General features: G+C 41.6%; 2 protein-coding genes across 16 annotated transcripts; one reads left to right on the top strand and one right to left on the bottom strand.

Annotated features, from left to right (window-relative positions):
- Positions 1–8,816: 8,816 nt before the first annotated feature.
- Positions 8,817–12,130, bottom strand: LOC147629521 (pentatricopeptide repeat-containing protein At4g04370-like). Its single transcript, XM_086812784.1, has one exon. It carries the CDS (start codon positions 11,564–11,566, stop codon positions 8,945–8,947), a length of 2,622 nt encoding a protein of 873 aa, XP_086668910.1. The 5' UTR covers positions 11,567–12,130; the 3' UTR covers positions 8,817–8,944.
- Positions 12,131–38,149: 26,019 nt separating this feature from the next.
- Positions 38,150–55,971, top strand: LOC147629520 (uncharacterized). 15 transcript variants are annotated; one of them, XR_015267969.1, is made up of 6 exons: positions 38,182–38,364; positions 49,806–49,938; positions 52,984–53,038; positions 54,710–55,239; positions 55,440–55,489; positions 55,597–55,971. XR_015267969.1 is itself a non-coding variant. In XM_086812783.1 (5 exons), the coding sequence occupies exons 2-4, from the start codon at positions 49,816–49,818 to the stop codon at positions 54,961–54,963; spliced, it is 432 nt and encodes a 143-aa protein (XP_086668909.1). In that variant the 5' UTR covers positions 38,182–38,364; positions 49,806–49,815; the 3' UTR covers positions 54,964–54,965; positions 55,103–55,318. The 15 variants fall into 15 exon arrangements, 7 of the variants coding, with proteins under 7 accessions (XP_086668906.1, XP_086668903.1, XP_086668909.1 ...); XR_015267970.1 differs by having other exon boundaries at positions 55,440–55,494; XR_015267968.1 differs by having other exon boundaries at positions 55,440–55,504.
- The last annotated feature ends 16,118 nt before the right edge of the window (positions 55,972–72,089 follow it).

Raw genomic sequence — 72,089 nt, 5'->3', positions numbered from 1 at the left:
GATCTACCAGTGGTTTTATGTTCTCATTTGGGAGTGCTGCTGTGATTTGGAGCAGTAAGAAGCAGCCAACAGTTGCCTTGTCGAGTACAGAGGCAGAGTACAGGGGTGCTGCTATGGCAGCTTGTGAGGTAGCTTGGTTTCAGAAGCTACTTGGTGACATGGGAGAGTAGTGGATAGAGAAGTTATCATATATTGTGACAACATGAGCAACATACAGTTGGCCAGTAACCCAGTATATCCTGCTAGAACGAAGCACATTGAGGTGCATTATCACTTTGTGAGGGAGAAGGTTCTATAGCAGGAGATGTAGATTTGGTATATGTTAGCACAGAGGATCAGGTGGCTGACATCTTCACGAAGGCATTGGGCATAGAGAATCTCCACAGGTTTAGGAGCTTACTTGGAGTGCAATGTGTGGAGTTGACCTCGAGGAGGAGTGTTGAGATATCAAGCTCAACTAGTGCTACGAAAGACATTGATGACCCGCCTGGATGATAGCTTCCGCATCTACACTATTGGCATGGTTGGTGAGATTATGAGTGATATGCGGCCAATGGGATGACAGGCTATGTGGCAGCCATTTTGGATTACTAGAGACTGGCATAGTTATAGCGCCAACTCATTTTAGTTGGTTCACATTATGGACCGACCCTTGTATGTTGTAGTAGATGAGTATTAACCCATATAGTGTGTAAACTTATCTTTATGTTATGTTGGTTGAGTAGAGAAGAAGAAGATAGAAGAAAATTCAGCTATCCATCTCTCTCTTGTGTCTTGCTATCTCTTGTGTGTGTGTTTTCTTGCTAGGGTTTGAAGCTCTCCCTCTCCCCCACATTCTCTTTTCCTTTTCTTTACTACTACTTGCGTGTTCTCCTGTGAGGTGTCGCTTGACTCATCCTCCTCAGTTGTGACACTTTTCCTGGGCTTTCTCTTTTGACTTCTTTCTTGGCTTCCTTTTTCTACCATTTTGGCCAGCTCGACCCGTTCCTCAAACTCCTCTTCCATTTCTGTCTGCTTTGTGTGCTGACTACTGCATGGATGTCCAGCTTAAGCCCTTAGACAAACCAATCTACATAACTATTTGCATTGAGGGTCGGGTTTGTTTCGCCACTCACTGCCTCAAGCTCAATAATTTTTTTGCATAGGCCTCTACATCCATGTCTTCTTGTTGGAGTTCTCTCATCTGATCATCACAGAGTTAAGTTGTAGACTTTATCTTGCAAAATCTCCCCAGAAAAGTAGTCATGGCCTCTTCATAAGTCTAGAAATGGTTGTCTTGGTATCTTGATAGCCACTCCTTGGCTGTGTCTTTGAAGGTGTTCATGAAAGCATGTCTGCGGATTTCACTCAACTCTAGTTCTTCCACATCCCGAGGTCTAGCCACTTTCCAGTATTGCTTAAACCCCCTTACATGCAGATCTGCATCTTCCCCTTTCTCTCCTTAGTACACCGGGAAATTTTCTCTAATGATGCCACGGCCCCCTTGAACCTTTTCCAGGGGTTTTGTTGTTATGGTTGTTCTTCCTGGTTTTGTTACTCCACCCTTCTTGGGCTTTCTGGACCTGGACTGTGCACGACTTCTAGCTCTTGGCACTCTTTTTCTTGGTACAAATTATGCTTGAAATTTGATGCTCCCTGTTGCTCGTGTGGGGTTGTATAAGTTTCCACACTATCTTTCTGATTAGAACGGTGCGAGACACTTCTTGCGGGCTTCCTAGAGGGTTTCTTGAGAGGCATTACTTCTCTCCATCTCCTCATGTTCACAATCATGCAGAAGGTATGCATGACTCCATTTTTGTTGGTTGGGTTGTGTGGTGGAAGGCTCTCCGCATTGACTTGCCAAGAAAAGCCCCTCCATGCTATGGCTTCTCCGCATACTTGTTTTAGGGATATAATTCTAGCAAGATCCGTTTGAGTGGAACTAGAACTTTCTCTTTCAGAGTTTCCTTTTCCTGAAGGTGCAGAATGCTACTCAGTGGAGACTTTTTTGCTCAGCCATAATTTTTCAAAAAGGAAAGATTTTCGTCCTAGTTATGGTAAAGGTTTCCCTTAGTAGGAAGCCAACGGAGTTGGCAAAGTTGTCCCCAACAGGATTGCCATGTGTTTCCCAATTTCCCTCTCGACGGACGGGCAAAGTTGTCCCCAGCAGGATTGCCATGTGTTTCTTGCCGATTTCCCTCTCGACGGAATGGCAAGATAGCAATCTGAGGTAACATACCAGCCAGGCAATGCCGTGGGAGGCGTGTAGCCACCCGCAAGAGCGTCTAGGTTTGAACACCATCTAGAGTGGTCATGGGGACACTCGGAACCCACTCTGCTTTAGAACTCCACATACTCTCACTCTGCCACATACTCTCACTCTGCTACATAACTCTCTCACTCTTTCTCTAGTGCACATCATATTCATTAAAACAGAGACACATAACTCTTATTCAACACATTATAGAGAGTAACACAGAGACATAATGAATGGCAACATTGCTCTTTATTTACTGCATTACATCTGGAATCATTGTAGGATCATTACAGAGTAATTGCTCGACATAAAGACTACTACTTCCTAAGGACTATGACCATGTTTTACTTCTCACTACTGGCTGTCAACTATTAGCAGTGTACAACCTCTACAACCTTCAAACTCGTGCATGCTTCAACCTTGTAGCAAAGTGATCAACCATCCTTTTAAGCTTTTTCTTCTTGATCTTGGCAATGGCTCTTCTGGTGGTTACAGCCCGCCACGTTCACACGTGCAGTACCGAGGTGGTGCTCACATCATTGGAGAGTGGTCCAACTATGCATTATGTTGCCACTGAGCCATTCGGCACAACATCCGGTTCCCCAATGTTGGATCATTTGCTACATTAATGCAGCACGGTCAATTGCTCAACCTTTTGTCCAGAGGTGTACTCCTTGCTCTTTCCTTCAGATCTGGTGTTGGTGGTCTTGAATGAGGCTTCAGATGTACCCTCGTGGAGTTCTCGGGAACGTGTTCCCTTGAAGTTGTCTTCGAAGTCCATAGCACTCATGCAGCATTGCTCAAAGGAGGTATGGGCCAAGGCATACAATGAATTGTATAGGGGTACATCCTCTAGGCCTCTCCCAATTAGCCTTTCATCACAGAACTTATATCTGGCGCTACAAAACGGGAGTGGAGATATCTAACCCTATTGATGTAATCTCTGATGGTTTCACCATCCTTTTGTTTAACATTATGTAGGTGCTCAAGAGGACTCCATCTGGTTCCTTGACGAGAGTATCCAACCTCATAGATCTGGTTAAACATCTCTAAGTGTAATATGGGGTCTCTAGTCCCATTGAACTTGGTAATTAGTTTTTATAGATGTTTGCGGGTTTGTTTCACTCTTGTCTGGGTCCTTGTACTGGTTGAGCTGGTCTTGGGGGCATGATGCCAACAGCGACCTCCCTCCCTATTTCCATGACTATTCTCAACATTTCAGGTGTTAGCCCTACCATGGCTGGAGCGGGTGCTGGTTGGGGAACAACGGGTGAAGGGGCTGGACCGGGTGGATAGTAGTCTTATGTGCATATACTAGGAGGCTAACTCACCCTAGTAGGCGTGTGATCATGGGATCATGGGAACATGCTCTAGTGGAACAAGGGTTAGACCTAACCTTGGGTTGGGGTTAGGGTCAGGCAACCAAGGGTCACACATGGAAATGGAGAGTCAAGAGTCACTTGAGAGCTTTCCTATATAATAGGAGCATGGGGCACTCTCAAGGGATGTTCTCTTGTGTAGAGCATAGTATCTACTCTCTTGCCATTTCATACTAGAGCTATGTGCTGCTGGATTGAAGACATACCTCTTGGTGTGGCATGGGACACCAAGGTTAGGTATGTGGTTCTTCATTACTTTGATGTGTGCACGTTTGGGCTCGGGGGTGGTCGGGTGGATGAGTATATGCCTGGATTATGTGTGTTTATGCAAAGTGATTAGCTAGAGAGATCTATGGAGTTTTAGCAAGTAGACCATCAAGGGTCCTTGTCTCATGGAAGGACTAAACACCATATTGGGGAATATGGGAATTTCTCATAAGTTTGGGACACGTGGTCAAATCTTTGGATTAATCATAACTTGAACACCGTTACTCCAAATTGAGCGCTCTAAAGCTCACTAGATTCCATTTTCCAAGCGCTTTCCAACAATAGGTCACATGATATGGTTTTGAAAAACTTATAGGCATGTTATCCAGGTCCCACCTTTTTAGTATTCAAAAAATGGGAGTTGGGAAATTCCCAAACTCATGAATATAGTGTTACTAGGCTATGTCTCGTGTGGCTCCGTGTGGTACCCTGGATATGATCCCCGAGGTGGGTATTGTTGGTATACTGGTGGCCCAGGCTGATATGATGAGGTCGAGTAGGCCCTTTCTCTCTGATATGACATTTTGGGCCCTTGGAGAGCTAGTTTTGGCCCTCGGTTTAGTATTGGTCTCTGGGCTCGGTATGAATTGGCCACCCTTGAGGTAGGCATGGCCCTCCAGACTGGTGGATGAGTCTGGGTTTGATGACTCTCACTTTGTCCTATTTTCTCTCCAGGATCTAGAGGCGGCGTGGGCTCTCTTCCCTATTGGTTTTCCATACCTCTCTCCTTGGGATGTGGCTCGTCTGACTATATGTTTCCTAGGATAAAGTTCTGAAGCCTCGAAGCAAGGCTTCTCTGTGAATGGGTAGCGTCTTGCTCTTGGACAAGTGGTCTATCCATACACCCACGAGCCTCTAGTTCTCCTGTCTCAAGGTTAGGAGTAACTCGTCCCGTGTTGGGATAATCTTCACTCTTTCTCTGTGAATGGGTAGGAGAGGTAGCGTCTTGCTCTTGTGGACAGGTGGTCTATCCATACACCCACGAGCCTCTAGTTCTCCTATCTCAAGGTTAGGAGTAACTCATCCCGTGTTGGGATAATCTTCACTCTCACTGGTGCTATCAACAAAGACTAGCACCATTTGGCTCCAAGCTGTGTTGACCGATGGGTCTGACCTTATGAGCAAGGGAGCGTCAGGAGAGTTTATATCGTCTCAAAAAGAGGGTTGTTTTTCACCAATTTTCTCAAGCATGGGTGCATGAATGTGTGGAATCGCAGTGTTGGACCCCTCTGTGAACAATCTTTCTTTTTTTTTGGAATGGTATGGCCCTACGCTTCAAGATGGTACAGGCATACGCTTTGTTGAGAACACAAGTGTACGCTTCTTAGAAAGAAGATGACATGGGCATACGCTTCCTAGAAGACACGGGTGTGGCTTCAGAGAAGGAACGAACGTGCCCTTGTTAAAGATGAAGGTACAGGCATGGTGAAGTTCACGAACGTGGCAAAGCAAATGCATGAATGTGTAGAATTGTTGTGTTGGACCCCTCTGTGAACAGTCTGTTTTTCTTTTTCTTTTTTTAAATGGTGTAGATGTACGATTCAAGATGGTACAGGCTTACGCTTTGTTGAGGACACAGGCGTACGCTTCTCGAAAGACACGGGCGTGGCTTCAGAGAAGGAACAGACGTGCACTTGTGAAAGATAAAGGTATGAGCGTGGCAAGCTAGAGGGAACGGGCATCACAAAGATGACACGGGCGTATGCTTTTATAGCAAGAAAGGAGAAACGGACATGGCAAGATGGTACGGGCGTACGCTTTGTTGAGGAAACTGGTGTACGCTTCTCAGAAGACACGGGTGTGGCTTCAAAGAAGGATCGGACGTGCACTTGTGAAAGATGAAGGTATGGGCGTGGCAAGCTAGAGGGAACAGGCATCACAAAGATGACATGGGCATACGCTTTTATAGCAAGAAAGAAGGAACGGGCGTGGCAAGGCTGCCATGGGCGTACGCTTCAAAGAAGCAATGGCTGTGCACTTTCATATGGTACGAGAGTACGATCTAAATGGTATGGGCATTCGCTTCTAGTTTTCAAAGATTTTTAATGATGCAGGTTTGACAACCACCTGCAAATATTCTCTGATAGTGCAGTTGTACCCCTTGTTTGATGCAATTTATTCCCTTTTAATGCCCGCTGTCAAATTAAATGTAGGAGATATCAAAAGATATGCACAGAAGAATGGAACGAGCGTACACTTCTCAGAAATTCATCCAGAATGTAATTTTTACCTACTCTCCTCCAGTCCTCTGATTTCTGCGGATTCAGGTGTTTCTCAAAATTTTTTTTTGAGTTTTTGTTTTTATGGGGGGCTAGAGCTAGTCCCTAGCTATCTAATGATGCCTAGAATACATAAGGAAACCTAATAAATTGAGATTAATTAGATGATTAAGCTATTTGTGAAAACTTAACAAAAGTTGAATAAAAATCAAAAATTATATAACTGTCAAGAGCAAAAATCAAACACCTACTTGTGTCTCCCACATTTGATGAAGACTTCGATGCTCCAATGCTCCATTGATCTCCATAGCTCTGTTGAACAAAATCAACAAACAAGCAACAAGCTCAAACATCACGCAACAATCGGTGGATTTGCACTCCAACCGAACAAAAATGAAGAGCAAATAAAATGTGTGGAGGATCCTAAGCTACGTGCTCTCCTCGGCGCAACGGTGCCAAAGATGTTAAGCTGAACATACTACCTTGCACATAAGAGAGGGAGAGAAGAAGAGAAAGAAACCATGCAAGGGTCTATTTGGAGAATAGCACTTAGCCAACCCTAGTGAGGATTAACTCCCCTATGTGAGGCCACTAGGGGCTCACTCCACCACCACTTGTGTCACCCAAGTGGAGATTCACAAGCTAGGTGAAAAGCAAAGGAGGGAGCTATGGAAAGCTCTACCTTCACTCAATACCAACATGAATGCAAGAGGGATCTTGGCAAAGAGACAAGAGAAGGGAGAGGAGAAGAGAAGCACAACTATCAAGCAGGCAAGCATATATAACACAAGCAAGCAACCACAAGATCGAGAGAGAGAGAGAGAGAGAGAGAGAGAGAGAGAGAGAGAGAGAGAGAGCAAGACTCAATTGAGACAAATGGGATTGTCTCCTTTTATATTCCATAAAATGTCTTACATGAGCTCACTTTTTACAATGGCCAGTCGCCAATTTACAATTGGGGGCCCAAAATTAGCTTTCTAGCTCTATATACATCTCATTCCTATAACCGGCATTACACAACCCGTAAGCTCGGTCATCCCATATCTCTTTTATCAATCAACGCTTTACGTGGTTACAAATGCATAAGTTACAAGAAACGTGACCACGCTAGAAAAATGATGTTAACCAGAGTGGTCAATAACATCTCTGCTTACTCGCATCTCACGAGTAGTAGGGTTATAATATTTATAACCTTTCTACTCCAAAGCATAATTGATGAAGATATATTTCTCTACCTTTGGATCTAATTTTGTTCTCACTTCATTTGGGAACATGCATATATACAATACATCTAAACACTTTCAAGTGAGATACATCTAGATTTATGCCTGTAAACTTACGTTCATGCATCATACCATGAACAGCTGCAGTGGGATTCTTGTTCATAAATCTCATGTCACCACCGTATGATGACTACACAATTACGAAATTTACTTTTTCATGTCCACACCCCAATCTTCACTGTGAAGTTACAGAGTGTACCTACATGTGAATTGTCTCGTGATTCTCTACTTTCTCAAGAAATCCTTGAGCTCATTGAAAAAATACTCTCCCCTACACCATCTGATCTCATGTATTTTATTGATCTCATGCATTTTATTTACATGCCTTTTTTCTTCGTGACCAAGGCTTTAAATCTCTAAAAGTGAGCAAATACCTCACCTTTCTCCTTCATGAAATAAACCGACACTTTTCTAATATGATCATACAATGAATGCAACATAATACCTTCAACCTACAATTGTTACAGTCTTGGTTAGTCTCCATATGTCCAAATATATAACATCCACTAATGGCTTTGCATTAACGTGCTTTTCAGCGAGAAAGCATATTTAGCCGGTTTATAACAAGCTCTCATCCTTCACATACTTAGACACTCACTCCCTATAGTATATACCTTCTTCTCCTAAGAGGGTATCACCTTCTTCTCCTAAGAGGGTATCTCAATTGGAGACAAAAAAATAGGATCGTGAGGAGGGAGACAGACTAGTAAATCGAGTGTCAAGGAAGCTAGCTCTGATACCAATTGTTGGAATTAGATTAGGGTTACAACAATGCACACACACAAGATAAAGAAACTTGAGAGCACACGAACTCACTAGATTAGAATGAACAAATGTGTGCCACATACAAAAGATAAGTACACACCTCAAAATAAGTAAATAAGAGGATGTACATATGCACGGGAAAAAAACCTCCTAGTGAAAGAAAAAGTGCCCCGACGGTCCTAAATGTTTTCACATGCATCACAACACACCCACACAAGAGTAAACAAGCATATAAAAGAGATGGATGGTTGAATTTTCTTATATTCTCTTCTCTTCTCTACAACCACAACATGAAGATAAGAGTACATACTATAAAAGAAAGTACTCTCCTACTATAATATGCAAAGATTCGTCCATAGTGTGATCCCAACCATATGAGCTGATGCTATAACTATGGAATAACTTCAATACACCAAAGTGGTTGTCACTTAGCCTGTAAACCATTGGCGGCATATCACTCACAATCTCACCAACCATGCCAATGACATAAGTACAAAGTTGTCACATTGACATGTCACCCATATCTACAATAGTTGAGCTCGATATGTGAACACTTTTGCACAAATATGATTTCAGATAGATATCCATGATTAGCAAATTCAAATCCACATCCCAAGGAGTAAATTAGAGTTGACAAGTGATAAAGTCTTTCTTTGAAGACAAGGTACAAAGAAAGCAACTTCTTTTAGTTTATTGATTTGTAAAAGGGTGTTCACAAATTGATTGCAAAGTATAGCTTGACACATTTTTTCCACTTGCTTCTAGGGGGATCTTTAAAAGAGGAGAAAAATATATCTAAAAAGCATTCGCACCTTGGTTCAATCTAAGATTTTCCACCTCCACTGCACACTCCTGCAGCCCAGCATCAACATAAATGTTCGACATCAAAACATATGCAGGGGCCTGCTTGGGCTGCAAAATAATTGCATGATTAAAAACCTTTTTTGCCAGCTCCAAATTGCCATGCAGACGGCATGCACCTAGCAAGCACAACCAGGTGGACAAATCAGCCTGCATCGGCATCCTCCCCAACATGTTCTCTACCCTTTTGAAGTCCCCTACACGTCCAAGAAGGTCTGACATACTGCCATAATGCTTCACATCCAAAGTTATGCCATAGTCTTTGCTCATGGATTCGAAGTACTGCAGACCTTTGATAACAAGGCCGGAGTGACTGCAAGCTGACAGGACTGAAGTGAATGTTACTTCATCAGGCTTAGTTCCTGCCAGTTTCAATTCCTCAAACAAGTGCAGGCTTGCTACAAAATTTCCTTCTCCTGCATGACCAGCTATGCATGCATTCCATGATACAATATGAGGCTCAGAAAGTTTGTCAAAACATGCCTGTGCATCTACCATGCTTGCACAACTCCCATATGCATGAATTACAGTGGCTGCCACAGAGGGAATCTGTTCATATCCAGCAGAGACAATGTTGAAGTGTAGCTGTTTACATATCTCCAAGCTTCCTGTTGTACTGCAGGCTTGCATGATGGAAATGAGTGTAACATCATCATGAGTCACACGTTGCTTCTGCATCTGGCTAAACAACTGTAAAGCCTTCTCTCCTTGCCCTTGCTCAATATATGCTGAGAGCATCACATTCCATGATACAAGATTTTGATGAGATAGTGCACCAAACACGTGCTCTGCTTCCACAAGAGCCCCACACTTGGCATACATACTCACAAGGGTGTTTCCAACAAAGAGATCTAAAGCAAAGCCATTCCTACGTGCATCAGCATGTAAGGCATGGCCAATTTCCAAAGACATCACCTTGATTGATTGCCCCTCCACATTGCGCACTTCTTCCTTCTCTGCAAGGATGGCACATGCCTGAAGGGCAATCACAGACGTCAGCTGGTCTGGACTGAGGTCTTCCTGTTGCAGCTGCCTGTACAATCTTAAGGCCTTCTCACCTTGGCCCCGTTCAATATAAGCTGAGAGCATTGCATTCAATGACACAATGTTGTGTTGGGGCAGTGCACCGAATATGCACTCTGCTTCCAAAACAGCTCTACACTTGCCATACATACTCACAAGGGCGCTGCCCAAAAAGACATCAAGCGTGAAGCCCTCTTTGAGAGCATCGGCATGCAATGCTTGTCCAATTTTCAAACACATCACCTTACTTGTTCGTCCCTCCATAACAAGAGCTTCTTCTTTAGCTGCAAGAATGCCACAAGCTTGAAGGGCAAACACAACTGTGAGCTGGTCTGAACTTATGCCTTCCTGTTGCATCTGTTTGTATAACCATAAAGCCTTTGCACCTCTGCCCTGGCCAACGTATGCTGAGAGCATGGCATTCCAAGACACAATGTTCCGCTGGGACAGTGCTTGGAATGCATGCTCCGCTTTCACAATAGAACCACACTTGCCATACATACTCACAAGGGTACTGCCAAAAAAGACGTCTGATGTGAAGCCTTTCCTGCAGGCATCAGTATGTAAGGCCTGTCCTATCTCCAAAGACATGATGGCAATTGATTGACTCTCCATTTCTAGAGCTGCTTCTTTCTCTGCAAGGATGGCACATGCCTGAAGGGAAATCACAGATGTCAGCCAGTCTGGATTGAAATTTTCCTGTAGCATCTGTCTGTACAACCGTAAAGCCTTATCTCCTTGGCCTTGCTCAACATATGCTGAAAGCATCGCACCCCATGACACAGTATTACGTGGGGACAATACTCTGAACACATCCTCTGCTTCTGCAACGGCCCCACACTTTCCATACATACTGACAAGGGTGTTGCCAACAAAGACATCTGATGCAAAGCCTTTCTTACGAGCATCCTCATGTAATGTCTTGCCATGAGCAAGGTCCTGTATGCTACCACAGGCTTTGAAGAGGCTTACAAAAGTATATGAGTCTGGCTCCACACCGTCCTCTAGCATACATTTATGCAATCTGAGTGCCTCCTCTCCTAGACCGCATTCTGTGTAAGCAGAGATCATTGCAGTCCAGGAGTAGACAGTACGGTGAGGCAATCTGCAAGATACCTCACGTGCATCTTCGATGGCACCACATTTTGCCAGTGTCATCACTAAGTAGTCAGCCAGCAAGCCGGACAGTGGGGTGCAATGTTGGGCAAGGTGGGCACGGATTTGCTTGGCTTGAGTGAGAGCCTTGCTCTTGCTGCATGCCTTGAGGAGGGACAGGTAGATGTTGCTGGAGGGGGCTGCGTCCATGCAAGAGAGCACATGGAGCGCCCTGTCCAACTGTCCTTGTTCGCACAGAGTTTGAAGAACAAGAAGCTCACCACCATCACCCCTATCATCTTTGCAGGAGGAGCCCAGCTCTCCGTCCTCCTGTTTTGGTTGTAGGGTATGATCATGGTCATGATTACGATGACGGAGATACAGGATGGGTAGTAGTAGACGACCCGAGCTTCGGGCTCGAATGGGCAGAACCGCCATTTCTTCTTACAAGACATATTAGGCAACGTTTACGCTCAACGTGCATTGCCCTGTTTCGTAAACAGACGTTTGATTCTGCTGTGCGGAACCCTGAACGCTTGTACATGTGCGAAATCACCATGCTCTTGATCAGGTGCTGTATGCAAAGCCAGATCAGAAAGCTCCCCGACGTACCTGGATCTCACAAAAAGCCCCGTCTCGTTTCTGGCCTGCCTAAGCTGGACAGAACTCCTCCTCTGTGGAATCAGCGTAGAAGATCTCGGACTCTCTCCATCTCTCTCTCAAACCTGGGTGTACAGTAACTATGTCTATCTGAGGTAGCTACTAAGGTAGCAGATGCACCCAGGTAGGCTGCATCCTGCCCATACGACGAAGCAATACATACCCCTGGACATGACCACTGGTAGGGTGCGCACATGACGAAGCAATATTGGTGACACAGCAGAGTTTTAAAGAGTCTTGTGTGCTGGCTTCATATGCTGGCCGTTCTTGAGACGGAACAACATGCAGCCAAAGTGAATTCTGGTTGCTGTGGTAGAGCAATTGGTGAAGCGTGTGTGTGTTTGGGGTAAGGTCTCGTGATCGAGTCTTACTTCCAGCTTTCATTCGTAAGGACACTACTTGGTACAAATAAAAATCTCTCATTACAAAAAAAAAATCTGGTTGCCGTTTCACATTGTGGGTGAAGTAGTGATGATGCTTGCATGTGTATGGCTCCCTAGAGATGGTGACCTGCAGTACAACCTCCAAGTGTATAGGTGTGAACTCCTAGCGAGGTATCTAACTTCTAGTAGCATTCATTTTTACCCTATTTTATGTAGCTACACTTGACGCAGCACCACCACATGCGTGGTGTTGTATAGGTTGAGGGGCGGGTGTTTTAGAGTTGCTCTGGGTTGAGGTGCCATTTTTTCCTTTGAATTGAGGGGTAGGTTGAGGTGGAAGCAGCACAACATTCTCTACTTTAAGTTGAGGCAGCAAAATGAGGCGACCAAAAGTTGGTGATGTAGTGTGCAAGTGTTGTGATTTTAAGATTGTGAGGTTGGTGGACTAACATTCAACGTTATCATATATTAAACGTAGAGCCCATTTAATATACCATATGTAAATATTTTTTGAGTGATAGGGGACCAATAGACTATCAAAACTTCTTCTTTTTGGAATTCACATTACTTTATGAGGTATTTCCCAGAATTCCAAAATGAATTTGCTATGGTTTTCACCTAAGTTTGTTTTAATAAGAACTGTATTTCAACCTATCATAATTAGGAACTGCAATTGACTCATACACCTGAGTTGGACGTACGTGTGTGTGTGTGTGTGTGTGTGTGTGTGTGTGTGTGTGGTTCAAAGCATCACAAATGGAGACATTGTTGCCATATATATAGGCAATGATGTGTGTGAACACACTTAGGACCGTCGGGGTACTTTTTCCCTCTTTAGGAGGTTTTTTCCCTTGGCTTGTATACACGCCCATTATTCTAGGGCTAACTTATCTTTGTACATTGACACAATCTAATACACTGTGTGTTGCGTGCATTCTTGCTTCTTCTTCACAAGCTTTGTGTGCTTTTCTGCAACCCTAATTCCAACAATTGGTATCAGAGCAGACATCGGCTCCCAGGGCTACGCCGCTAGCACCCTCCGACTCACGTTCTCCGATTGAGGTGAGCTTTCACGAGCGCTTGCAGGTCCCTATACTCTACAGATATACCCATAGGGCTTTGTGTTCTCAGAAAATGCCATTTCGGGCTCCGTTTTTGCATTCCAAGTTCTGTACAGGTGTTTTCGTCAATTTGTGCTGCAAAAATTTCGACAGTGCAGTTTTCTGCAAAACAGACATACATATTCTATTGTGGACCGTGCTACATAGCACGAATTTTTTTCTGTTCAATCTTTGCTTCATTACAGGTAGCTTTTGCATCAATTTCAGTCAGTGGCCATGGCTGATAACAGCAATGATGTATTTCGCATGTTGTCTGCTGATGACAAATTGGATGGAGACAGCAACTACCTACTTTGGGCATACATGATGCAGCATGTTTTGGTTGCAAAAGGAGTGTGGAATATTGTGTAGGGTATGGATGTACGTCCAGGTTCTGTGGATGCAGGATCTGTTGAGGATGTTGCAGGTTCTAGCAGCTCTATTGTTGCTGGTTCTAGCAGCTCTACTGCTGCTGCTGTTTTATCCACTGCTGAACAAGCTCGTTGGGATGGTAAAGATGCACAGGCTCATGCCTTGATTGCACTTTCTGTCAAACGTAACATCACTCCACATATTCGTTCAGCTAAAACAGCAAAATAGGCTTGGGATATTCTAGCTAGTTTGTATGCAGGTTGTAAAACGAGGCAAAAATCTCTTACCTACGTAAAGAGCTAGAATCGAAGATTATGCAGGAAGATGATGACATGAATGTTTTTCTTGCTGAGATTAAAGATCTCAAGGAATAGTTGATTTCTGCAGGTGAGATTATTCCTGATCATTCTCTTGTGCAGACTGTTCTTGATGCTTTACTTGAGTCATATCAGACTTTTGCTTCCACGTGGAGACTTGTTACTGAGGACAGACCTGATGTTGTCAAGTATGATACTTTAGTCAACAAGCTCTTGCAAGAAGCGCAGTCCAGGTAAAATAGGGCTAGGCAGCGTGCAGTTGATCAGGCATTTGTTGCTGCCCCCAGCAGAGAAGAAGTGGTAAGGCAGCCCCTTCCACTGTTTCTTCTCCTATTAGTAGGTCTGCAACTTCTTCTCCTTCCACAGGTAGCAACAATAGCTCTGAGAAGGCTCTTGATAAAGGCAAAAAAAAGATCAGGTGCAACTATTGTAAGGCAACTGATCATGTCATTAAGAATTACCCTAAGCTAAAGGCTAAAGAGGCAAAGAAGAAAGAGTCAAATGCAGCCACAATAGCGGATGCTTCTACAAATGCAAATTCGGCAAATGTTGTGCAGGATACAGAATGGGCATTTAGCGTGTATTGCCAGTATGACCCATCTCTACATGATGCATGTTTGGCAGTTTCTGTTGACTCTGATGTATAGTATTTTGACAGTGGTGCTACAAAGCACATTACCTCGCATCGTGATATGTTCACTTGTCTTGAGGCTGTCTCTAATGGGAATACTGTCACATGTGCCAATAATGCTTCTTACCCAGTGAAGGGCGTTGGTAAAATTATGCTTACTACTGCAAATGGCAGCGCTTTCATACTTTCACGAACTTTGTATGTGCCAGGGATAAAGAAGAATCTATTGTCTGTCTCTGCGCTTGCTAGACTTGGACTTGTAGTCAAATTTGTGGATGACAAATGTATTGTTCATGATTTGACTTCTGGTAATATGATTATTACATCTAGCACCTTGTTTCGTGGGTTGTATAGGCTCAATTCTTATGACAAGTGTGTGGAAGATTCAGCAAATGCAGTTTCTGATGAAAAGGCAGTTACAGATGCAAAACTATGGCATGCTCGTTTTGGTCATCCGAACTTTGCTAGTTTATTGCGTTTGCAGAAATTTGATATGGTTGCTTCATTGCCCCCTCTTGAGGCACCATTAAAACATGTTTGTGAAGGCTGTATTTTGGGCAAAATGCAGCGTTCTGCATTTCCAAAGGATGGTTCTGTGCGGGCCACTCGTCGCAAATTGCAACTTGTACATAGTGATGTATGTGGGCCTATGCAAACTCCGTCATTTGGTAAACACTTGTACTTCGTGACTTTCATTGATGAATACTCAAGGCATGCATGGGTATATCCACTAAAGGCAAAGTCCGAAGAGTTTTTGTGCTTCAAACAGTTTTTGCTTATGGTTGAAAATGTATCCAATTGTACTGTGGGCACCCTCCATTCTGATCGAGGGGGGGAGTACATGTCTAAAGAGTTTGATGCATTTTTGGCTAGTCGTGGGATAAAACACCAATGTACAGTGCCGTATACCCCTCAGCAAATTGGTGTTGCTGAGAGGAAAAACAGGTCACTTATGGAGATGGCACGATGTATGGTCAAGAGCCAAGTTTTGCCACATGCGTTTTGGCTTAAGGCTGTCATGTGTGCTGCACATGTACTCAACAGGTGTCCCACTAAGGCCTTGCCAGTCTGTTACTCCATACGAAGCTTGGCATGGCAGGAAGCCTTCTATTGGTCACTTGCGTGTCTTTGGTTACTTGGCCTATGCTTTAGTGCCTGTGTAACAACGTAGAAAATTGGATGATAAGGCTGTCAAATGCATTTTTGTTGGTTACAGTGCTGAGAGCAAGGGTTACAAATTGTATCATCCGCAGTCAAAGCGTATCTTGATTAGTTGAGATGTTGTTTTTGTGGAAGATGCTATGCAGCCTTTGTTATCATGTACCAAAGAGACACGTGTGAGCTCACAGGATGTATTTGATACGTTGTTGCCTCTGTTTACAGGTGGGAATTCAAATGTAAGTCCTAATGAGGTAAATATTCAGCCTATGCAGATTTCAAACGACATCATAGATCAGCCTATTTCTGATGCAGATTTACAAGATGTAATTTATGAGGATAGGGCTGAAAATGAGCAGGCTAGAGGTATGCCTAAATGGCTGGTGCAAACCTTGCGTGATAGTAAAATTGATGCACCTATGTCTAGTCGTACTCGTTCAGGTTTTCAGCATGCCTCTTATGCATCAGATTGTTACGCTTTGGCTGTGTCTAGTATGTGTGAAGAGGAAGAACCTCTTTCATTTAATGAGGCACAAAAATCAGAAAATTGGTTGGCTGCAATGCAAAGTGAATATGATGCTATAATGAAGAATGGTATATGGTCTTTGTGTGATTTGCCTATTGGTAAAAAGGTCATTGGATGTAAGTGGGTTTTTAAGTTGAAACGAAAGCCAGATGGCAGTGTTGATCGCTAAGGCTAGACTTGTTGCAAAGGGTTATGCTCAAGAAAAGGGCATTGATTTTGATGAGACCTTTGCTCCCACTTGTCGTATAACTACCATTCGTAGCAGTTGTGCATTGGCAGCTCATAATGGTTGGAATGTACATCAGTTGGACATAAAGACTGCGTTCTTGAATGGAGATTTGCATGAGGAGATGTATGTATCGCAGCCTCGTGGTTTTGTTCAAAGAGGGCACGGAAACAAAGTGTGCAGGTTGAAAAAGGCTTTATATCGTTTAAAGCAAGCTCCACAAGCTTGGTATGAAAAGATGCATGCATATTTGACTGCCCATGGTTTTCAGAATAGTCAAACAGAAAGCACTTTGTATATTAAACGTGTGGATGATGTACATCTAATCATTGCTCATGTCGATGACATGCTGTTCACAGGACCAAATGAGAGTCATATTGCTGATTTTAAGGCTGGTTTGAATGCCTCTTTTGAGATATCAAATTTGGGGCATTTGCGTTATTATTTGGGAATACAATTTAAGCAGTGTGATAGAGGTATTGCTTTGTGTCAGACAAAGTATATTGAGACATTGTTGTGGAGATTTGGCCTTGAAGACTGCAAGCCTATTGCTACTCCAATGGAGACAGGTTTGAAGTTGAGTCTTCATGATGCTGGAGATCACTTTGATGTCACATTCTATCAGACAGCTATTGGTTGCCTCATTTATGTATGCATTTACGAGGCCGGACATTCAGTTTGCAGTCTCATAGGTGAGCAGGTTTATGCATAGCCCAGGGTCTCAACATTGGAAGGCAGTTAAACGCATCTTTCGCTACTTGAGTGGCACCATACATCTTGGGTTGTTTTATCCCAAGGGGGATCGTTGCCGCCAGATTTACATGCTTTTTCGGACTTTGATTGGGCTGGTTGCTATGACACAAGAGTGTCCACAAGTGGTTTTTGTTTCATGCTCGGTAGCTCATGCATATCTTGGTTGAGCAAGAAGCAACCTACTGTGGCCACTTCTAGTTGTGAAGCTGAGTACAGGGCAGCTTTCACAGCAGCTACGGTTGAGTGTGTGTGGCTCAAACGGCTTATGGTGGCTAACTTGGGTGTTGGACAGGACTGCCACCTCTATCTACACTGACAGTCAGAGCGCATTGGCAGTTGCAAGAAACCCAGTTTTTCATGCTCGCACAAAGCACATTGAGGTGCATTATCACTATGTCAAGGAGAGACTCAGCAGGAGAGATCAGCTTGGCATATGTGCCAACACAGGACAACCTCGCCGATCTTTTCACAAAGGCGCTTCCTCATGAGAAGTTTGAAGCTTTCCGCAAAGCTTTGGGCTTGCTCCCCTTTGTGGACAGGGTGTGGGCTAATGAGGGGTGATTGCATCTATGTGTGCACACACATGTGCTTGGGGGGAGGGACGATTAAGGAAGTTGTAGCTTCACAACAAGCATGCCAACACCAAGTACGAACCCATCTAAAGCGTAAAAGTGCATTCATCACAAGAATGGAAGCCTCAAAAGGGATGTCAAACCCTCAAGCTCTACCAATCCAATTGCTTGGACTCCTTGCAATCCAATCTCACAAGAGAGGGAAGCTAGAAAGCTTTCTCTCCACCTACAAAAGGGATGTCAAACCCTCAACCTCTACCAATCCAATTGCTTGGAGTCCTTGCAATCCAATCTCACAAGAGAGGGAAGCTAGAAAGCTTTCTCTCCACCTACACTATCTCTCTCTCTCTCAATCTCACAAGAGAGGGAAGCTAGAAGGCTTCCTCTCCACCTACACTATCTCTCTCTCTCTCTCTCTCCATCTCTTCCTCTCCACAGCTAGCATCAAGCTCTCAACATGCACACACACACTCACATAAGAATCATGCAAACATCAAGCTCTCAACATGTACACACACACTCACACAAGCATGCAAGCAAGCTAACAAGACTCATAGCCATAGACATGTAAGATATCGAAACAAGAAAGAGATAGGAAATCACAAGACAAAGCCAGTAGAGAAGCTCTCCAAGCTAGAGCTCAATGTTGATTGTATTACACAAGAGTGTCTTTATACACTTCCATAAGTCACTTATATACAATTGGGGCCTGACCGCCCATATTTATGGGACGCCCATAACTAGTTCTCATCTATTTACAAGCCTTATGTGGCCGGCTTCCATTACAGAGTGGGCCCTTGGCCATATATAGCCATATATAGTGTGCATTTCCTAAGGCAGGGTGGGGATTACATCCAAGTACGAAAAATGGTGTGCATTTCCTAAGGCAGGGTGGGGATTACATCCAAGTACGAAAAATGGTAACTACCACCTCCCCTCCCCGCCCCCTCCCTGGGCTAGTCTAGCTTCCATCCTTGGAGGCGGTTATTTACACACCATAGGGTTGGCGGCAAAATTACAAAGTGCCTCGACGCGGATGAGCAGATTGACGAAGAAAATTTTGGACATCCGTGTTTGGAAAAATTAGGTCAAAAAACACTCTTCAAACGCATACAGGGCGTTGGACGGCAGCGGACCTGCTCGCAGTAGCCATAGATCTAATGATGAGTCGATCCAATGACAAAGTCAAAGCTAGCTATTGTGGGCGATGATGCTCATAGTAGATGTGCCATCCTTTGTCATGCTTAATGTCTGTAAAGATTTTGCATGTCATTTGCACATGGAAATCTTTCGAATTTTGATGCTCTTTGTAGAAAGAGTCTCATGACTATCCGCATCCAATCCTTATCTAGTTGCTCTCCCTGTGGCAATGAGGGAAACTTCGGAAAGATCACTAGATATTTATTGTATTGGAGCTTTTTGGAGTACATACCCAAGCTGTGGATCTTTGGAATCAACATATACTAGGATGATCTATTCTTTGGGCAGTTGGGGCATGTTTGAAGTATCCCAGTACATGTCGGCCTTGCGGAAGCAGGGGAGCCACCACTCTCCTAATTCATTCATGATGGTGCTCTAAGTGTAGAAATTATCCTTCTAGGGTCACAATGTGAATTTATCCCTTAAGTGTTCTAAGTTATTCTATCGCCAATCTTTCCACCTTACCTCAAAAGGGGCATGTCCATGTGGTAGATTTGAGTTGTCCCAATAATTCTTTCCATCAAATTTCTAGAAGAAGTTTAGGCTAAATTAAAAGGGTTATTATGTCTAGCTATGCTCATGATAAAAAACTTACAATTATTAAGTGTGGGTATAAGTCCCCTAAAGCTTTTCCAAAAGCATGACTATGGCTAATTTACTAAGGTCTCTAGTATTTAATATTTGCTAGTTACTTGAACTAAGGTAGACACTACTATAAGATGATCCATGATCAATTTATTAGGTGGTTTAAAGACATGGTCATGATTTATTTATAGCAGGGACCTTATTTGATTTAGACCATTAAAGTTTATCTAGGCATAAAGAGACATGTGTTTCTCAAAAAAACATTTTTCTAGTCTCTATAATTCTAAAAAATTAAAGCAAAGTCATCAAGAGGGTATTAATGTCTTTTTCATTTAAAATTTTCTTATCTTTAAATCTCTTTGAGGGACTAAGGTCAAAGATATCTATTTGTTTATTCTTCCTATTTATTACAGAGCCTAAAATAACTAGGAAATACAGTTTAAAAAGAAATAGAGAAACAATGGGCAAAGGTACAAAATTTGAATTTAAAAGCTTAGGCCACTTACATGTAGGTTAAAGCTTGAAAATGGGAAGTATAGATGCTACAGTGTGTGATGAAGACTCTCCATAGCCTCCAAAAAAATCCCTTCCTTTTGGCCTTGGAATCAGTGCCCCCACAAGCTTCAATGTGAAATAGATAGCTAGTTTGACCACTTTTGCTAGTACAATGACATGTAAGGGTACTAGGGGCATACTACAGGGCTATTAATAATGAAGATACTACTTCGGGGTGCATAACAGTAGGAGTGGAGATTTTAAGCAAATGGGACCCCTTTTTGTAGATGATAGTCCCTTCACATGCATGTTTATGACCCTATTTGTTGGTATAGCCTCTGTCTAGTCTAGTTAAACTCACACATACTCAAGTAAAAGGTGGCTTCACTAATGCATGGATTAGTCTAAGGTGGCTCTATTAAAATGAACTCAAGTATCTTAAGTCTATCTAAGGCAAGTGAGCTCAACTCCAGCAAACCACTAGCTTTCCAAAATCATCAACCATTTCCATTTACCACTCAAGCAAAACCATGTGTGCAAGACAACTTACCACATTCCACATACCACTTGCCCAATTCCACTTATATTTCTCAAACCCATGGTTTTCTAACCTTTTCCCCTTAAACCATATTCTAATTAATTTATTCATCTAAGGGTACACACCAAAGGTCAAGTGCTATCAACATTCTTGTCCATGCTACTGGCCTTAGTGTAAAAACCCATGTGCACAACAAAAAGGTACGTTAATTTTAATTTATTTTAGCCAAGTGCTATCAACATTCTTGCCCATGCTACTGGCCCTAGGGTAAAACCCATGGGTTGGAATCATCTACGGATTTGTTTTTAACACATTCTTTTAGGATTAACAAGCTTCCATAAATGTGCATTTGTGTTCGTGTGCGCAGTATAATATTACTATTTAATCTTCTTTAATTTTTTTCACCATATGTGAACCTTAGATCTTTAGTCAAAACTAATGCTCCTATCTAGATGTTAATTTTTCTAAGGCTTTTACTCAACTTAGACAATTTTCCATGTGTCCACTCAATTTAATTCACATTTTATCTCACTTCAAAAGTATACAATTTTATATTTTTAAGCAAAAAATCCTTTATTTAATAATTTCTCTTTACATGGGCAGAGGGATCATACATTCTTCCCCACTTAGTCATAGAGATGTCTTCATCTCATGAAGTGGACATAGTCTTTAGCTAGATCCTCCTCTTTTTCCCAAGTTACATCCTTGACAGGGAAAAACTTTCACTTAGCCAAATATTCTCTCAGAATCCTATTTTGCAAAGGCATTTCTTTAACATCTAGGATTCCTTTAGGTTCTAGTTCCATGTGTCCTTGTACTGGCATGCTGATTTGATCATCATATAAGATGCGCCTAGGGTTTCGATGATACTTTTTTAATAGATTAACATGGAAGACATTATGAACCTTAAGATGTGGAGGAAGGAGCAACTCATAAGCCTGATCTTCAATCTACCTTATCAAATGTAAGCCCCATAGTATCTTGGTGATAACTTCCTGTACTTTCCCAAGGATAAAGAAATCCTCTTAGGCCATACATAAAGACAAACCATATCGCCTTCATTGAATTCATGACTCAACCTCTTTAGGTCTGCATATTACTTCTATCTATCTTGAGCAACCTTGATATCTTTTCTTATGGACTACATTTGGCTGTCCATTTCATCAAGCGTTTATTTCTAAACCTAATCAAAGGGTCATACCAATTTGAGGGTTTAAGGTAATCTTGACCATATAGAGCTTTGAAAGGACTCATGAATACTAATACTCCCATGATAAGAAGCATTATAAGTGAATTCCCTTAGATGTAGTAATTCAAACATTTTTTCTACTTACATCCATAGAAAGCTCTAAGAGTATCCTCAATGACTTGATAACCCGTTCAGTTTAGCCATCTATTTCCAGATGATAAGTTGTGCTAAGATCTAAGGAAGTACCAGCTGCTTCAAAGAATGATGTCCAGAATTGAGAAGTAAACTTTGCATCTTTATCGCTTATTATTTTGTGAGGTTATCCATGTAAACAAAAGATTTCTTGCAAAAATATTCTGGCAATATTTGAAGTAGTGAACATCCTTTTTATTAGATAAGGTGTGCAACTTTTGTGTGAGTGTTGACAACAAATATGGAATTATATCCTCGACATTTAGTGGCAAAATCTGGTAATGAGATTCATATTCATGTACTCCCATTCATCATTAGAATATACAATGGATGTAACTTAGGGCATCTACAACTGCATTTTCTTTTCTTGACTTATATTTGATCTTAAAGTTAAACTCTTGTAATATTTTCATTCATCTCCTTTGATGCATATCGAGATCACCCTGGGTAAAAGTCCACTTCAAACGTTTAAAGTCTACTACCAACGTAAATCTTTGTCTAAGAAGATAATGTCTCCATACTTTCAATGCATGAGTGGTTGCCAAAAGTTTCAAGCCAAAAGTCTCCATACTTTCAATGCATGAGTGGTTGCCAAAAGTTTCAAGCCATGGACTGCATAATTTTGCTCATGACGCATCATAGGCTACTAGCCTCCCACCTTGCATAAGGATTCCACCAATTGCAAAGCCACTTACATTAGTGATCACCTCAAAAGGCAAAGCCACTTACATTAGTGATCACCTCATGAGGCATCATAGGCTACTAGCCTCCCACCTTGCATAAGGATTCCACCAATTGCAAAGCCACTTACATTAGTGATCACCTCAAAAGGCTTGCGAAATTTTGGCAATTTCAACATGGGATTGGTTACCAAGGCAACCTTAAGTTTATTGAATGCACTTTGACACAAAAATGTATCATTATACCCAAAATATCTCATTTTTTTAGTAATATCTCATAGTTTTTTACTAATAAACCTTGTACTCGGTCAACTCTTCATCTTATGTGGGCATTTACTCATTTTTGGGTATTTTTCTTTTATAAATTGGATTTATCTCCTCTCCACACTTGGATTGATCCTATTGGCCCATAAGAACCTTAATTGGACCATAATCCAAAAATTTCTGAAAATCTAGACCCTTAGGCTAAGGTCCTTTATACCTATTTTCAATAATTCCAATTGCACATTGAAAAGTTCTTTTTGAATTTCTATTTCAGGGGAAACCATTTTAGACACTAGGAGGATTTTTATATCCAAAAATATCTCAATTTTGGATTACCTCCCTCTAGACATTTTCTCTCTCCATGCCAAAACAGGGTAAAACAGGATCTTTCTTTTATTTCACAGAGGGAAATAATTATAAGATCAGAAGGGGAGGTTCTTACTCCTTTACACCTCAAAAGCTGGAGAGAGGAATCTTACAATTTTCTTGGGAAGAATCTGTGCCATTCTACCTAGGACCACTTTCTCCAACATTTATTTTACTTCTGCCTCTTCCAGGATTTGGAGGCAATCCGGGCTGTGATACTACAGTGCCACCTTTCCATGGGCCATATTGATCTCCTTGCTAATGATGTCCCCATGGAAGGCTTGGGCATATGGGCCCAAGCAGTTCATCTTTGGTCCCCGCATCGGTTTCTTCTTCTCACTCACCGGGGAGCCTGTAGCACTAGCCTGGGTTACTACGGGGGTCTCTACGGCTTTGGGGTCTAAGGTCAACATCTATACATGGAAACAAAATCAGTCTCCAAAATGGTGGGGTAGGTACCACTCCTTTTCTTTCTTTTTAATTTTTTTTAAATAAATGGCAAGATGGTTATTCCGAGATGAGAAGTGTGTTAATGGTTGGAGCAATAAACAAGGTGTGTTAATTGAACATGTTAATTATGTAGCGTGAAGGTGTAGGTTTTTGGTAGTTCCGTGAAACCGCAAGTTGTGAGAGGAGGGATCCCATGAGAGGGATTTCCATGAGACATGAGAATTAAAAGCGTGAAGGGGATTTTCGTGAAACCGAATCCCATGAGAGTTAGAGACGTGAGATTTAAAGACGTGAGAGGGATGCGAAATAGAACCCCATGAGAGTTAGAAACGTGAGAATTAAAGGTGTGAAGGGGATTCCCATGAAACGAAATCCCGTGAGAGCTAGAGACGTGAGAATTAAAAGCGTGAAGGGGATTTTTGTGAAACGGAATCCCGTGAGAGTTAGAAACGTGAGATTTAAAGACATGAGAGGGATTTCTGTAAAACGGAGTCCTGTGAGAGTTAGAGACGTGAGATTTAAAGACGTGAGGGATTTCTGTGAAATGGAATCCCGTGAGAGTTAGAGACGTGAGAATTAAAAGCGTGAAGGGGATTTTTGTGAAACGGAATCCCGTGAGAGTTAGAGATGTGAGATTTAAAGACGTGAGAGGGATTTCCGTGAAATGAAATCCCGTGAGAGTTAGAGAAGTGAGAATTAAGGCATGAGAGGGATTTCCGTGAAATGGAATCTCGTGAGAGTTAGAGACGTGAGAGTTAAAAGCATGAAGGGGATTTCCATGAAATGAAATCCTGTGAGAGTTAGAGACGTGAGATTTGAAGATGTGAGAGGGATTTCTATGAAATGGAATCTCGTGAGAGTTAGAGGCATGAAAATTAAGGCGTGAGAGGGATTTTTGTGAGACGGAATCCCGTGAGGGTTAGAGATGTGAGACTCCAGGTTTTGGCAGTTCCGTGAAACTACAGGTTTTGTTCCGTGAAAGTGCAGGTTTTTGGTGGGGTTACATTTTTTATGTTTTGTTTTTATTTTAAAAGATCAATTAATGCAAGTGATGAGTCCGCATAGCGGAGTTTTAGAGCAAAACACAGAAGTCGTGTAGCAGTACCAATCACAGCCCCACCTACAAGCAACTGGTGGGGCCAGGCTCATGTCTGAGATGGGAAACATTGGGCATGTTAGATGCAATGACCATCAAGGGTATCCACACTCCGCCAGGGCCAAGTCCATCAGGAGCATATGGCTCAATATCATTCACAACCTCTGTGGTCAGTGGGGAAAGTTACAGGGGGGTCTGACCACATGTAGAAGCGACGGGAAGCTTTCTTGAGGCTTTGGAGGCCTGACCCATTCCTCACAAATAGAGGCGGTGACCCCATTTGGCATTACAAACCACGTGTGTGGTTGTTCCCCCCCTTCTCCTTGTATGAGATAGCCTTCTCCTCACAGAGCAGTCAACCGGAGGAGAAGTGTCGAATAGCCCTTTGTGGCTGTTTTTTCATTAACTAATAGAAGGATCTTCTTCCCAGAAAAAGAAATTACAAGAACTCTGAACACTAAAGAAGAGCAATCAGGAGCTACAAAAATAGGTGCAAGAAATGTAGCAAGTTGTGGAGGCTAAGGCCAAGGAATCCATCGGGCTATCATTAAATGCAACCATGGTTTGCCCAAAAGCATCGAATAAGAGCACTTTATTGACTTTATCTTCTTTAGCACAACGAATGAGAAGAAAAATTTTCATTATGGCATTGTCATCTCATCATTCTTGATTATGCCTCTCTGATCTACCGTTCTTATATTTTTTATGTTGTGCTACCTTGCCAATTTATCAAACCTAGCTCCCTGGCTATTTATTTTAAGGTGATATTTATTCCTAAAGGACTCCAAGAATATCATGTCCTAGGAGCATGACTACCACCTATGGGACCACATTGTAAACCTCTAATACTTTTTTTACTTTTTTTTATGACATTCTACTTTCGGCTTATCTACTGCAGATTGCAGATTTCTCTTTTTTAGTCTGACCTATTAGCCTAACAAAGAGCTGCCTCTTGCGGACTAAGTTTATTAGCTAGCACAGTGTTATGTTCAGCTTCATGTTCGTTAAGGACATACTCTTCTTTGGCCTTATCAGTGTCTTGGCACCATGTTGTTTTGATTATTTTGCATCCTAGTTACATATTTGTACATGAGCTTCCAAGCTTTTTGGGCATCTTGGCACCATGTTGTTTTGATTATTTTGCATCCTAGTTACATATTTGTACATGAGATTCCAAGCTTTCTGGGTGTCTTCTTCATTTCTTAGTGATGTTGCTCTGGGAATTTTGAGGTGTCATGCGCATCATCCATGTTTATCCAGTTGTCCGCATACTGCCCTCTAGTTGACTTGGTTAGTTATTATCAAATACTTTGGCCTTTCCTTTATCTCTATTAGTAGCCTTGCTCTAGGTTTTCTCAACACTTCTTGATCGACTCAACCGGTTACCACCCTTGGATACCTTGTTCTTTCCTTTATCCTTGTTGCCTCACTCTAGTTCTACTCATGGTTAATTTGGCCAGTTATCCTCAGCTCTAGACTTTCCTTTATCTTTGCTAGTAACCCTACTCTTGGTCTACTTAGCACTTCTCTTATCATTTTTTTTTTGCCGTACCTTGGGCTTGTTGTGTTGTTCTTGTGGCCTCAGCCCTTATCTCTCCTAGTCGTGCCAAAAGACCGCTTTACTTTTCTTGTTGTTGGATTTTTTGGAGTTACCAATTTTGCTTTTTTGTGACCTTGTCACTGCCATTACCCCTATTGTGATGTTGTAGAAAAATCTCCCAGTTGTTCAATGCCCTCTGCCTCTGTAATAATAGCAAATACATCCCTCTCTAAGGGGTTGGCCTCCGCCACCATGGTATTTGCTTGGCAGTGGATTGTCGTAGTCTGCCCAGCTGCAACCTGATTCACTGTAGGGTATCTATTCCATCCATTATTATATCTGCATTTTTGTATTGCGCAATTCCATGATGGATAGATTTGATATGTCGACTCAAAAGTGCACTCCTCCTTGAGGTGCCCTTCCTACCTAGTGCACTCCCTCTCAGAATCTAGACCCATTTGGACTACTAGCACTCTTAGAATTGGTCACAGTTGTTGCAATGTCTCTCATCTCTTGAGGTAGCGCCTTGCTCTTTGCATTCTCACTACACCCTTCATACCTTGCTTCTTCCCCTTCTTACCTTACTTCTTTGCTAGGACGAGCTTGCCTTCTCTCCTAAGTCATCTGCATTTGATTCCTCCTAAGTCATCTGCATTTGATTCCTCTGTCTCACTATCGAATGAATCCTCAATAGCTGCATTCTTCTTTTTCTTGGACTTTGTTTTCTTGTGTAGGTTCTTCTTAACCCTTTTGGTTGCTTTCTACCACCAACTCATCAAACCACCCTAGGTTTTCTACATCCACAATGGACGGATTATTTGAGCTTTGGATTTAGTCCTTTTATGATCCATTCCTTCATGAGCTCTTCAAAGGGTCTATTGGCTTCTCTTCCTAAGGCATTTGAATTTTGTTGCATAGGCTTTGACATCCATGTCTTCTTGCCTCATGCTCTCTTATGATTCTCTCAACAACTAACCTAAAGTTTTGACCTTCCAAAACCTCTTTAGGAATGTGTCCCTCAGTTCCTCATACATCTCAAAGTGGTCGTCATCAAACTGTGTGAACCACTCCATCGGCACATCACCAAAGGTAGCTGTAAGCTGGTCTCTCTTCAGTTCTTCTAGCCTAAGACCACCATGGATTCAATGCTTGCTTAGAATTTTTGACATGGATGTATGGGTCTTCTGTTTCTTAGCTTTGGGAACTATTTGTGGCTAAAATTGTTTGCCATGTGATGTCATCTCAAGTTCCTCTTCTTGGAATAGTGCTTGAAGTCATAATTACTCCTCCTATTACTGTACTTTGCCTCTTGTTCTTAAGCATCTTCTTGATGCAACATCGGTTCTTGCACTGGTTGCCTACTACTTGAGTTCCTATGATGCTTCTTCTTTATGTGCCAAGATTATTCTAGAATCAACAGCCTCAATGTTGACACTCCTTTGTTATTGCTTCTACTTCAGCACCTTGGGCGCTCCGTTTATGGCAAGATTGTAAAGAGTGCGAGGGTTAGCCGACGTAACAAAAACTAATTAGGATGGATCCGAAAATGCTTGGATGCCCAATATGCAATATCATCAATCAGACGGTGTGGTCTGACGACATGCACACACATATAGAGAAGCACACTCTTCACGGACTATTAAAAGAGACTAAGCAAATACAATGAAACAAATGCAACAAGACTATACTATTATTTGTAAGGTAAGATTACAAGAGAACTTTTATACGTTACTTTATCAGAATACGCTATGGAGGGAATGAGTGAGTGAGTATCTACCTCTCTTTGTTAGTTAGCTGAATGACTCACTATCTTGATAACTGGCTCACTCACTAGTAATGTGCTCTACTCACCACTCATTGAGTGAGTGAGTATCTACCTCTCTCTGTTAGTAGAGCTGAATGACTCACTCTCTTGTGATAATTGGTTCACTCACTAGTAATGTGCTCAACTCACCACTCATTAATTGTGTCTAAGTTTGCACACATGTCGCTTATACATTTGTGTGCCTAATTAGTTACATTCAAGATCCTAACGGTTGATGATTATAAACTATTGTACAAAGTAGTGGGTACATGGGCAACTCTGCTAGCGGCGGTGGCATTATGGTCGGCCATGTGGCTAGACTGGCACTGGCAGAGTCCGTTAAGGCATGGGTAGCAATCCGACCACCTTCATGAGATCTAGCAATACTTCAGTCGGGTGGATCCCACGGATCACAATAGTGTAAATTATATGAGCTAGCACTATAACTATGCCAGAACTCTAGTAAACCAAAGTGGCTATCACATACAACCTATAAACCAATGGCAAAATATTAACCATAATCTCACCTCAACACTCCCCCTCAAAGCTCAACTCTACACCCTACACTCCAAGTAAGCTTCTAAATATGTGAATCTTCTCTATACACCAATGCATTTGAGGAGATATTAGCCACTTGATTCTCTGTGGTCTCACAAACAAAATCCACATCACTTGAACCTTCTCCCTCACAAAATGATAATGTACATCAATGTGCTTTATCATAGCATGATAAGCTTACATCAATATTCTATACCCTACAAGTAAGCTTCTAAATATGTGAATCTTCTCTATATCCAATGCGTTTGTGGAGATGTCAACCACATGATCCTCTATGGTGGTACAAACCAAATCCACATCACCTAGACCTTCTCCCTCACAAAATGATAATGTACATCAATGTGCTTTATCATAGCATGATATTAGCCAAATATATGTTGCTCATGTTGTCAAATAAATGACAATTGCCCTATCCATGGTGGTCACCCATATTTGCAAGTAGCTTCAACAACCAAGCTACCTTGCATGTTGCCATAGCAATGCTTTTGAACTCAGCCTTTGTACTCCAACAAAGCAACCGGTAGAGGTGACTACTTCTTGCTACTCTAGCTAACATCGACACTCCCAAGGGAGAACATAAAGCCACTATAGTATATCGCATGTCCAAGATACTACTATCCCAATCTATAGCTATGTACCCATGTACCTGTATTTGTATCCTAGCCTTATAGAGAAGTCCATAATGTAATGTGAACTTTATGAGTATCTTTCTAGTGCATCTAATTGTGTGTTCCTTGGGGCACATATAAACCAACTCACCAATCCAATCGAATAGCTCAAAGCTGGCTTAAGTCATGTAATCAACAGGTCTACACATAGAAGGGTCCTAGTCATGTAAATCAAACTACTACTATATGCACCTATACATAGTAAGGTCCTAGTCATCAGAAAAGATAATCCGACTCCTCTTCCTTAGGAGTCTCCATGAAGTTTGCCGATGTCGTTCCTTCTCCACTGGGTTTGCTATAGCAGTCTCTTGCCATGTGTCCTGGCTTTCCACAGTTGTGGCAAGTGAAGGTCCTTCCTCCTAGTCTACCTCTTCCTCGTCCTCATCCTCGAGAGAATCCTCCTTGGGTGAAGAATGCTTTTTCTTCTCCTACTGTTGAGTTGAGCCATTTCTTCTCTTTGCCTCTGCTCTCTTGCTCTAGTAGAGCTCCTTCTATCTCGTGTAGCTTCAATTCAGGTACATTCTTTAGTATTGCTACAATGTTTTCATATTCCCCTTTGTCCACACTCTTCAGAAGCACTACTAGTGCCTCATCATCTTCTACCTTTTTGCCAATAGCTGCCAGTTGTTGCTTAATGCTTTTATATCTGTTCAAGTGTGTGATTAAAGGTTCACTTTCCTTCATATCCAATTTGTAGAATTGCATTAACAGATTTATCTTTGAATTTTTAGCTTGTGTGCCAAAAATAATTTATTGAGTTCATCCCATGCATTTTTTGCCCATTGTATCCCTGTGATGTGATGAATGATTTCATCATTTAAACTGAGTGCAATAAGTCCCAATGCTTTTTCATTCTTGCTCTTCCACTCATTTTCCCCTCTCACCTCTGGGCATTCATCTCTTCCCTCAACTAGCCCCCACATATTTTTCCTCATCTCATGAGCAGATACATGGTTTTTGTCTGCCATGTGTAAAACTGCTCCCCATTAAATTTGGCTATTTCTTGTGCTGTACTCATGATGATGTGAACGGGGTCTTACCTCTTGATCCAATTTCAAGATTCAAGGGCAGTGTCTACCCTTTTACAACTCAATCTGGTGTTAAAGAGATGATTACAACAGATTTATCAGCATAAAATTACTAGAAATTACATTAAATCAAGGGTAACCAATTTGTACGGAATGCTTGGAGTATCAAACCATCTCTGAATTGCAATCTGAAGTTATAGGGATCTGTATCAGATACCTAATGGTTAATTTGAACCCTCAATTGCACCAAAATATAGTGATTGGCACTGATTAATCACTGATTAGTAAATTAATCCTCTATTTTGTGTGCAAAAAACAGAGTATGCGGGGAGCCCAGATCTGAGGCCTTGGAGTTCAAATGAGCTCAAATCCTTTCAAGGCCATCAATAGCAATTAGTCTAGAAGAGGATTAAGCCAAGAAACACAAGATTTGACCGAACATTGAATGCTTAATCTCTGTTTTACCAAAGTCACCTGCAGATTTGATGAAGAGCTTGGATCTCACTGTAGACTTGATCAAATCAAATTCTGACTTCACCAGCTTGTAGAGCATGCTTGAAAACCCCTGGGGCTAGCTGGAATTAGACCAATTGCAACTGGAGCAGACAAGATGTCAAATTTTCTCCAAAAAAAAACAGCGCTGCAAAAAAACGCGATTTCTCCTAGATGCGCCGGCGGTTTGCGCTTCTGATTTGATGAGCTAGAGCACCATTGAGATGGCTATGTTGGGCTAGAAGGGTTTGGGCTAATTTGGCTCTTGGAGGGAGACTAGCCCCTTCACTGGCTGGGGGTATAGAAAGCTTCTTGAAAATAACTAAAAAAATTTGATTATTTTTTAATTATCTACTAATCCTAATTAACTAGATAATGGGCTCATAAACTTGATGGATTCTAGGCTTGGCTCTGATACCATGTTAAAATTACAGCAATGTGATGAGCTATGGTGGATCAAATGCTAGAATCAACATCATTAACAAAGTGATTAGATGATAATTAAGACGTAATTAGTGAGCAATTAACTAATAGCTTAATGTAGGCATGGATAATCAAAAACCAGCAAATTCTCATTAGGCCAATGCCTCAATTTATAGAGTTTACATCCAAGCATCTAATCCCACTGATTTCTCCTTGATTCACTCCACCTCTTTTGCTTGATTCTCTCCACCTCTCCCATAATATCTCCACACTTCCTAAATCTTCTCATGCTACCCTTTATTCTCTCCCAGTAGATTCTTCTCACCTTTTCACAGGTTCTCCCACATTTACACATTCTCTTTTACAGCCTCTAGCCAAGGGCTTGTTCTCGCACACACCCTATTCACTTGTATATTTTAACACATACCACCATGATACCACCCATACATACCTTAACAATTTGAAACGCCCTAGTATGCTGTCTAGGAAATATGAATAAAATCCTATATAAAAGAAATAAGATGGCCTTATCCCAGAATTTCACATACTAAAACCTATCTCTATATACCTGAGACTACATCAAGGAATACTCTTTCCGAGTACATCATTAGAAAAGAATTTGAATTATTGGCGCCTTTCTAATGATAACCAACCAAAATATAATAAAGTTAGGGTAGAAAAATAACTCACCTAGATATATAAGCAACTAGGTATCCAAGTTGGAATATGTACAAAACATAGTCCAAAATTACGTACAAAAAACAAAGACAAATGCTACCTTCAAAGCACATGATATTATCCAAAAGATCAAAAGATCCTTATAAAACCATGGATAAAAGCATACAACCATGGATAAAAGCATACAAGCTCCTCGAATCCATGAAAACCATAGTTGATCATAAAAATCAATGCATGCCATCTAATGGACATTAATCATGCCAAAAGAAGCCTTAAAATTGGTGGCCAACTCATCAATCCAGAGTATATGAACGTGATGTCGCTCAAGCAAAACTCTAAAGTAAGCAAGTGAAAACACATGTGTGTAGCACTCATTAAAAAACCCCTAGGCACAAGTGATCTAGGTAGAACCTAATGAGTCCATATAAAACTTGATGAGTCCATATAAAGTAAGCAAGTGAAAACACATGTGTGTAGCACTCATTAAAAAACCCCTAGGCACAAGTGATCTAGGTAGAACCTGATGAGTCCATATAAAACTTGGAAAACATCCAATAAAATCCACCAAAACAAACAGATCAACTAACCCATGATAGAATTCATCTTAGGCTTAGAAAATTAAGCATAGACCACACTTAAACAAGTGCAAAATAAATTATCATGGAAAAGTGTCAAAGGTGAAACACACTTTGAACGCAAATTATAGCCATCAAAAGAAATTAAGGAATATGTCCAAAAAGAATGGCTAAACAATGGTAAAAAAATCATGAAAACATCGTTTAGAATTAATCCAAACAGAAATAACTACTAATAAGAGGTACAATCTTATTAATAATATGCGAATAACCCGCATCAATCTAATGTCAGCACGAGAAAATGTACTTCAACATTAAATAACCCTCAAAAATATTCTCGAGAAAAAGAATTATCATGATTTTTTTCAAATTTTTTCAAATTTTATAGGGCCTCATAATTTTGAATTTCATCAAACCTATCTTATGGCATTTCAAACCTATATTTTTCTAGAAAATTTTTAGCAATTAGATTTGCTAAAATACCATTGATATTTTAAAAATACCAATTTTCAAGATTTCTAAAAATAACTTCTAGAAAATTCCTAATTTTTTCTAAGAATCCCATCGTTCACGAAATTTCTAATTCCGCCCGACAATTCTCAAATCCAATGAAAATTTATAATTTTAATAGATTTTCTAATTTTTTGGGTCAAAAAATATATTTTTAAACAAATTTGAATGATTATGGACACCTTAAAGGACACACCACATGCCAAATACCAACCCCACATTTTCCAGAAATTTAAAATAACCTTTGTCTAATTTTCACTAATTTTTAGGATTTTTTTAAAAAATTTTAATTTACCTCGAACGCATTAGAATACGAACGGTCAAAAAATTTTGGAATTCCAATGGTCTTCGCGGAATATAGAAAGCCAACAGTTTCGGGAAAATGAAAAGAAAAAAAAATCGAAATGCGAAAGGTCAAAAGTTTTCGAAATCCGAAAGGGCAAAAGATTTTCTAGAATTCGGAAAGCCAAAAGGTTTCCCTGGAGATGGAAAGCCAAAAGGTTTCAAGAAAATAAATTCAAAAAATTTCAGAGAATTTGTTTTTCTCAAATTTCATATTTTCTCCCTTTTTTCAGGCTTTTTCTCCAAGTTTTTTTGAAAAGTTTTCAAAAGTTTTTTTAAATTAAAAAAAACTATTTTTTTAAAAAATAAATATTTTAATTAAAGCTTCTTTATTAAGCTTTAGATCAAAGCTTTTTTTTTAAATTATTGGGGGGGCGATTTTTGCCCGGCAGCTGTAGCGCAGCCCCCCCCCCCGGCGCGTGTGCGCGATTTCCATTGAGAGAGAAGAGACTCTCTTCTCTCCACTGTCCTCTCTCCTTCGTCCAATCAACTTCTCTCTCCAACCTCCCTTCTCTGTTAACAGAGAAGGGAATTAAGTATTGATTAAAATTTTCTTAATCATAATTAAAGTTTAATTATGATTAAAATTTAATCAATTTGTGCCTAATAAGAGGCATTCACATGCGGGAGATAAAAAAAAGAAGAAAAAATCAAAATTCAGAGGCGAAGAGGGTCCCACGCACACGGGAGAGCATTCCATGCATCAACATGCTGTCCCCTACTGCTTTTCAACAGAAAATTGAAAGAAATTTGATAGCATACTCACGGAAAAACCCACAAAAATGTATAAAAAATACATTTTTAACCATGAAAATGCTCTAAAAATTTCTAAAAAATTACAATTTCTAAAAATTGTAGAAATTTAGGGAATTCATTCTACCAAAAAATATACACAATAAAATGTGTGGTATTTTGGTAAAAATTTCTATTAATGTTTATTTTAAACCACAAAAAATAGGGAAAAAATAGCATTAAACTCACGGAATTCTCCCATAATGTCGATTCATCCATTGAATTGAAGAAACACGTGTTCCAACCACCATATCGACGATCCACGTGCAAATCATCAACACAAATCAACAAAATAACATTTTTATTTAGCAAATATTAAAATTTATTTCAAAAAATACCAAAAATTTACAACAATAAGAAAGAAAAATTAACAACAATTAACTAGAGATTGCTCTGATACCACTGTTAAAACCCTAAGATCTCTCTAGATAATTGTTATGCATAAACATGCATAAATCAAGCATAATCTCATCCACCCAACCACCCCCGAGCCTAAGGGATGCACACATGAATCATAATGAAGTACATCATACATTTACCTTAATGTCCCATACCATCAAGAGGTATAACTCCAATCTAGCAGCATGTAGCTATAGTGTGAAACGGTAGGTGAGTAGATATGATCCTCTACACAAGAGAACATAACATAACCTAGCCTCAAGATAACATCAAGAGAACCCCTCTTGAGTGTGTCCCATGCCCCTATTATATAGGAGGGCCCTCAAGTGACTCTTGACTCTCCATTTTCTATGTGTGACCCTTGGATGCTTGACCCTAACCTTAACCCTTAAGGTTAGTCCTAACCCATGCTACACTAGAGCTTGTTCCCATGCTCCCATGCTCACAAGCCTAATGTGGGTAGCCTCCTAGTATATACACACATAATGTGCATATAATAGTGTCAATGAAGCAATGTAATCTTTGTGTCGATGAAGCTTGAGTGTTGATGGAGAGTTTTGCTTAATAATCTCCTAGCCAAGCCTTCCCACCCCCTTAGCGAGTATTCTCAAGCCAAGGGTTGAAGCCAAGTCTCCTAGCCAAGCCTTCCCACCCCCTTTAGCGAGAGTATTCTCAAGCCAAGGTTGGGGCCAAGTCTTCACTGCCAATACCTAATCCTCCACCTTACCGCTTTTCCAAGGCACTCATGGCAAGGCGGATTCACAAAAACACTCTCCTTGGTCTCTCCAACCAATTGCCAAGGTACCCTCACCACAAATCTAGCTTTCTAAATGATGCAAGAATGTATGGAAAGCTTCGACATGGATGAGAGTCAAGAACACGTACCAATGGCATTTATAAAACATGCCAAATGAATACAATATCAAGGTTCACGAGCCTTATGCCTCCCTTATGGATCCGGTACATAGCCCCTCACCATGGGCTCAAAGGAACACATAAAAGGCATCTCAAGAAAGCATAGGCATGTGTCATTTCCATCATCATGCATTCAATAAGCTTAATGCAATCCTCTTTTCACCACAGTACATTCAATCAAGCCAATCCATTAAAACCATCCAATCCTTACTAAATCCAAAGCTCATCTCAATGGGAATATGTGAAGCTCAATGTGTCAATGCATAGCATGTGATAGCTAATGATGGCAATCTTGTTCAAATGGAAGCATAAGAGTGGTATGGACCACCATTCAATAAAAATAGCATGTGACTTTGGCTAATAGGTAAGCCAATGATGCTAATGGATCTAATAAACCACTGATTAGGCTTATGAAACCACCAATTAGACTTATGAAACCCTAATTTAATGGTTTATTTTGTTAACAACAAAAAATTCCAAATTCTTGAGTACAAATCATTCTCAATCACCATTGTGAAGCCAAAATAAGCATAGCAATTGATGAATCTTACCATTTATGACTTGAATGCTTGAATGAAAATCTCCATATCCAACGCTTCCAAGTCTAGCTACATCTTTGCTCATGGCAAGAGAAGGAGGCTCCATTGTTGATCATTAAGACTTGAAATCACCATCATTTGAAAGTATGAAGGCTTGCCAAGCATGGGAGAAGCTTTGCAAGACTTTGGAACTCCAAAACACCATAGAAGTAAACAAAAAAAACGCTACAGAAAATCGTGTAGAAAATCTTTGAAATGTGAAGCATTGAAGGCCATTCCTAAGCTCGTTAAGCTTAGCCAAGCTTATGAGACTTAATCAACCTTAGCTAAACCCTACCATGAGTCCATAGCTCCAAGAATTATAAGAAAAAAATGGGCGCAACCCTCTGTAGATTTCATAGCAGAAAATCACCAAAAAGAAACCCCATTGCAAGGCTTCTTGTGCATCTTATGCTTGCTTAAGCCTTAACCAGGCTTGAGTAAGCGTTAATGGCTAGCCATAAGCCCCATCTCCTCATAAAAACCGTGCCAGAAATATGCAACTCACTATTGTCCTCACGACAGAAAATCATGCCAAAAATCTCCCATTACCAAACTTATCATGAGGTTTATGCTTGCTTAAGCCATTCCAAAGCTTAAGCAAGCTCCAATATGAGCCACAAACTCCACCAAATGAAGGAAAACGGGTGCAAGAAAATACAACCTCACGGGTAGAAATTCGCCATGGAAATCATCATTGTTAGGCTCTTTTTGTAGCTTATTCCCTACCAAATCAAAGCCCTAAAGTATGGCAAGGCTGTAGGCCAAAGATTGAAGTCCAAATGCCCTCCAAAAATCAAACAGTACTACGAGGGAAAGAGCAAAAATATTGTGGATTAGTAAAAGTAATCATGATTAGTAAAATTAATGACTTTCTTTCCCCAAATTTGATCCTGTAGTTTGAATTTAGGAGCAGCTCCCTCAAAATTTGGTCCTCAGCAAACCCATGGCCCCAAAAGCTTAGGAAATGAATCAAGAACAACAAATTCACGCAATCAAGATCACCATGTCCATCTTCTTGATCAAGAAAATCAAGAACATGCAGAAAATTCAAGAAAAATATAGAAATTCAAGAAAAATGGATCAAAACAAGAGCTCTAATACCATTGCAAGAAAGAGGCCCACTCATCACATGGAGTAGACAACAAGGGTGTAGGTCACCATCCTAGATCTCATATGGGAGAAGCTCACCATGAAAGCTTGGAAATAAGCACGAAGAAGACATGGATGTGTATAGAGTGAATGTGATAAAAAAGGTACAATGCCCAGGAGCCCTATGTCTAATATAGCCGAAGGCTCCCAAATGTACACATGTAAATGACCCTAAGCCCCAGTGCCTAGGCCACATCCCCCATGTGCATGTGCAACCAAATCTACTTCATTACACTCCCTAATGTTTTGAGTGAGTGAATGAACGTGTGAGAGAGAGATGGTTATAGAGCTCGCCATGCAATGTGAGCGATGCGACTTTAAAGGCCAAGAGGGGAGCATGTTTTGTCGCGCACACTCAACTAGCCTAGAGAGAGAGAGAGAGAGAGAGAGAGAGAGAGAGAGAGAGAGAGAGAGAATTGTGCCTCTCTCCCTCTACCATATCTATTCTATTACGCACAGGTTTTTTCCCTTGCCACATGTCACTCTCTCTAGCATTTCCTCTAAAACGATCTCCTCTCCTCCTCCTCTAACCATGTGGCATGGGTGTACAAAGGGGCAGACTGTGTATGGGTAGGGACAATGTTGCACAACAACGTGCGGGTGTAGAACTAGTTGGTAATCCTTTAATTTTGCTTGGCACTTGTAAATTCGTGCTTGCAAGATTTTGAAAATTACTATCAATTAATAATTACTAGTGGGGACTCGCTGCAATAGTTTGTCCCCTTCTACACTCTTTCCATGTGACAAAATGAGATAGCCAGAGTGACATTGACACGTGGGTAAATTCTATGGCAAGGGCAAGAATAACCGGTATAGTAATATCAATCAACCAATAGGAGGCATCCAGATTAGGGTTTGAGGAGAATGACTTAGCCAGTCATTGCTACAGTCATTGTTACAGAAAGAGAACACTCAGGTCAGACTATTTTTTGTTTGCTTTTCACAGGCAAGCTTTTTTATCTTCCCCAGTCGAAGAAGCGAGGAGTATAACAGGAATCCCTCCTTTGCCAGGTCCAATTTATTGTACAGGTTATGATCTTCTGTTGTACTTGTTGAGGTTTACTATTGTGCAGGTTAGGGTGCAACTAGGGTTAGAGTTTTTCGGGTGCAGCTTGTACAGATCACAGGTGCCATGTGTTAGGTACACGTGTTAGGTACACTGTGCACAGATTCGAGGTCATTTTGTTTCAATTCGATTAGACATTAGGGCTTGGGGGAATGAAGTTCTGTCTGTGTGCAAGCTGAGAGAGTTGGAGAAAGGCTGAGAACGGGGCTCCTCTTTTCGTATCAAGTATTTTTTTTCCTTGGCACCTCTAGTCTTATTGGCTTTGATCAGCAGATTGACATCACATTTTCTTCAAGTAAGACAACTTGCAAACTTAGCCTTGCATCAGTAGTCGAAGGCTTTGTACAGTCTTTTACAAAGATGGTATTTTGAAATGCGCAGTGGTCTGTGTATGAAATGGTAAGTACCAACGTGAATGGTGTGAGTAGGGATGTCGCAAGTGCATTAGTTCGTGCCACATGCATGATGCTATTGATGTGTGCAGCTGTATGAGTAGCTCCTCTTGTGAACTAAAAGCCAGTATTCTTCTTGTGACTGCCGCTGGGTGAGACCATACGTTACAGCTACTTTTAGCCTAATGAGTCACTCTCAAACTTAGCGCCTTTTATTTTAAACAAGCAGTTACAGCTGCCATTTGGCTAGGCAGGCTACTCTTAGCCTAGCGAGTAACTTTCAAACTCAGTCTTTTATTTGAAACATGATATACTTGCTTACATAGATCATATACGTGGACTGATAGAAATGCATGGTGGTCTATGCACGACATAGGGAGTACCATATGTGAATGGCACAAGTAGGGGTGTCGCAAGCACATAAGTAGATGCTATGCATGATGCAGTTGATGTTGCCTTCTTGTGCCAACCTCTTTGTGAGACTGTGTCTTATAGTTGTCATTTGGCTAGGATCTAGTAAGCCTCTTCCTTACTAGGAGAGTTTTGTTCTGAAAAAATGATTGTTATATGGATATACGGTGGATGCCCTATCAAATATCTACATTGGGACCCTGGTGGGTGGAAATGGACTCATGTGATAACCCCATTAGGAGCTTACCATTCTTCAACTACACTTGTGCTTAACACTAGGTTGCTCATGCTTGGACAGACCCTGAGAGTTCCCACTCTTAGGCCTCATTGGTAGTATGACATTACACCTCCCATTCGGAGGAGATTGTGGCAAAGGCTCTGGCACTTGTATAGAGAGGAGTGAGATATTCTACTACTTTTGGCTGCTTCTACACGGTGGGTTGCCCACCAACCAGCGGAGATCTATCCCTCTTGTCGTAGATGCCTACCTCCATACAAGATAATGTATCGTTGCTTATGGAAGTGCAGAGGAGCACATAGGATTTGGGTATCTATAGGGCAGCTCTGGGGTAGATTGAGGAGTGATCCTATCTATATTACTTGGGGTGCTATCGCAGAGTTCACTCAGTGTGGCCCACAACTTCTTTTTGAGGGCAGGGGAGTAGATCCTGTTATACTTGTCCGTAGGGGTATAGTTGAGAGAGGTTTGCTTGAGGATATCCCCTAGTTATGATACACACCACCTTCGCTGATTATTGACACCACTTGGGAGATTATTGCTAGCATCACAGCATGGCGTATCTGGAAGACCAGATGCTTAGAGGCCTTCGAGAGTATTCGGGTTTATGACACCCAATGTATTTGCAGTATATGGAGTGACATTGTTCACACCCTTTTGGCCACCTTGGCCTGTATCAGGTATCTTCCAGAGTTGGCAGACAAAACGCAATAGATTTATGAGAGTGGAACCATGGTATGTTCTCCTCCAGTCCTACGGGGCTTTTACGGATAGTGCCCTCGATTGGTTGAGATCTCCCTTTGTATGATTTTATTTTACTTAATAGAAGTCTCTCTTATGATTAAAAAAAAATCTTGTTGAACAATCTATGAAGCCACAATATTACCTTTGGCTTGTGAAGAAGGCATAGGGGATCCATGCACCTAAAAGGGTATATATCAGACAAAGAGGAAATGTTGCAAGGCTCCTTGTTGTTTCTATGTTACATAGGGATTATTGGATTTGCAAAGAGCCTCTTTTAGATATTGTAGGTTGTTTCACTAGTTTAAAGCTGATAGAGTGTTTTGTAAAACAATGAGATGAGGAAGAGAATCAGGATTTTTTTTTGGGTTTTGTTTGGGATTGCCATGGTGCTGTTTTGCATTAGAGCCGACAAGCTGAGGATGGGTATATCTGGATGTCAGGCACTGATGTATGTTGAGCATGCAACGCTTGAGTCCTCCCAGGAGGTGGCCATATTGTAGTGGGTCTCTTCTTCGGCCCTAACCTTGGAAGTGTATAGCTATGGCATCCAGGGCTACATTTTCAAGGAGTAGAATTAATACAGGCCAATCCAGGTAGGCATACTTTAGTATGCAGAAAAAAGTGAGTTTTAGGAAGAGAATGCAAATTTTCTTAGAGAGTGGAATTTTTTGTAGAGCCATACATTGTGCAGCTATAGTAGTGCGTGGCCACAAATACACTCAAGAATGCAACCATGAATGTACAAAATGACCCTCTAAAAGTGCACAAATACAAGTTTCATGTGGCCATTTTGCCAAACGATGAGTTAACCACATTGAGATGGGGCTCGGCAGCAGGTCAGGTGAGTTTGCTACTGGCCGACAGCAGGTCGGCCAGGTCCTTTGCATGTGGTGAGCCTATAAAAAGGCTACGCCAAGATCTAGTTGGGTATTCAGTCCTGTAGGGGTTGGACCATTAGATAGGGACTCTTTAGAGTCAAGATCACCTTTTAAGGGCAGCCTAGGGCTTGCCAAAGACTTGTACCCTTTTTGTACATTATTAATATACTGAAAATTCAGCTCTCTTTCTCTCTCTCTCTCTCTCTCTCTCTCTCTCTTCTCTCCATCTTCTATTTGTGTTTTGCATCATGATGTTCTTGGAAAGGTGTTTAGGGCTGAAAGAAGACACAGAGCTTCCGTGCATGTGACATTGGTATCAAAGCTTCAGGTTCAACAATGCTTAACACTGATGGTGTCCCAAATGAAGGTGCAGAGTCCAAGGAGAGTAATGCAGCACGTGTCCAGACCCCCCGAAGTTGGTTGGTGTGAGGCAAACCCAAGGGGAGCGTTTCATGAGAGTAGGTAGCCATTTGGGGCTGCCCGAGAGGCTCTTATGGAGTACTCCAAGGGATGAGATTCATCCAAGATGTTTGTGTTTAAGGACAGGGCAAGAAGGAAAGGGGACAAAGTGGAACAGATGCACAAATCTCATCAGATTTGAAGTGGACTCGGAGACGGGGCAAGGTTTTTAGTTAAAAGGTTGCCAGGAAGGGAAGGATGACAAGTTGGGGAGTCCATGTGGAGACAAGGGGATGATGACAATCATCCAAGGTTAGACGTTGGAGTTCCGTCATCAAGTTTAGCAGAAGGGGATGTCATGTGCATGCACATGGACATGCAGATCCTAGTGCTCTTCTCTGTGAAAGGCAACATAAAACACAAATGAATTAGGGCATTAGCTAGGCTCAAGAGTTTGCAGAAGGACTGCGGAAATACAAGAGGGTTGTCGGCATGTAGCTTTTGGTGCTGGTGACAGTAGGTCGGCTAGGTCCTTTGCATGTGGTTGGCCTATAAAAAGGCTAAGCCAAGATCTAGTTGGGTATTGAGTCTTGTAGGGTTGGATCATTAGATAGGGACTCTTTAGAGTCAAGATCACCTTTTAAGGACAGCCTAGGGCTTGCCAAAGACTTGTACCCTTTTTGTACATTATTAATATACTGAAAATACAGCTCTCTCTCTCTCTCCTCTCCATCTTCTGTTTGCGTTTTGCGTCATGATGTTCCTTGAAAGACATTTAGGGCTCACCTATAGAGAGTGATAGAAATTCAGTACGCTGGTTTTATAAAGTATGGTCTTTTGGACTTACCTTATACAAACCTGCACATACTCTTGGGCACTGATTACGTGAGTAGAGATGTCATAGCTTATTGTCCACGCTATGCATGATAGAGTTGATGAACCTACAGTTCATGTTCGGACAGGCATTGGAGTTAATGGTTGCACTTTTGAGTCGAAGTCTTTTTTAAAGTTTAGCTTAATGTTTGGTTTTGGCTCTTAAGTGCTTTAGGTCTAGAGTTTACAGTTCTCTGTTTTGCTATTTTGTGTTGTTGTTTAGTATCTCAGCTCAAAAGGTTTAAGTTCTTATTAAGAAGAAGTGTGTGTATGCTTTGTATTTGTGTTTTTTATTTTTTATTTTTTTTAAGTTTCTTTCATTCATGTAATTGTTTTGTTTTGTTTTCTTGTTTTTTGTTTTTTGTTTTGTTTTGTCTTGTTTGTTTGTTCTTTTTGTTAATGTCTTAATTAAAAGTCTTCGTTTGATATTATCTTTTGATTTCCTCTCCTTAGTTGGTGGGTTTGTTAGTTTATTTATTTTTGATCTTTCAAATGCTTTGTTTTTGCCTTTGTCCTTCTTCACTATTATTTCTTTCTCAAATCTCTCAATTCGTAAGTTCAGATTTTTCTGACCTTATGAAGGTATATGAAAGAATACATAGAGCTTCCGCGCATGTGACAATTGCCATATCTTGCACCATTTTCCCAAGTGTACGTAGATGACTGGCAAAGGAGAAGGGGGGAAAATGGGTGTCGAGGTTTCTTGAAGAGGTACCCATTTCTCCAAGGCCTTTATAGAAGTTGTACATGCTTGCATCTATTTCCCTTGTTGCACTATGATGCACGTAAACTCCTAGAATATGGTGTTTGTGTCATCATTGATGACTTGGCTTCTGGAAGCAGTTGTTGTCGAAGAAACAGTTTCTACTGGGATCTAGTGTTCTCTCTCATCATCGGAATTCGCCACAATGGGAGTGGTCAAGTTTTTCCTTGACCGCAACAATACCGTCCACTATGTGTATGGAGACGTTTCCGGTCGCTTCCGGAGGCTAGAAACCAACTATCCTTCGAAGAACAGGAGTTACACCGGAATGGGAGTGCAACCGGTGTCTGAAAACCAACCACACAAGCGATTTTTTTCTTGGTTGAATCTCTTTACCAAAAGGCAAAGCTCTAATATCATCGTAACATGCAGAAGCTTATAGATAGGATTATACTTCAGATAATGAATATTGAGCACCTTGGTTCTTGATGATTTGCACAATGTAGTGGAAGTAAGAGTGCAAGAGAGAGAGAGAGAGAAAGAAAGAAAGAAAGAAGAAAGAAAACTGTATTAACGTCCTTTAGAGGCTACATCTGACCTATAGGACTAATCAGATACATCCATGTGATTACATTCCACTTCGGGGGCAACAAAATGACAATAGAGATAAAACTAGAAATAGTTCAAATTCCCTACATGACCATAGGAGAATCCTAGATAACAGCTACTCTTCATTACTACCATGTTTGGTTGTCCTGAAATCTACAATAACAGCTCTACCTCTACGGTAGACTGCCCATTTTTCTTGTTTCCTTGCTTCGTATACTTTATTGAGTTCTTGTTTCCTGTTTTTTAGTTGTGTGGCTGTGAGTTCATCCGCCATCCACACCTTCGTTCCCTTAAGTGACCTTGTTTGCTTCATGACTTTAATTTTGTCTTTCATATCTGCGTACCTCAAAACCACATGTTTTCCTTTGATTGCCACTGAGGGATCTCCAATGTCGATGAAAGGACCTGTTCCCAACCCTCTGACAAACCACCCACCCTAATTTCTTTTGCAATCCATTGCTGCTCGTTCTCTTCATTAATCTGTGATATTACTTCTTTAATGAGAATTTCTTTAGGTTGTGGATCAAGTAAATTTACTTGTGTGATTTCCTCCCTGTTTTCTTTTTCGTGTTGTTCCTTAATCTGTTTCTCCAGGGTTGAAAGATGTTGTTTTGTCTGATGTAGTTCATTTTGCAAGGCTGAATTTGTTTGCTGAAGATGTTGAATCATGCTCAGGAGGTACCGCTCCCATGGTGATGGTTTTTCATTGGGTTTGGTAGGAGGGGAGATAAGGGTTTCGGAGAAGGTTTTCTTGCTGGCCATGTCAAACTACTGGACTGTTTGAGAGGTTGCTCTTCACGAACCCCACCCCCATGAGGTGCAAGCCCTTACTTGCTTGGGGGTGGGTTACAACCCTACCCTACAACTAAGGTGCGCAGGTGGGCAATAGGTGCACAGGTGCGTATGTGAGTAGCAGGAGAGGTGGGCAATGGGAAAGGTGGGCAGCGAGAAGGAAAGAAGGAGAAAGAGAAAAAGAAAGAAAGAGAGAGAGCGCGCAGGCGGGTAGCTAGGGAGAGCGCGCAGGCGGGTAGCTAGAGAGAGGGAGCGCGCAGGCGGGTAGCTAGGGAGAGGGAGCGCGCAGCGAGAGGGAGAGCGCGCAATGGGAGCGTGCAGTGAGAGAGAGCACGCAGAGGAAGCGCGCAAGTAAGGGCGCGCAGGTAAGCGCGTAGGTGCAGCGAGAGCACGCAGAGGAAGCGCGCGCACAGAGAGAGAGAGAGAGAGAGAGAGAGAGAGAGAGAGAGAGAGAGAGAGAGAAGAGAGAGAGAGAGATGTCGAGCCATATGCACCTGGCTAGTCCCATGCTCAAGTCGCCCCAGGATATGTGTGGTTGGGCCCCTAGCATGTGGCCATCGGATAAACGGATCAGGGGGTTCCAGATCAAAGGCTGCTGAAGCTGCTTCTCTGAGGCCACTGGAGCAATCTGTTTGACAGCTGGCCTGAGATAATCCCAAGCACGAAGTAGACTGGCTGCGAATGAAACCGGCCTGACGGGCGGTGAAACAAACACTCGCACATAAAACACTTCAACGCCATTGAGGACCTAGAAAAAGAAAACAAACAGGGGGAGCTAGAGTGCTCCTGCAAACAGTACACGGACACCGATTGGCCCCAAAACGCAGTGGCGCCCCTTGCGGTATTTCTTTAATTGATTATAAGAGCTTTGATTACAATAAGGCTGGGAACTCAGCCGTCACAGTAGAACCCCTGAAACCTGCAAAGAACCTGCATCATGGCTTCTTGTCCACTCGGCATCCACAAACAAGTCCAGCCATTGTTCATGTCGAAAGACTCTCTCACATTGAGTCTGCATACAGAAGCTTTCTCCCATGATCAGGGCTGCCACAACCATCCATAGCCTCTCACACTATGAACAGCATCACACCCTGACACATCCAGTGCTTTTGCATCACACACAGACTCCCAAACTACCTCTCAAAAGAGAACTCGTATCACAGCACAGCATACCATACAGTCGACACACCTGTACCAACCCTCTCTACCTTCCAAGGGTACTATCCATCTCTGTCATGGATTCCAGTCCCCTGCCCAATCAGTAGCAAGGCTGTACCAAACATGTGTCCATTCCTGTACCTTCTGCCTGCATGTGACCTATCTCCTGGAGAAACCCAAAAACATGTTTCCTCGAGAAACCTACGACCTGTTTCCACATGAAACCCTTAGGCCTGTTTCCCTTTGAAACTTCTGTCTTGTTTCCATACAGAACCATTCATGGCACCATTCAACAATAGTGCCAACAACAGCATACATCTAGTTACCTGTTCCTTCATGAAACATCTGGCAACATAGAGATGCCCATATCTGTAGGTCCCTCTGTTCCTTTCTAGCAGGAAGAAAACAATCTGCTCCATGAGCACGCAGCCATGCGAGCTTGCATCACTCCCATGCCAAGAAACATAACCAAATGACCTGTACTTGTAGCCAGAAACCCAAGTACATTGCTGAATTTGCAGCCAAACAAAAACAGCCCATAAACAGTCCTCAAACTGATCTCAAAACAGTCCCGAGCATTGCTCATGTTCATAGCCACATGAACTGCCACGAAACAGTCCATAAACCCTTTCCAAAAACAGTCCCCAACGGGCCTGGATACTCAGCCACACAGCAGCCAACCAATCCTGCACCGGCCAAAGAAAGAGAGAGAGAAGTAGGCTTGTGTCTCTGCCCGTCTTGTCCAGCAGCCGCCTACAGTTTCCCTTGTGCGTGGAGAAAAGCATGCACTGTTCTGTCCAGCGCTGCCTGCAGATCTGTTTCCACGAGCCAAAAAGCACACGCATGGCAACCAGCTGTACCTGTCCGTACACCTGTACCTGCAGTCATACAGCTGCCACGTGGATTGTACCTACAGCTATCGATTGTACCTGCCTGCGCCACTTGGATCTGCAAAACTGCCAACCGTCTGCACTCTGGTCGTCAGCGCCACACCTGCATCCACAGCCGTCTCCTGCTCTGTACGGCCTGCAGTCTTTAGGTCTGTACGGCCAGTACTGTACGGCCTGTCTGATAGGGCAGTTCTAGGCGCAGCCAATCACCTGCAGCAACCAGTCGACCAAGCTCTCTTCTCCTCCACGCATGAAACTTGCACGCCCCCCCCAAAAAGCAAGAGAGAGACGTGGGCCTCCAAAAGTGGAGTAGTCTCTAAAAATTGCCTTGGGGTCTCTCAAGGCTTTAAAACCTCTTTATCTTTAATTTTGCCCCACCAAAGGTTATAAAACCTTTTTGAATTAAAGTCTCTTTGCCCCCTTCACACTTGGGGTTGTCCACACATGGGTTTACTTTTTGGACTCCAACCTGATGCCATTCACACTGTCCACCATGTCCCCTGTGCACACCTGCATTCTGTCCAGAGAAAAACACAGGGTCGTAACAGCGAATCTGTCCTCAAAGGCAAGACTAAAACCACGGGCTCGCATCTCTGTGAAGATCCATCTAGTACTCTGCGGCCACGGGCCTCCAAGGCTCGGAGTGTGGGCTGAAATCCGGGCCAAGAGGGAATCCTTCCAAGGCTCACCACTGGGTTGGAGTCCTCCGCGGTCAGTGGGGGAAGCTCCAGGGAGGTTTTGATCGCATGCGGAAGCGGTGGGAAGCCTTCTTTCTTGAGACTTTGGAGGCCTGGCCCTTTCCTCACAGATAGAGGCGGTGACCCCATTTGGCACTACAGATCACCTGTGTGGTTGTTTCCCCCCCCCCCCCCCCCCCCCTATGAGATAGCCTTCTCCTCATAGAGCGGCTAGTTGAAGGAGAAGCATCTCTCCCCCTTATGATCACTTGTTTCCCGCCCTTATATATATGAGGCGAGTTTGTATTTTGTCCTTTGTGGTTGTACTTAGCCCCTTGTGGCTGTTTTCTCTTTAACTAATTGAAGGATCTTTTTCCCATAAAAAAAAAGAGTGCAAGAGAGGGAGAGAGAAAGAGAGAGAAGAGAGACAATAAAGACATAGTACACCCGATTGGGTCCCAAATACCCTTTGCAAGGCCCCCACCAAGGATGGTGTATTTGCTTTATTGAATGATGAGAAAAAGACTCAAATCTGCAAATCTTCCCTTGGCTGTAAACCTTCAGCCTGAAGGTGACCTGTTCTTGACCTTCAATTCACCTTTGCGTTAGGGATTCCCTTGTTTGTCCTGGCTCTTGAACACCTTCAGCTTTTTGTGAATTATGAGATGCTTAAAGCCTTGGCTAAGCCATGCTTTTATACTATTCCTATGTGCTGGTTGGTGGTTTATTGAAGCTGTCGGCCTGTTTATGTTGCTGTCCACGACCTGTTTATATGCCATTTTAAATAGGCGCCTTTTTTATTTGGCCGCCTTGCTGTCCAAACTGCCCATGGCCTTGCTTGGCCTGGCTGCCTTGCTGTTCAGGCTGCCCAAGGCCTGGACTGGCCCCTAAGGGCTGGCCGACTGGCTGTGCAGCCCTTGGGGCTGGCTGACTGGGCTACAGCCCTTGTGCTGGCTGCCATGTTGGCCAAGCTTGGTAGAAGCTGTTCCCAACAGGCTATCCATGCACTCCTAGGTCTGGCCACTTAGATGCTATGGGGCTTCATGGACCATGGGCTGCCCCACATGGCCCAAAGTGTAGGGTTCCACCCTAGACTCCATGCAATCTACATGCAATTGCATGTTCTTCTCACACGGTGGCTATGCTCCTGATGTCTGGCTATGCCCTGCATACTGGTAGGTGTGTCACATCATTCATGGAGCTGTGACACTTCTTGTTAGGCTAGTGGGTCCTTTGGGTAGACGTTGTACATAGACCTTTTTTCCGAGCCTATTGCATGTGATTATGGCTCTATTAATTTATCCATTATCTTCATTGGGACCTGGGAGTGTTGGAGTGATTGATGCTAACGCCATGAGGAGCTTTACCTTCTTTGAAAATTGAGGATACGGTCAGGAATGCTGGGCTATCCATGCTTAATTCAGTACAGAGGATTCATATTTTTAGATCACATTTGCAAAGTAACGAGATCACTTTTTCCATGCCATACATAGGCAATTCTAGCATAGAGTTTGGCTCTCTTTTAGGAGGCATATGTCTCTTTTCTTTTGACTTTTTACATCGAGGCCTTCCGATTAACGAGTGGAGTGCAGTTCTTGGTGCATATCCATCATGCCCCAGATGTTGAGTCAATTCAGCATTGCATCAAGAGTTGCAAAGACTCCCACACGATCTTTTGCTCTGTTGCCCAGCTCATTGGCAATTTGAGGACATACATTTTTACTTAGGGCTCTATTGCATTGTTAGCCTAGTTTAGTATATAGGTTTTCTATAAGGGTAGGGTTATGGGCTCAGCCCTCAAGGTTCATAGAGGGCTGGTTTATAAATGCAATTCGGGATAGGTCCTTAAGTTACAGTTTGTACCACTTTGTGGCACAGTGGATTCTTACTAGGAGATCATTGTTAGTATCATGACATGGCAGATTTGGAGAGCCAGATGCATAGAGTCTATCGACGGCTCCTGGACATTCTTTACTCGGCCGATATGCATCATTTGGGGAGAGATTATACATACACTTATGGCACACATCTAGGGTTCATCCAAATCTGCACAATCTAGGTGCACTGCAATTCTTAGGGAATGGGATCATGGGATATTTTTGTTCTCTACTCCCTTGGGATTTTCTTGGCATCATCAAATTTCAGATTAGTTATACACATCTTGTCTTTTGAGATGATCTTTTTACAGGCATTTAGCCGTGTTTTTGTTTTGTTTTGTTTATACTTAATAGAAGTTTTGTTTGTTGAAAAATGTTGTGAGGAGAAGGGAAGGGGAGGGGGGTGGGGTACAAACCCGACTTTTCTACTAAGATGACATATCCTTAAGGATGCACGAACATGCACCTACTCTTGGGGGTTGATGACATGAGTGGGGATGCCATAGCATGTAGTCTATGATGATTTCAAGTTTTATGTATAGACTCTCATGTTGTCATTATCGGACTTTGGTTTTGTCAATTTTAGGAAATAACTTGAACTTTTCATTGGTATATGGATTTTGGCATGTATGGGAGTGATTGTTAGGGTTTCTTCTATTGTAGGGTTTAGGCTTTGTGCAATTTTAGGGGTTTTCACAAGAATGAATTCTAGTCTTGAGACGACCTTCACATCATACACTTTCTTGGATGTGCCTGCTGCCAGAAACAAAGACATGGACGATACCAAATCTTCCCGGAAAAGAAAGAGGATCACCGATCTGTCTGTCGATCTCACGGGCACCAAGTTTGGGCAGCTGCGGCGAATGCTTCAGGAGTTGCGCCCTTATGTACTTGAGGTGATATATGCTGATTGAATTATAATGTGCCTAGCACAATGTCTGTACATTTTTCAACAAGAAGTTGCGTAGACCGATGCAATGTAGTCATATTATTGGACAACTTTATGCACAAGTGCACACACACAACACAGCAACAACAACAACATCGTGCATACTACTTGTATGTTACATCTTATTTACCATTAAATGCGTTTCATGCCTTTGGAAACATTTTGTACATTTCACTATGGCTTTTTCAGCCACAATTTTTTTGCTGTCAAATAGTGGCCTGCCTTATACCAAAAAACAATGTACATCGCTTTTTTTGCACAAGTGGCTTCCTTTGCAAGTTCTTGCAAGCACAAACACCTAGCGTGATATGTCCAAACATGACACGCTGTCTACTCATAATCACATCTGTGGCTTGTGTAAATTTATTGTTAGCTACACACTGGGGAAGCATGATTAATCTTATGAATTTATTGTGGAAAAACTAACTCAATCAACTTAGGACAGCAGTTATCAGCAAACATGCTAGGATAGGGTCGAGAAATTTTACATAGCATGCCAGGTCGTCCTTTCAGCTAAGGTAGTAGGTTACAAGCTGTTGGTTATTTCTCCCTGTGCACTGAGTAACGAGTTGGGGCAACTGACTTGGCGCTTTTCTCAGCTGCACCTTGTTGAAGGCTATGTGGAAGCTGCACAAGGTTGTGGGACTACTAGATCCACTACCTGGCTGCTTTGAATTTGAATTTTTTTGAGTAGTGCAATCTCCTATAGCCAAGGCGAGGTCCAACCGCTTGCAAGTTGGGTGAAGCCTCGCTGTGCTCCATTCCAACCTTTAGAAAAGGCTTTTTCAGGCTCAAATCTTATGCCCAAGCTCTTACTCCATTTGCAAGTTCTTTACAACCCCCTGTGTCCTCACCCCCCCTTCCCCCCTTCCTCCTTCCTCTCTTACTAACTCATGATGCTCCTGGAGCAAAGTCAACCACGACTTAGGGAGAACCTTTGTAAAACAGCTGCCCATCTTGAATAGCATACTCCCTACCATATTTTGTGAGAACATGGAACCATTGTTTCCAAACTCTAGGTCCTCCTTTTATGCCATAGAAAGTAAACTTTTGTACTTTAGAGATGGAAGATGACATTCCCTTTCTGCTAAGAGCATGTGCCCTGAGATTCTCCTTACATGGAACATACTTTATTATCACAAATTTGTTATGGTGTTCTGTCCAATTCTGGCTTGGCATAGTCTAGAACTATTTCAGGCTTTGGTAATTCACCTTCACTAGGAATTCTGCATGAAACAGGAAATTCTTTCAAGTTTTTGGAGCTAGGATTAGTGCCAAACTTCAATAGCTCCTTGTCAAAGTGCTGTAGTTCAACTTAGGTCCTGCAAGTTTTCAGCTGTCGTTGGCAATTGGATGCCCGTAATATCGAAGCCATAACCAAGTTTGGTGCTGATGTGGTGTTGGGCTTCAACTTGAGGATAGCCTCCAGTGCTTTTATGATCCTTTGTCTTTTGTGAGTCTTTTGTCCCTTGGTCTTTACACCATTCAAGAAATTTAACAGAGGGGTTGCTATCTCTGAAACTTTATTCACATGTTCTTGCTATGCTTGAGCAAGACCAAAGATTTGTTGGAGCTTGTGAGCGTCCTTGGGAATTATTTACTGGACTTGGTCTTTGACTTTGGCTGGGTGACGGGTCTAAAGCAATTGCTTGTTGATCGATGTTGTGTTAGAACTTTTTGCTAAGAAAAAGAATGTTTTCTCAGTGTACAACTCATTTTTCTTCAGAAGCCCTCGGCTGTTCATGCTCCTCTGGGCACATGAGAAAACTAGGATATAATTGAAATCTTTAATACCCAAGTGACTAAGGACTGGCTTGGTGTTCTAGACCTTGTAACTGTGCACCTTAGTGTCTTATCCCTACATAGGTGCCTAGTGCATGACGCTTCACGAGTTTTACATGTCTGAATTTGGTGTTGTCTGGACTTTGATGAAGAGGTTCTAGTTTCCTTCCGGTACAGCCCTTGTATGAGCTCCATCTGAGCATTTCTAGTCTAGCCATCGATACTTTCTTCATAGAAGAGCACGGTTTTGGAGCCTATCATCATCTATTGCATTAGATTCATTACTAACTTTTTTCTCTCTTTGTCAGGTGCTTCAAGTTTTCTATGGAAAGAAATCTTGCTTTCTATGAGTGTTGGCTTGTACACATGATGAGGGCTATTTTCTTACACTTGCCTAGGGTGTTCTTGTGCTCTTTCTTGCTTGTGGTGATCTTTTGATCTTGCCCCTTCTTGGTTTTCTTGAACACAATAGGCTCAATATCCTTGGCCAAAGAAAGAGCTTCTCAAATATTGGGAAGCTTGAGTCCATACACATAGCATTCGTTCTCTGGTTGCAAGCTAAAATGAAGGTCTTTAGTTGAGCTGCTGTACATGGAGAAGCAGTCCAATTGTCTTGCCGTTTTTCTGGTTTAATTGCTTGTACACATTCTTCAGTTTCTGCAAGACTGCAAGTACAGTGGGAAAGATAATCTCTCCACAAAGGTAATCAGCAGTCCCATCTCTGGCTGTTTTTCTGGTTTAATTGCTTGTACATGTTCTTCAGTTTCTGCAAGACTGCAAGTAAAGTGGGAGAGATAATCTCTCCACAAAGTTATCTAGGGTTATAGTTGGTGTCTCCGTCAAGGCTGTCTACTCCGATTTTTACTGATGCCACTGTGTTACAACATCACCAAACAATGCAGAAGTGATACTTCTGCCTTGTTTGGTGATCCAACCCATTATGTAAAGAGTCCTTTTTTGCATCTTAGTAAGTAGAACTTCGTGCATGTGTGAGTTTTGCTCTATGGTTTAGCTCATACATGCTGCAACATGCACCAGTCCTTTTGCTTTTTTAGTTGAGTCATATACTATGTTTAGATGTCAGGGTTTGAACTCATGCCCCATGCTGGGAAGCTTGGTGCATTAGTCACTTGGCAAGGGCTTGCTGGCACATGCAGCAATCTTTTAATTTTAAGGGTTCATAATTCTCCTGTTTTTTTTTTTTTGGCAGGTTTTGCGATGCCCAGATTTTCAAAGCAGTAGGAGCGCTGTTATTGTTCGGCAAGGTAACATAATTGCAATGTTTTCAGAACAAAGGTGTTTTGTGATGCAGTTTTTTTGCTTTGTGCTATAATCCTACAAGTATTGTTTTTTTTTTCCCCAAAGAAAAGATCCTTCAACTAGCATGAAAAAGAAGGGGGGGTGGGGGGCGGCTCCCCCGCAGTTGTGGAGACATGTTGAACCATGTTCATTACACTATCTTCCACTTTAGTTCCAATGGTGCAGAGAGCATATGCATCCCTTCGTTTTCAAGCTTTAGACAAGGTCGGCAACAAGTGGTATCGGGTTACCTTCTACATCATTCATTGGTAGGTGAACATCAACACCAATGACAGTGTCCCAAAGATCATTGGAGGAGAGGATAGCCTTGATTTTGAAATCTCTTAGAGGATAATTGATTTTCATTAGCACCAATGGTGGTGGACAGGGTCTTGCGGAAGATGCCATTTAAAGAACTTTGTACCGAGCCAGAGTTGTGATACCATGTAAGAGGATACAATGTGTAGGGGGTATGTTGGCAATACTCACAAGAAGTAGGATTTTTCACAACACAACTTCAAACTTGAATTGCACAATAGCAGAGATAGAGAACAATATTGCAGTTTCTGATATGAAACAATAGATAGCAAAGTCCCACACCCATGTGCTTCTGTGAAGGGAGCTTCAGTGGCTGATCTGGAAGTGCCAAGACGCAGAGGTGGTACACACACCCAGATGTATCTACTCAGCATTGGTTCGGTCGGTGGCCTCACTTGGGTGAACATCTGCAGTATGGAGGTATCTGAAGGTCCCCTTCTCAGCTTGAAAGCTGAGGTGGAAGAAAATAAGTTGGACCTCTCGTGCCTCTTCCTTGAAGGCCTCGAGCTCCACCCGTGCTGCTGTTGACCATTAGTTTGGCCAATGGTATTTGTGATCTGGAGATCATCCAAAAGGTGCGAGAAACAGGTGACCTGATCACGGAGAGTATTGTCCACCGAAAGACTCTCCCTTCATGGTAGGTCTTAATGGTAGTTTTCAGTCAAAGTCTGTTTAGCCTAGTCAATATTGTTTTCTAAACATATATATATATGTATATATATATTTTTTCCCAAAATTAAGTACTTTTCTACGGAATATTATAATGTATTTGACATTCAATAGAGAAGTTTTTATAGTGAATGTTCTTGTGTCACTTTAATAATCCATTGGATAGCAAACATGTTAGTGTCGCTTTATGTAGTAATACTTATTGATAAAAGACATCCTCATGCTAGTAACCTTAGAGGGCAAAGTTTCAGTGTGTGCCACCCAGTTGGTGGTTTTGAAGTTGCAGGTGATGTTGGCCATAGCAAATTGGAGCAATGCATTGTTATTATTACAATCTCTTAACCAATAGATGGATGTGACATGAGGTAAGTCATGTGGAGCTAGGATATTCCTTGAGGCAGCATTATGGTCATTTGAACACTGCCATGCTCCATTTCATGTTGGGTTGCCACATGTCAAGGACAATAGCATCTAAAGGGAACTCTTTCTTTTTGTTTATATAGTTTGCATGCAGTTTGTCATGATGGAAGGTGTCTTTTAGGAAACCATGTGAAGCAGGCTGGTTTTTATTCGGAAGAGAAGTACAAAAATCGTATATGACATGCAAAAACTCGTTGTTTGGCTGTTTGGTTTATGTTGCTTGTATCCAGGTACCAAGCAAGTCAAAGAGTTATGTAAGCAACTGCGGGCAGAAACAATGTTGTTAGCAAAGCAAAAGAAAGCAAGTGATCCCCCATTGGCGGTGAAAGAGAACTGTGAAGACTCTAGTGTCAAAAAGCAAGTGAAGGTGGAAGCGGAAGCTCCTATTTCTGTCGATGATCCTGGTCCTTCATTGGTAGGCTGTTCACCACTTGGGTGGAACTTCATTTTAGTTCGGAATCTACCCGGACAAAGCATTCTTTGAAGGTCAAAGCCTTGTGCCCCCTTCGTAACTTTGCAAGGGGTAGCCAAAGCAAATGTGCTACCCCATAGAGTCACATTATGTGTTTTGGATCCTGAGAAATGACCCTTTATGCAAAGCCTCTTTCTACATGGTATTGCAGTTCAGAGTAGCACGTGGTTGGAGAGTCTATGCTTCAAAGGTTGAAACAGGAGAGCCAAAAGGGCAAAGTGAGTCAAATTCAAAGGTTTCATGTATACGAATGTGATATTCAATTGTCAACACACCATAGCCTTGAAGGTCTGTCTGTCTCGGTCAGTCTTGTATATCATCATGTCAAAGGCTTTTACACTATTTTTTTTGGGGGTTTTTTTGTGTGTTTTTGGGGGGTATCTTTTGGGTTTTTTGGGCTTTTATTGATAGGAGCGCAATAGTTGTTGTTTGCTAATATATATCAGGTTGTCATGATGTTGTGGCTGGCTGCCTACTCACCGCCATAGAATTTGAAGAAAAGGGTGTGCGTTCAGCCAAGGAATTCCTATAGTTGGTGGTAAGGTACCAAGGGGTGCGCATTTGCAATTTTGCCCCATATTCCTGAAGTTTCGCTTTCTTTATGCTGCTATGCATACAATTCAATGTGTATAAATTGTCATGTAGCTTGTGAAGATCAGAGATTGGCATGAGATTCTTGTTATGATCCGATGCAGTTTTGGACAAGTGGAATATTAGAAAAATGTTCCTAGTGAAGCCAAAAAGGACAACTGCATGATGCAAATGAAATATTGCACAATTGCAATTGCCTAGTGCTCACCTGCACGTTGCATTATGGGCACCCAAATGCGGAACGGATTATTTCCATGGTCCAAATTCTTTTATAGTCCATTAAAAAACCTAACTCGGTTCTCCATAAAAATATATCCTAGCTTCCTTTAAGGTATATTCATGATGTTAAAAATCAATTTTCATGCATCGAACAATGATATCAATGTTTGTGGACATAATGATTACATGAATGACTATTTGGTATTTCAAGTATTGTTGATTTTTTTTAATGATATTTGATTCAATTCAACCCCCTCCCCCCCCCCCTCTCTCTCTCTCTCTCTCTCTCTCTCTCTCTCTATATATATATATATATATATATATATATATATATGTGTGTGTGTGTGTGTGTGTGTGCGCGCGCGTGCGCGCGCGCGCACATAATATATAAATCTATATATACATAATACATACGTACATACATATATATATATGTATGTATGTATTACATACATACATATTTATATATACAGAGAGATCGGAGGAAGCATACTAATGAGATAACATGCTAGGGCCTTTGTACAATGGTGCGAAAACTGATGATAGGTTTGCATGGTGATAGACCTATAGAAACAACCTACAATCTTTACCAGAAACCCTTCCCCCCCCCCCCCCCCCCCCCCCCCCCCGCGCGCTCGATTGCCCAACACACAAAAAAATATACTCATGCATAAGAGATGTTCATAAAGGAGTGAAAGAGAAAAGATAAAGACATCGGGGCTCAAAATTCTTTCTTAATCTTTACCCCCCCAACACACACACACACACACACACACACACACATGCATAGGAAATCTTGGTAAAGGAGTGGAGAAAAAAAAGACATCAAAATTCTTTCTTATTACATGTTTGTAGCCTTAAAAAGGCATCTAGATCCACCATTAACTCCAATATTGTTTTCTTGGAATTTCCCTAGGTACAATAGTTTGATTTAATCACATCTACTTATCCAGAGGTACAATAGTTTGATTTAATCACATCTACTATTGCATGATTCCACATTCACCTAGTATCTTAAATCTTCTAGCTTCACCCAAGAAATATGGACTGTAAGGTTACTCAACTTACTAACTTGGCTTTGCTAGATCAACCAAATTTACATGCCCCCCTCAATCTCAAATTGGGGTTACATGGATAAAATTTATTGCTAATGTCTTATTAATGAAGATAGTGTACACCCATCTTGCTATGCCAAAAGTGTCCTCTACAAGTTATGTGCAAAGGGATAGCTATGGAGGAAAGAAAAGGGAGAAGAAATGGTGGGAAGTGAGAGAGGGGGAGGGGGGGGGGATAGTGTAGGGGAGGAAGGGAGAAGATAGATGATGCCTTTTTCCTCCAAAATTCATGAATTTGGAAAAGGGTTGTTTTAATAATGATGGAAAAGTCAAATCTATAAAGTAAGTGAGAAATCTAGGTACGAGGTTCTAAATATAGGGGTAAGGGGACACTTTTTATGGTGGAATCACTCAAGGAAAGGAACCTTTTCACCCTTGATTAATTAACTTAATCACTCTCTTAATCAATTTCTTAGAGGGCACATTAGTGTCCATATCGGTCCTAATGCAATAACCATGGGGATGTTCTCCAAACTCTCCAAGAATGATGGAATGAAGCACTTTTGGTTACTGGTTACCAAAGGGCTTTGGAATGTCATCATTGGCATTGAGGCATGCGCTATCTCACCAGCATATAATAGTATAGTTACTTTGGATGGTGACAATAGTTTTTATATAACTATGGCATCTGTTTCTATACCTTCCATAATGGAACAAGCTAGGTGGGATAGCAGAGATGTACAGACACATGCATTGGTGGCACTTTTTGTGAAAAGAAGCATTATTCCTCATGTTTTCTCATGTAAAATTGCCATCAAGTAGGCTTGGGATATGCTTGTTGCACTTTACTAGGTGTGTAACAGGGCACGAGTGGTCTACTCGTGCGTAAGCAACTAGAGTTTGTATAAATGAGAGATTTAACGGTCAAGTTTATCACAAGGATTAAAAATCTTAAGGAGCAACTTGTATGTATTGATGAGATCTATCCAAAGAGTTCATTAGTGTCACTGTTCTCATAGCTTTATCAGATTCATTATTGGGTTTTGCACATCCACACTTTGGCTCATGATGAAGGGTAACCCCAATGCCATTACGTTTGATGAGTTGGCTAAAGTGCTCTTACATGAAGAGAAATCTCGGTAAAACAAACTAGTATGTATGTGAGAGAATCATTGTGCCAATCAAAAAGGGAAAGGTATCAAAGGTAGAAACAACCTAGTCTTCTGAAAGATAAGGATGCCAAGAATGGGGGTGATAAGCCTAAGAAAAAAGGCAAATGCAACTAGTGCTGGAAACCATGCCATGATATCAATGAATGCAAAAAAATATTAGAGAAGCAGAAGAAGAAGAAAGAGTCGGGAATATCAGCACGAAGTGTAGAAAAGAAGAAGAAACTGTAGTTAGGACCTTTCTGTCCATGATGTATACATGTCAGTGATAGATCAACATGTCTGGTATTTTGATAGTGGTGTCAACATTACTTCTCAACATGAATTGTTTTCTTTCCTTTGCTCTCTTTTGTATTTTTTAACATAGATTTTAGATACTAATTTTTGCCCTCCCATTAAGTTTTTTTTAACGTTTGAGTAGATTAGAGTATTAGCTGCTCCTCAAGGAGGCACACCCGCATGTGCAAAAACAACTCCTCATATCTAGTGAAAGGATTTGGTAAGGTTGTGATCACTGCTACAAATGGTGCGGAAATCACTCTCAACATGACTTGTTTTCCTCCCTTGAGTTTGCTCCTCAAGGAGGCACAGTCACATGTGCAAACAACTGCTATAAATGGTGCGAACTCACTCTCTCAAAAAGTCTTGTTTTTTTCAGGCATTTAAAAGAACTTGCTGTCAGTCTCTTCCATTGCTAGGGTAGGCCTAATGGTCAAATGTGTTAATGACAAGTGTACAGTTCATGACTAGAGTGATGGAGACATCACTGTGGTTTTTGATACTCTAAGCCATGGGCTTTATAGGTTGGGCATGCATAAGAGATTGGCACATATTGCTTGTTCATTTACTACCACACACGTGTTATGAGAGTGATGTAGAACTATGGCATGCTTGCTTTAATCACTTAAATTTTGGTAGTTTGTTGTGCCTAAAAAGGCAAGAGATGATGTCAAAGTTGTCGGCCCCTGTCAAACATGTATGTGAGAGGTGCATTTTGGGTAAAATGCAATGAGCATCATTCCCAAAAGATGGATCAATTAAGGGATGTCCAAAAATTACTCCTTATACATAGTGATGTATGAGGACACCATCAATCGGGGGATATCTTTATTTTGTGACTTTCATTTGATGACTATTCTAGGTACACCTAGGTGTGGTGTCCATTGAAAGGAAAGTGTGAAAGATTTTTAGACGCTTTAGACACTTTGTTTCTATGGTCCTTACACACCTCAGTAAAATGGCATGGCTGAGAGGAAGAACATGTCTCTCATGGAGATGGCATGTTGCATGGTTAAAGGCTAGTATTTATCTCATATTTTTTGGTTGGAGGCAGTTATGTATGCCACTTATGTGCTAAACAGATTTCCCACCAAGGCCTTGCAGACAATTACTCCCTTATGAAACTTGGAATGACAGGAAGCCCTTTGTGGCTCATTTGCATGTTTTGGTTGTGTCGCTTATGCTCTTGTGCCTGAGCAACAATGCTATAAGGTGGTAAAATGTATTTTTGTGGGATACAACTCAGAAAGCAAAGGGCATAAGCTCTACCATCCAACCACAAAGCGGATTTTGGTGAGTAGAGATGTTGTCTTTGTTGAGTGAGAAATCAATTCAATCCACGCTTTTATGTAAAAAAAATAAAATAGAGAACGTATACTCACAAGACATCTTTAATACACTCCTCCCTTTGTACAATGCCGGGCATCCATATATGGAGCAATTGAATGCTCAACAAGGTGCTGCAAATCAGCCCATACTGGTGACTGAAAATCTGCTCAAATTTCAACCCATAGATCAGTCTATTGATGAGACGATTATAGATAATGCAATGGATGAGTAAAGGGCAGACACACACGCATCCAAGAGTATACCAAATGGATGGTGTGCAGACATTGCAGGATAACAAATTAGCTACTCCTTTACCTAGTAGGACATGTGCAGGTTCTCATCATGTATGTTATTCTTTTGTGGATCATGCTCTCATTTTTCCAATATATGCAATGAAAAGGAACCTGTTTCCTGTGAGAAAGTATAAGAAAATAATGCCATGGTGCATGATGAGTTTGCCTCAATCCTCAAAAATAACACTTGGTATTTAGCAGATTTTCCTTATAGTAAAAAGGCCATTCGTATAAAAAGTGGGTTTCTCGGCCATTATTTTCTTGTACTTTCCTTTGAGAAAGTACAAGAAAATAAGTGCATGTTATAGGATGAGTACACCTCAATCCTAAAACATAACCCTAGTATTTAGCAAATTTGCCTTATGGTAAAAATACCATTCAAGAGAAGGGCATAGATATGATGAGACCTTTACACCCACGTCTCATATAACTATGACTAGGTATATTATTACATCGACAACACATCATGGTTGGAATGTACATCAGTTGGATATTAAGACTATCTTCTTGAATGGTGATTTGCATGAGAAGGTTTATGTATCTCAACCTTATGGTTTTATTGAGAAGGGACATGAGTCTAAAGTATAGAGGTTAAGAAAATCTTTATATGGCCTTAAGAAGGCTCCAAAGCATGGTATGAGAAGATAAACACATACTTGATTGCAAATGGTTTTTGCAACAATCCAACTGAGAGTACCCCCTATGTAAAGAGGAGTAAATGTTGTTTTTTGGTCATTGTTTTATATGTTAATGACATGTTTCTCATAGGCCTAATGAAGAGACAATTTCAGCTTTCAAGGTTGAATTATATGTGTTATTTAAGGTGATATTGCCTTACTTAAGTTCACAAAATAAGATGTTAAGCTTACCTGGGGGGGAGTGTAAGGAATTGGAATTCCAAACACTCAAGATAATGGCAAAAATAGCTGCGCATTTGCAAAAATAGCTGCTCATTTGCAAAAATAGCTACTCCCTTACATGAGCTCACAAGATGTCAAATTTACCTAGGGGAGACATGATGTAATTTTCCATGTTTACATAGATGCATCAGGATTCGCCATAGGGACAATACTAACCCAGCCCAAGGAAGGGAAAGGTTGATTTCCCAGTCTATTTTGCAAGTAGGAAGTTCTCGGATAACAAGAAGGCATGTACCACCATAGAGTGAGAGGCTCTGGGGGGGATGGTATATAGTGTTTAAAAGTTTAGGCACTACTTTTACAGGAAGTGCATTCTCAAGCAATAACAATGTAATCAAGGTGTTCTTCTTGTGTTGTCTCATGTGCATAACTATGAGAGAGAGAGAGAGAGAGAGAGAGAGAGAGAGAGAGAGAGAGAGAGAGAGAGAGAGAGAGAGAGAGAGACCATTCGAGCCAACAAAGGGAGGGAACCTTGTGGGAGAATGTGGCAAAGAGTATGAATATGGCTAACTCCAATTGCAAGACCTACTAGAGATACAAGTAGTTACAAACATAATAGTCCTCCACAACTACAAAAGATGGTGGATGCTAAAACCAAATCTAGGAGAGTGCACATTGGACCAGGACTACTTGAAGGTAGAGTCAACGGTGCTATTAAATCAATGCAAAAGCCAGACGAAGGGTAGTAAAACATCACAATATAATTTATGGGAAGACATAAAACAAATGAAAATCAATATGACGCTAGAACAATTTTGTTGAGCCTGGTACAAAATTATCGGAAGGAGCTCCTGAGTGAACTAGTGGATCTAGAGGTACACACCGATATAGTGAATATAAAACCAAACCCCATCACAGTAAACGATTGAACCAAATTGGGACACAACAGTTCTTAAAGAGTAACAGTAGTCACTCACAGTTAAGTCACACGATGCATTCCCTTAGGATGGTGGATCAAAGGAATGTCAAGCCCTTAGGGCTGATCCGTAGAGTACAGATCTAGATCCCACGATGTGATTACTCCATAGTGTTTGTGGTAATGCAGATGGGATAGAGCCTATCCCCGATGCTGCTAGGATGGCCATGGCTATAAAAAGGGAAGATAAAGCATAATTAGGCTACTTACTAGATAATGTTATAGAAAGGCAAGAAGAAGATGAGGGTTATAGTTATGGGCTCCAACCAAAAAGTCACTAAATCCACCAGACCACTTTTTGCTGAACATTTTAATTTCCTGGTAGGAGTGGAGGGGGAAGAAGAAAAGGTATTAAATGAAAATCCAGATTTAGTCTCACTCTGAGTTAGATGTGGACCGAATTATGCCCAATATGGTGTGGAGGCACAAGTAGGGGTGACAACTCCGAGAAAATGATCTAGAAGGCCTCAAATCTTTTGTGGTCATAGAAGCTGTTCATGAGACAAAAATGCAAAGAAATTCTAGAGTAAAGGATGATGAATTAGAGGACATGAACTTGGGGGATGTAGATAACGTTAAAATCCATGGTGCCTTCACTAATGCAATGGATTAAGCTAATCACATGCTAATGATGAGTGATTACACTAACCTAAGGTGGATGGTGTCTAATTACACCCATGATGATGTGTACGTGCAATAGACTCAAATTAATTAGATTCTAAGATAGAGTAGCTTTGTCTTATAAAGAGACTTGAGATATGTGCAAGTGCTTGTACTTTTCATTGCTTGGAAATGGCCCCTTTTATATGGGTAGAGTACATCTTTGCTTGTTCCATGCATGTGGGACAATCTAGTTTAGCATATGGCTTCATGCTTGCCTGCTCACTCTGTGCCTCTACATGTGTTCTATGGCACCACACTTCTCAACACTCCCCCTTGGTGCCATATCCTTAGGCTACTACAAGGTGGTTGAATGTGACGTTTATAATACTTCACCTCCCCTTATTGTAGGTGGTAGGTGGATAAACAAAATCCCCCCCTGGGTGCTCAACTAGCTACTCTCTTGTAGTCAAGTGGATACACAACAACAAACAAGGTGAAATAATAAGATGGGTGTCTATTCATAAGGTGACCCCTCTTTTACAACACATGGCTAGGGTAGTGGTGGTGGTGTTTTCCTCCTTGCTCTTTAGAAGAACTGATCATAGGGACCTCTTCGTATTGGGTGGTCATAGTCCTTATAAAGTTGCCTTCTTCAATCTGCAATCTTCTTCTTTCTGCCCGAACTTGTTGCAATGATTACACTTTGGCTTGTCTTTGAACCTGCATTCATTTTGAAAGTGTCCTTTCCTACCACAATTGTGATACTTCACATTGCTTTTGTTGCAAAATACATGCTCAACGGTGCTGGGATTGCTTCCTTTTAATTCTCTTCTTCTCCAAGAGGAAGGAGACACATCCATCAATTGTTGGCTCTGGCAGATTCTTCAGTGCATTATATTCCTTTGGCATTCTTTTTAAGATTATTGCAACTGCATCTTTATCTCCAATCTTAACATCTATGCCATCTAACTAGGTCATGATGCTTTTCATTTTATTGACAAACTGAGCCAAAGGCTCATTAAAATTCATTTGTAGACCATAGAATTCAATTGTTAGATGAATTTCTTGGTTCTTTGCCTTAGCTCTAAACACGAGATTTAATGTATCCCATGCATCCTTTACATGTTCCTTAGAGTCAATGTGATGAATAAGACTAGTGTTTAAGTGTAAACCAATAAGTGACAATGATTGCTCATATTTTTCAATGCACCTTTCACTTGGTTAATCTGGCACATTTTTCTTAATTATTTTCCACAATTTCTTATGCATTTGAAGGTACATCTATGTATTTCTTATGCATTTGAAGGTACATCTATGTATCCCATGTGTGGAATCCTTCCCCATTGAACTTCTCTACCTGCAAAGTGATGCTTGTTGTGTTGCCATAATAAGAAGGTATTTCCAATGAGCTTATGATGCTTCAATTGGCAGTGTCTATTCTCATATAACTTGGCAAATGTGGGTACTTTAAACAAGATGAAATGCGAGTAGTGCGTGTGCCTCTAATTTTTTATTTTTTACTTCTAGAGCTTCTTGAGAATAGCCCCAATGAAAAGTTAGTGCTTTTGATGTTGTGTAAACACACTACATGAAACCCTAATTGCTCAATTGTATTCTCAATTATTGCTAATTACCTATTAATTATATGATTATATGACCTATATAGTGATTAGTAGGCTGAAAACTTGGAGTTTTTAATTGAGCTAATTGAAGTGAAATTTGATAGGTCTTTTTGTATATCCTTATTGCTCTTAATTAGAAGCAAGGGATAGAGCCCAAGAATTAGTTCAAAACATGCAAAAAATCACTAGGATTTAATAGAAAGGCCTTGTAGCATTATATGGTGGTGATGTGTGTGAACACACTTAGGACCGTTGGGGCACTTTTTCCCTCACTAGGAGGTTTTTTCCCCTGTGCGTATGTACACTCTCTTATCTACGCATTTTGGGATGTGTACTTATCTTTAGTATCTAGTACACATTTGTTCATACTAATATAGTGAGTTTGTGTGCTCTCAAGCTTCTCTATCTAGTGTGTGTGCATTGTTGCAACCCTAACCCTAATTCCAACAATTGGTATCAGAGTATCTTCCTTAACACTTGATCTAGCAGTTTGCCTTCCTCCTCTCATGACTCTTTTTTTTTTTTGTCTCTGATTGAGATACCCTCTTAGGAGAAGATGGTATATACTGTAGTGTGTTGTATACGAAGTGTATAAAGTTTTTGGGGTCTGTGGCGTGATTCGGGCGTGTTTTGGGCACCGCAAGGTTTCTACAGACATTCTGGATATGCGTCATTTTGGATTGGTTCTGCTCGATTTTGGGTGTTTAGGCTATGCAAAGCAATGACAAAGATTTGGTGTGCAGCAGCATCTACAATGTCTTCAACGACATCGACCATCAAACTTTCACCAGTAACACTCTATTCTCTACTCTGTGTTATTTTTCATACACATTGCAAGTGATTTTTCAGTTGGCAGCCATCTGGGGTTGCATTCAATGAATAATGAGTACTTGCAGTGTGTTGAAAGATTTTGCATTTGGTAGATAGTCATGGCTAGTAGTAGTGATGTATTCAACATGTTGTCTGCAACAAGGACAAACTTGATCCTATATGATGAGGCATGTACTGGTGGTTGCTAAAGGTCTTTGGAATGTGGTCAGTGGTAGTGAAACTCATCCTGCTTTCACAACTACCAGTGCAACCAGGTGTTGCAGGTACATCTAAAGTAGAATATAATACAGAGATGGCTCCGCCACATGCACCACCAGTACCTCCCACTGGTGCTCAAACGAGATGGGATGAAAGAGATGCACAAGCATATGCATTGCTTGCACTTTTTGTGAAGCGAAGCATTATTTCTCATATTCGGTCATGTAAGACTTAAAAACAGGCATGGTATACACTTGGCTGCGTTATACCAGGTGCGCAATGAAGTACGTATTGCATATCTAGAGACTCAATGGACAACTTCTTGACCAAGATCAAAGATTAAGGAGCAGCTCGCTAGTGTGGATGAGATACATCCTGATAGTACATTGGTGCCCACAGTTCTCAATGCATTGCCGAATTCTTATCAAATTTTTATCTCTACCCTTGGACTCATGATAAAGGGATATCCAAATGCCCTTACATTTGATGAGCTAGTTTTAGTACTCTTGCAAGAAGAGCGGTCTAGGCAAAACCGATCTGTTATGTGAGTTGGCGCGACCAAGCTTTTGTTGCCAGTCAGAAAGGCAAAGGTAAAGCTTCTTTGCATGGTGGCTATAAGCCAAAACCAGAATCCTTAGTTAGGTAAGGATGCAAAGAAAGAAGGTGATAAGCCTAAAAAGAAGGGCAAGTGTCACTATTGCAGGAAACCACGGCACTACATAAATGAGTGCAAGAAAAAACTAGAGAATGGGAAAAAGAAAGAATCGGGCATGGCTGTGGGGCTGATGCATTTACACCAAGTGCAGAGAAGAAGGAATTTACAAGTTTTGCTCAAGATGATTGGTTATGGACTGTACATTGCAGTTATGACCCTTCTGTTCATGATGTATGCATGATGTCAGTGCAGAATCGGATGCTTGGTACTTTGACAATGGTGCTAGTAAGCACATTACTTCACAAAAAAATTTGTTCTCATCTCTAGAATCTTGCCCAAAAGTAGGAACCGTCACATGTGAAAATGGTTTCTCATATCATGTCAAAGGGGTTGGTAGAGTTGTGCACACTACTACAAATGGGGGCGCATTTACTCTTTTTAAAGTTTTATATGTGCTAGGCATTAAGAAGAACTTGCTGTCAGTTTCAGCCTTAGTCTTGTCAAGCTTGATGGGGTGAAATTTGTGGATGACAGATGTATAATTCAGGATAAAAATGATGGTTATTCTATAATTGCCTCAAGTACCTTGTGTCATGGCCTATACAAGATGGATGTATTTGAGAAGTTGCAGCATGATGCTTGCTCAGTCTCTACGACTCGTGCTATGAGTGATGCATAATTATGGCATGCACAATTCGGCCAGTTGAATTATGATAGTTTGTTACGCCTTCAAAGGCATGATGGTGTCTAAGTTGCCAACTCTTGAGACCCTTGCTAGACATGTATGTGAGGGGTGTACTCTTGGTAAAATGCATCGGGCATCATTTCCAAAGGATGGATCTGTGAGAGCTGTTAAGAAATTACAGCTTATACATAGTGATGTATGTGGTCCTATGAGGACACCATCTATTGGGGGATATCTCTACTTTGTCAGTTTTATTGATGATTACTCCAGATATAGCTGGGTGTATCCATTAAAGTAGAAGTCAGAGGTTTTTATGTGCTTTAGGCACTTTGTATCCATGGCTGAAAATGCATGTGAATGTAAAGTTGGCACCCTTCGTTCAGATCGAGGGGGGGAGTATATGTCCAAGTAATTTCATGCATATATGGCTGAAAAAGGCATTAGGTATCAATGTACAGTGCCATACACACCTTAGCAAAATGGTGTGGTGGCTGAGAGAGGAAGAACAGGTCTCTCATGGAGATGGCACAGATGTATGGTGAAAGCCCAAGATTTACCTCATGGTTTTTGGTTAGAGGCAACTATGTGCGCAAACTATGTGCTGAACAAATGCCCTACCAAGGCCTTGCAGTCTAAAACTCCTTATGAAGCTTGTGTTAATCCCATTTTAGATTAACAAGTATGCTCCTCCAATTGAAGACATTAATAAGTGTCATGAAAAGGCACTATAAAAGTTATACATTATGAGATATTGGCCACCCAAGGCCTAGTTAAGTAAGTTTTGGGTCCTAAGTCTGAATAAGGGCCAAATGTATATAAGGCATTTTCTCATAATGAAAAGACACAATCCCTCTTTGTGCTATTGTTGAGAGCTCTTCTTTGTAGAGAGATTGAGAGAGAGCATTCTAGCATTTGTGCCTCTTCTATGCTTGTATGATTCATGCTTGTGTGGGAGAGTGAGTGAGAGTGATTGCCTTATGCGACGGTGTGAGCGACTCTACACGGTGACAGCGTGGAGTTGGAGCTTAACAAGTGAACTTGGAGGTCTCAAGGGACTCAAGTTCGAAAAACATTAGTAAGTGCCCTACGATAGTTGTGTTCTATTGCTCATCCTTTAGGTGAATGTATTGAGTTCCCTCTTGGAGGTGTGGTAGCCCATAACATTTTTGGCGCCGCCGGGGAAACACCTTTGTTTCTTCCTTCCTCTTGAAGTTTCATCTCCCATTGCATAAGATTCATGATTGCCTTTGCATAAGATTCATGATTGCCTTTGCATTCTGGTAGTGCATTGTGAGGAAATGAATGGATAAGATTTGTGTGGAAGTAAAAAATTGTGTGAAATTGGTTGTGTTTGTTGTGTATATGTGTGGTGGAGTGGTCTTAGAATAGCACTATTTTTTCTAGTTAATTTTGATATTTGCATCACTGGAAGCATCAATGTGAATGAGCACGTTGGTGTTCTATTTTTCTTCTTTTTCAAAAATTCACAAAAATCTAAAAAATAAGGAGCTGTGCCTTGAACTTGTATTCGACTCCTTAGATGTGGCACAATCATTTTGGGAACTGTTGGATATGTATTTTGCACCTAGAATCACATTAGTCGACGCGGGAAGTTCCCACGTGAAATTACAGGAAAATGTTCACGCCGTGAACCATTTTCTGCAACTTCATGCCATGAACCGCTCCCGACATTAGCGCCGCGATTAACGTTACAATTCACGGGATTAAATTGCCAAAAATAGGTAACCTTATCCTTACACCTCTGACGCTACGAGGTCTGACAAAATTAAGAATCGTGAAAGTGGAGAAAATCGTTCACGACGTGAACTATTTCAGAACTCTTCACGGCATGAACCATCTTTTGTTCACGATGTGAGTTTTCCTGCAATCTCATGCCTTAATCAAATCCAACTCACGAACTTAGTATAGCCAGGTTAAGGCTAAGGAAGTCTTGAAAAGATTGACACCCATAAGAAGGTAACGAGGAATTTTGATTCCAAGAACAAAAATTTTTAAACACGTGAAAGTGCAAAAAATCATTCATGACGTGAACTGTTTTCTGACACTTCTCTGCAATCTCTTCAGAAACAGATCGACAGAATCTGATCAAAAGTTCATTGGTGGGACATCAAAGTGGCCTATCAAATCATATATACATGCAGTTAAGATCTAGAAAGCTCATCGGAGACGATCTTGCACCTGACGATAGTGCATCAAATCACCCAGGATCTTCCTATCAAAAAAGTATGGATTCATGTCAGTAAGCACTCACTTGAGTGTATTAAGGAACTTGACCACCGCTGAAACTAGTAGTGAAGAGTCCATGGAAGAAGGGCTGAGGTACTCTGGGTTTAGGAAAGAGGAGAAACCACCCTCCCCAACCAGATCCAGTGGTATCGTTGATATCGCTCGGAGATTTTTTGGTCTCCAAACCAGTCATGCGAAAAGCAATCTACGGGCATGGGCCCGTCAACCAGCGCTAGACTTGGTCCAAGGCAAGAAGTGCCATCCAAATGTCAAATTCAAGGCTGTCGACGAACACTGGCACTCCCCGAATGAGACGGGACATGGAAAGTGTAGCAGCCAAGACGGGTCAAGTATTCTTTCCCACCTCAGAAGAAGTAGAGTTAGATCTAAAAAGGATCAAGGTGGAACGACAGCTACGAGAGTTGAGCTTAAGGAAACAAGAGATCGATACTCGAAGGGAAGAGCTAAACAAAAGGAGATGGGAGGTTTAAACCTACTCCAATAACAGGGTAAGGAGCCAGAAATAGTCATGGAAAAAAGCGAGGGAGAAAATCCAAACTTAGAACCCATAAATGAAGAGCCCAGAGTTAAAGAAGGGTTGTAACCCTAGAAGAAGAGGATAATCTAGCAAGAGTGGCGGGTGAAGTGGAGGATCGTTTGTACACCAAAAAAGACATTGAGAAGATGATCAAGCATCCTACGTTCCTGTATAGGACATGGAACTTTTAATTCTGCAAAGGCGTGCAGAGGCAACTAATAATGAGCCACTCCAAGGTGCAATAATGGAAGGACCATCCCACAGATCGGAGATACCTAGAAGAGTCAACACAGGAAGAGGACGAGGTCTAGATAGGGGGAGGGAGCAATTCCTCCACAGACCAAGGGTGGATCCAACCATTGACCTTAATGCAGTCACAAGGACAGATCTGTTGAACATGGCTGCAGAAATGGACCCAGGAATGGTCAGGGAACTAGGAACTCCTCTAGAATTCCGACCCTCCCAGATGAAGCCACACATCATTTCCAAACTTGTCCAAAAATTCTTTGGGGACGGAGATCCTAACACAGGTAGAGATTTTTGACTCCACATGCAAAACCTGCGGGCCTGTCAATGACGTGACAATGATTCATGCTTTCTCCACTGACAGTGGAAGGGAAAGTACATCAGTGGTTCCAAACCCTTAAACTCGAGGATAAGGTTAACTTCACACAACTTAAGAATGTGTTTATGCCCAACTTTGCCACAGAAGTGGTGACAAATGGACCTTTGTGGCACAGCCGCACAATATCAACAAAAGGAAATGGAGTCGATGAGATACTATGTGTCTCAACTTAAGCACTTAAATTCAAGGTGAAAACTACGGGAGAGGTTGACTAACGATCAGTTATTACCTTGCTTCTAGAGAGGAGTTAGAGACCACAAGATGCATGATTATCTGGTACTAGTCCGACCAGCCACTCTAGATGCATGTTGCAAACTGGCAATTGAATATGAAGATAATATGCTGGAATTGCCGCAATCGAAAGATGTCAGAATATCTTCGACAACTACTTCTCGTGTCTCGAGTCACTAAGAGATTGGAACTCGGAGCAAGCAAGTCAGAAACATGACTGTGGACGAGCTCAATAATGTAATACTAGAGAAATTGAAGGTAAACAAGGGAAGAGAAACATCTGGGCATGGGCATAACCATCTTTACCCCCATAGGAAATTGGTGTAATGCTCTATGTGCAGATTGAATCACACTACCACCGAATGTCTACAATTAAGAGCAAGGCCATTACTCTATTGTGCACACTGTGTAGAATTAGGGAGTCATGATACTTCAATGTGCAGATATCCAAGGTTCCAAATTGTTGCACAACTGCTGGCACCTAGAGCTCCATTGGCTTTACCAGCACCACTTGGGCAAATCACTGCAGTTACAGGACAACCCAACTCTTCCTATTTACCTAGGGGGATGTCTGAGTACATGACACTTTGCCTCTACCACCACAACCACCACAGGCTAAAATCAACCAAGTATTGATTGAAGAGCCATATGAAGATATTGATATGGTATACGTGAAGTAGAACTTAGTGGAGAGTACTATGAAGAAGCTGCGGAGGTCACACCAGAATTCTATGTCCTATAAAATAACACGCTAGTACTTGTGTTTCAAACCACGGTACAATGGAAGGGTAAGAACATGAACTCGAACATGAGGAGAGAACTACAATGTTTTGGCTAGAGGGCCGCATCAAATCGCCTGTGAGTGCCCAAACAAGAATGTGGTTCATACGCACCAATCCCAACAAGTGACTGCTTTTCCCAATTACATGCTAGTACTTACTTATACTAAATGTGGTATTGATCATTTGATCAAGGATTGTCCATACCGCGCACAAGTGGTTTGACTTCCACTTCTAATCAGGCCACCATCTGACCATTAGTGTGCAACCTAGAAATATCACACCACTCAATGTAATAACATGAGCCCAAGCCCAATTTGGGAGACGGGGAAGAATCGAGCAAATGCAACCATTTCCAGAATTGGCTGCTGCTGCAGGAGAAGAGTGAAAAAAGTGGGTGTAAGGGTGATACAAGGGTCACAATCCAAGATGGATCCAAAGAAGATACGATCGACATCGAGAGAAGAAGGGAATCAAGGGATCAACAACAAAGAGCCGGACCTAGAGGAGGAAAGGGAGCGACCATCAACTCCTAAAGGAGTCGGTGAGTACCCCAATGCCGATGAGGAGATAAGAAAGCTCAAATATGCCATGGCCTTCATAGAAGAATGTCAACGGCTTCATGAAGCCAAGCTATCGGGTCAGGGATACAATGTATCCAACGAAACAAGCCAACAAGGGAAAGGGAATTCGATGTACCTACTCCAATTCTAGAAGAAACAGAAGAGGGATCTCAAGAAAACACAATGACCAGAATTTTTGAGGAAAATACGACGCTGGGTGAGTCCATCCATCCTTCCCTAGGGATGAATACAAGACACACACCTGGGGAGAACCCTCAATCTTTGTCCCCCATATAGATGCAATATATACGGGGCGGTCAAGCACACCCCCAAAGCACCAAGGTGGCCTAGATAGAAATCCCAAACAGGAGGGCCACCACAGTTGGCCCCATCAGGATCTTCACTTCCGTGGTGCTAAATGCATCCATGATAAACCATTAGTCATGTTGTCTTCTTTTATACTGCCCCACCTTCTCTACACCTCTGGCTCATACACATGCTCTGCGCACCTCTGAATCAATCGGCTTTTCAACCACTTGTCATGCAACCAGGAGGATGTAGATCATTCAATTGAGGAAGCCTGCGTGGCAAACTTGACAAGTATGAGGAAAACTAAACGGAAGGGGATCGAGAAAATTTGAATGCTTCAATACTAGGCCCAGCAGTACTGACACCCAAAGCGCCCTCTTCGTCATCACTCAAAGCGATGGCCACCTCCTCTTTTGGCTTTGTTGTTGTTATAGGAGGAGGAGCTGCGTCTTGTTGGTCTGCTGTTGCTTCAACATGGGCA

The sequence above is a fragment of the Cibotium barometz genome, chromosome 18, assembly GCF_041138505.1.
Source record: "Cibotium barometz isolate CiBa-2024 chromosome 18, ASM4113850v1, whole genome shotgun sequence".
Taxonomy (NCBI): domain Eukaryota; kingdom Viridiplantae; phylum Streptophyta; class Polypodiopsida; order Cyatheales; family Cibotiaceae; genus Cibotium; species Cibotium barometz.
The sequence above is the reverse complement of the archived record's forward strand: the minus strand, read 5'-3'. Positions and strand labels throughout refer to the sequence as shown.

Bases quoted from the DNA above. Each gene is read 5' to 3' on its own strand.
- LOC147629521 (XM_086812784.1), bottom strand. From the start codon at position 11,566: ATGGCGGTTCTGCCCATTCGAGCCCGAAGCTCGGGTCGTCTACTACTA.
- LOC147629520 (XM_086812780.1), top strand. From the start codon at position 49,816: ATGGACGATACCAAATCTTCCCGGAAAAGAAAGAGGATCACCGATCTG. The intron at 49,939-52,983 runs GTGATATATGCT...TTTTTTTGGCAG, and splicing joins TGCGCCCTTATGTACTTGAG to GTTTTGCGATGCCCAGATTT. The intron at 53,039-54,709 runs GTAACATAATTG...GCTTGTATCCAG, and splicing joins CGCTGTTATTGTTCGGCAAG to GTACCAAGCAAGTCAAAGAG.